The following is a 72,089-nucleotide window of genomic DNA, read 5'->3' on the forward strand; positions in this document are numbered from 1 at the left end:
ATACTTCTGTGCTCTTTCGAAGAAGTCATCTAAGTTTGTAACCTCTCTCTTGAGCATGTTACCCCATAACTTGCTTCCTGGACCAACTCCGGCTGTAATAGCCATCTTGAGCTCCTCTTTAGTTGAACTTCCCAACACGGTTCCTTCCACATTGAACCTATGGATATAGCTCTTTAGACTTTCATTCTCGCCTTGTTTTATGTTAGTGAGGCTGGTAATTGGCATAATGTAATCACAGACTGCACGGTGCTGCTGAACAAGTTTGCCAGAGAATTGCTACCACGACTTGATGGTTCCTAGCCTTAATCTCTTGAACCATTTGTACGCAACTTCTTTAAGTGTAACGACAAAGCAATGAAACTTTGCTCTGCTGTTGACCCCCTTAACCTCATCAAGTTATTGAAGGAGTCTAAGTGATACTTTGGATTCGTAGTGCTTTCGTACGGAGCCATGCGAGGCTCTTTGAAGTTGGTGGGGAGTTGTTCATGGTCAAATTCTTTTTCATCTCTGTGCCCCCCCCCCCCCCCCCCCCCCCCAAGGTTCAGTGATAATTTTTTCTTGAGGACTTTGCATTTCGGTGTCTAGTTCCTTCCACTTTTTGCTTAAGGAGTTTTGCGGGTTCTCACACTGAACCCTTGCTTTGGTTGTGTCCCTCAGGGGAGCTGCAGGGGGTGTGGTTTTTACCCCAGACCCTCTCTGGTTAAATTTCTCCCTCAAGTTAGGTGAGGCTTTTGTGGGGGTAATCTCGGGTCTGCTCCTCCCGTAGGTGGGGTTCACGCCAAGTTTCACCACTTGTGTATAATATACCTTGCATTTTGGGCGAGGGGTATAACAAGTGGAGAGCGGTGTTTTGTCACCAACCACGGGTATGGTGGTTTCTCCTCGTGCATGCTTTTTTCTCCTGTGCTGGGGAAGGGGTATGCTTGACCTTCCTTGCAGCAGTTCGTTCAACACCTCCTGCATGCTCTCTATTGCGGCTTCTAGCCTTCTATTTTTTATGCGCAACTCGCGTATCTCATTCTCGTAAAAGTGAGTTCTGGAGCTGGGACTCATAGAGTGCACCTGAAAACTGTTGTCAGGCCTGTGCAAAGAGGGGCATTGATCCTGCTAGCCAGAGCGTGGTGCAATCAGTGGTTAAGGAGGAGGGTGCATACTCAGGCCACCCACACGGGTCGTAGATGGTTCACAATGACCTCCCCTAGGTTGGATTTTCGGGAGTGTTGCCTCCTTCTCCTCTCCAAAGGTTTAATGTTTTGTTGGCATGTCTCCATTCTCTGGTGGCGAAGGGTCTCGTTTGGAGGCTTTTAGTTGGCCTCCGTCAAGGTGGATCTCAACATCCTGAGATTCCCGTAGGCGCTTTGAGCGCCTTGGAATTTTTTGTCAAAATTGATGGAAGAACAACGGCTTGATAGTCGTCCTTCCCACAGATGGCGCCAAACTGTTGACGGTGAGAACTCGTCAACTATGTTAGGTCAGAAAACTCAAAGTTTAGTAAGAGAATAACTAAATAAGAATTTAGAATAGACTTGAGGAAAGATAAATGCAGATCAACAAAGGAGTAAAAACTCATATATTGCTTAATAACCTGAGTATACAATGAATTTTCCAACACCCTTCAATGATGAAGTGAGGTCCTATTTATAGGTTAGCTCTAATGGCTCTTGGTACATTGTGGTCCCGAAGAGACAAGGAGCTGCATAGCCAGGCTGTAGGTGGTAGTGGTGTTGGAGGAGTAGTGGTCAGATGTAGTATGTGTCAGGAGTCTGCAAAAGTACTCCTGCCATGGTACCATGTCGTACCTCCACTACTTGTCAGATATGAACCTCATAGGCATGGTTGGACAGTCCTTACTATGTACAATTCTTGTACTACCACTTCTTGTCAGGTATGAAACTCGCTGTGCTTGGGGAGTCCTTATACGTTATTATTGATGACATGCTTCGTTGTCCCCACCTCTTTTTGACTTAATACTAAATCATTGTGAGGTCTTCTCTAACCTTCCTCTAATGCGTGTTCAAGAGGTCTTTGACTCTGCATCTTGTTAGACCCACAGGGAAGGAGGTGCCTTGTTTGTGGCGCTTATCTTAGGGAGGGGGATAAGGCCTTTTCAACGAGGCATGCGGCATATGCTATAAGACATGATGCCCCTGTGTGAGGCGAGGGTCTCACTTCACTAGACCATTGCCCCGCAATCCCCATGAGCGAGACACCCTTGGCGTGAGGCTTCTTCTGGCGCGAGCCCCTCTAGGCGCAAGGTGTGCTTGGTGCAAAGCTCCTCCTGACGCGAGGCCCCTCCAAGCGCGAGGCACCCTTGGTGTGCAAAACTCCCTTGGTGTGAGGCTTCTTTTGGCATGATACCCTCTAGGCGCGAGGTGCCCTTGGTGCGAATCTCCTCCTGACGCAAGGCCCCTCCAAGCGCGAGGCCTGCTCCACGTGCGAGATGCCCTTGGCGCGAGGCTCCTTCTGGCGCGATCCCCTCTCGGTGCAAGGTGCCCTCGGTACGAAGCTCCTCCTGACACAAGGCCCCTCCAAGCGCAAGGCACCCATGGTGCAAAGCTTCTCCAGACGTGAGGCCCCTCCAAGCACGAGGTTCGCCCCATGAGCGAGATGCCCTTGCACGAGGCTCCTTCTGGCGTGAGCCCCTCAAGGCGCAAGGTGCCCTTGGTGTGAAGCTCTTTCTGACGTGAGGCCCCTCCAAGCACGAGGCGCCCTTGGTGCGAGGCTCCTTCTGGCGCAAGCCCCTTTACGCGTGAGGCGTTCTGATGTTCAGTGAAGCGGTGGCTTCGCGAGGCATATGGGTGCGTGGCACCTGGGCACGAGGGGTTCTAGTCTTCAGTGTGGTGGAGGCCTCGTGAGCCACATGAGAGCATGACTCCTAAGAGCTTGGCACTCGGGCCTCCAACCAGGCAAGGGTCTCGCGAGGCACATGGATGCCCGACACATGGGCACAAGGCGAGGGCCTCGTAAGGCCCAGGGACGCTAGACACACAAGGGTTTCGTGAGCCTTCGAATCTTTAGCAAGGCAAAGACCTACAGGGCACTTGGGAGTGTTGGCTAGAACGTGGTTTCGTGAGACCTATAGACCTGAGCCTGATAGCATGACTAAATGACCCTTAGCCATGTATTTCAACCAGGGATCAGAGATTTTTTCCTTGGTGGATTTTTGCATCCACAATTAAAATTTTAGAATTAAGATATCAGATATTTAAGATATTTTCTTTTAAATTCTTGATATTTTATTAAATCTTTATTTGAAAATATAAATATCTGTTTATTCTATAGTTTTTAATATTTAAATTATTTGAAATTTGTTAGTTAGATATGTTCATGGATATTTGAATTTGATTAACTATTTTGAGATATTTTATGATTGTTATAACTATTAATATATATTTTTTAAATGGTTAAAATATTTGCTTATATTTATAACAACACAAGATATTTTTGAAAAACAGTTAAGATATTGATTTTAAAATTTAAAATTGGTTAAATTTTTAAAAATATCATTTTTTTTCAACCAATTTATAAAATATTTTTTTAATAAATGGGATTTAAATTAACTTTGGTTAATTGTTGATAAATCCTATTTAAATTAAATTAATATTTTTTTTCAAATTGACATAAAACCAAGTTGATTGTTGATAAATGAAATTTAAATTAACTATTTTTAATTGTTAATAGTTAATTTAACAACAATTAACAATAGTTAATTTAAATTTCATTTAAATATCTTATTTTTTTTAAAAAAAATTAATTAATTTGAATTTTTTGATAAATTCTATATAATTAATTGTGGTATTTTTGCATAAATTCATATAATTGCTCAAATAGTAACATGATTAGGCTCATCCAATTATAACGTGTATATTTGCACTATATGTGGTATTTTTTCAATTGGACTTAGATGCATATAGTGGCCCATATGTTTGTTAGATATATGGATTTTGCCAAATAGAATTTTCATAAAATGATAGGTTTTATTTGGGCCCATTAGAAAATGTAAACTTTAAATTCTTCTCTTGTGGGTGATTCCACTTGTGAATGATCATTTGCTTTGCATGACTATAGTGGGTCTAATCAATTAATAAAACGAAGGTTTAAATTCCTGTCTTTTGGACCTTGTATGGAAGATTGGGGGCCTTTGTAGTGGGAACGACATACTGGACCCAGCCCTCCTCCATACAAGCCCAATTGTTAAGGCCTATTTACCTAAGTTGGACTTAATTGTATAGGTTCATTATATTAGTTAAACCTAAATATTGATTAGCAACAAATTAATTCTAAATTAAATGAATTTGTTTCAATGTGACACTTTAGACTTAATAGGAAATTATAGGACTTTGGTTTTAAAAATTTATTCTTTTCAAATTTTTGAAAAACCATAGTCATTAATTTTCTAAAAATAAATAATAAAAATACTATTTTTAATTTTATAATGAGCTTTTTTTTTTAAGAATTTTTATTCGATCTCCACCGTTGGTTCAACATAATCAATACCTTAATGGGGCCTCGAGGCGCTTTGATTTGTCCCCCTACGGAAGGTGTTCATTAGCTATTTTGACAATGTTAGATTTCAAAAGATAGATAATTATATGTCAAATTCTACTAGACTCACCCCTACGGTGACTACTAGGAGTAAATCTATGATTATCGAAACCGAGGCTCTAGCTCATAAAATAAGAGATTTTGATCGAATAGTAGGTTGTTAATAGTGGTGTCCATTATTAAATGAGTTTACAACTCTATTTAACTAGTGGTATTTTTGACTCTCGCCAACTGGGAGAAGGATATCATAGATTAGTTAAAAACCTAAGAAATAGAGATATGAATATTTTGGTATTTTTTTTCTCATATCTTACATATTTTTGGCATATGTTGTGCTATTTCTTGAAATTTGTGTGAATAGAAGTTTTATTGAGAAAATGTGATTAATTTTTATTTTATTGATAATTTGTAGTTTTAAGTTAAGTAGTGTCTGTGTCAACTCCCATCTTTTCTCAATTTTCAATGGAGAAATTCACTGAAGAAAACTTCCTTAATTGGAAGAAGAATATCAACATAGAGTTGATTAGCGACTACTCCGAGTTCGTCATGATCCCCAGAACGAGCACCGTGTCCGCACATTCGTGATGGCACCGGGAATTCTTGGATAGCACTGTCTCCTGTTCGTGATGGCACCGTAAATTACCGGATGGTATCGTGTCTGCACGTTCGAGATCAACTCAACTATGGTCTGATGCAACTCATGAATGAGCATCAGATTATTGAACTTGTCATGGGTGGACCTAGTAAAGGAGGTGAAAATAAAACTGATGATGTTGCTGCTGATCTAGCTAAGGCTGAAGCTAACCCAGCTTCATCTTCGAAAGTTGGAAACAAGAGGAAAGGTGGACAAAACAATAACCCCAAGCCTGCAAAAACTGCAAAGACGAGTGCACAACCTAGTGCACAGACACCTAAGGGGAAGAACAAGAAAAACAAGAAAGGTAAAGATAAGTGCTTTCACTGCAAAGAGAATGGGGATTGGAAACAGGATTGTCTCAAGTTTCTAGCAACGAAAAAAAAAGGTAATGATTATGGTTCATTTATCTTAGAAACATTTGTTTTAGAGAATGATAAATCAATTTGGATTATTGATTCTGGATTCACCAACCATGTTTGCAACTATTTACAACTTCTTGAATCATGGGAGGAAGTGAACGAAGGCGGCTTAATGCTTAGAGTTGGGAACGTAGCATTCATTAAGGTCCAACCTAGCTCGTATGAAGTTCAGAAAGAAATACTTAATTTTAAAAGATGTATTTTTTATTCTGGATTTTAGTAGAAATTTGATTTCAGTTTCCATGTTGCAATTATAACAATTTGTTATGACTGTCACAAGTTCTAATATATATATTTCCTTCAATGGATCACAATTGTGTATTGCATGTTTGGAAAATGGGCTTTATATTCTACGGCCTAACGAACCCCTCACTCTTAACAATGATTTATTCAAAGTAGCTAAACCTAGGACCAATAAACGTCAAAAGACAGATAACGATAATATGACGTATTTATGGCACTTGAGACTAGGTCACATTGGCTATGATAGGATTCAAAGACTTACAAAGGATGGACCTTTCAGGAAACTCACCTTAGGTGAATTACCTGTCTGTGAATTTTGTCTAGAAGGCAAATTGACCAAGCGTCCATTCTCTGCAAAGGGTGATAGAGCCAAAGAACCACTTGGACTTGTTCATTCAGATGTTTGTGAACCTTTGAATGTACAAGCAAGGGGTGGTTTTGAGTATTTTGTCACTTTCATTGACGATTACTCTAGATACTCATGTCTTTACCTAATGCATAGGAAATAAGAAACATTTTCAAAGTTTCAGAAATTCCTAGCAATGGCTCAGCACCAATTAGGTAAAACGTAAAAGATATTGCAATCCGATAGGGGTGGAGAATATTTGGATATTCAGTTCCAAGATCATTTAATTGAACTTGGGATTTTATCACAACTTACTCCCCTAGGTACTCCGCAACAAAATGGTGTAGCGGAACGTCGGAACATAACTTTATTGGAAATGGTTAGATGCATGCTTAGTTACTCAACTCTACCAAATTCATTCTCGGGACATGCAATTGAAACCGCGAATGACATTCTCAAAGTCGTGTCATCTAAATCAATCCCCAAAACACCTTTAGAATGCTAGAATGGTTGTGAACCTAGTTTACGCCATTATAGAATTTGGGGGTGTCCCGCCCACTTCCTGAGGAAAAAGGAAGGAAAGGTAGAATCAAGAACTGAAGTTTGCATGTTTGTTGGCTATCCTATGTTAGAGAACATATGTTATTTCTCAATGGAAAAGTGGAAAACCCAAAGTACAACTCTATGCAAAAATACAATAGACAAGGTAATTGATTAAATAAATATTACAACTCAATTTCTCAAAATACAAGTAAATAGAAATAAGAGAAGGAAGAGAATTATAAGAACTAAAACTCTAAAACAAAAGACACCAATAAATATGTAAATAGAAATAAGAGAAGAGGATTACAAACTCAATACACTAATAATACAAGAAGAACAATAGAATGAAAAGAACAATGGAAAACAAACTCTCACACAACCAAAGTGTAAAGTAGTGGGGATCACCAACTTGAACAAGGTTCAAAACCTTTGTCCAAAAGCTTATTTCCCCTATTCTCTAAGCACTAAAGGATCTCTCTAAAAAATAGCTCTATGGAATTATCAAGCCTCAATGATGTATTTTCCAGACAAGTGCTTTATGGATGGAAAATTGTGTGTCTTACAAGTGAGCATTAGGCTCCTATTTATAGAGTTTGAGATACCCATTTGAATTTCAAATTCCACCAAACCCCATGGTTTTTACCAATGTTCTAATTGGATGTTTATGGAATTAAAATGGAGATTTGGGAGTTATTTGGGATGTTAGAACTGTTCAATTTGGAAAAAACTGAAAAATCATATAGGCTATCAGCCTCACTGGCCGCGGCCAGGACTTTTCAGTGACCGCGGCCGCAGGCCATTTTCATCACAAAAAAGTCATTTTTCCAAAACGTCCCAAATCCTTTCCCACATGATTTTGTAACCTCGAAACACCTATTGGGAGTTAAAAACATGTCTCCAACAGCCATATTTCATCATGGCTTTGTGAAATCCAATCTCAAATGTGTAACATATAATATACACATTATTGGGTAATATTTGGGAGTTACAAATTTTTAATTGATTTTCTAACTCCAAAATATGTCACATTTGGGCACACACATGTGTCTAATTTTATGACTCTCAATAATATGTTACAAGGTGTGACAAATCAAATTTTGTCACATTATTTAATCTAACATTATATTATATGAAATAATATAACATTCCCCCACTAGATTAAATAATCACTTTTTGTAACACTTATTTATTCAATCAAACATTATATTAAAATATAATATTCCCGAGCATATAGCTAATCATATTTATAGTGACGTAATCACAGTGGAATATAAATATGATTATATGTTCAAAATAAGTTAGTCCTAAGAATAGTCAGTGCACATGATTTACACTGACTTGCCAATCTACGATATGATCTACTTGCACATTGTAGTGTTATGTTCTTTCCAGAACATTAGCAAAGTAGATAAGATCAGATGTATTTGTTACATCAGACTGAACTGATATTGACAATTGATAAGATAAGTAAACATACCGTTATTATCTATTATAGTCATATCATATAGTTGGCCATAGGTCAATTCAATCTCAATTCTGAGTGGTTAGTATTCTAACTGATTGTATTATTTGAGTTCTTTGAATTGTTCATTACCAGCTTACCCTACGGAATAGCCCATGCTTACATCTTGGGAACTCGGTAGTATAATTGAGTGGGAGTGTTAATCATAGATATGAACATCTATAGCTTCTGATGAAGAAGTGAAATGATGGTTTCCTTTTAGTTTGGTTCAATGTATTAAATGATAGAGATCTCATTTTAGTAATTAAATTAGTTTACTAAAATATCATTTACAAGGAACTAAGTGTTTTAAGGATAAAATACAATGAGGGGTAAAACGATATTTTAGTCCCATCTCATTGTAGACCGTCTATAGAGGATTGAGTGACAATTATGGTTGTAACAATGGATAATTGACAGCGTATCTATATTTTTTATAGAGCGTTCTATGAATTCAAGAGTGCAATTATGAGTCTTTAGTGGAGTCACGAGGAATTAATAAGTTAGTAAATTTATTTGTTAGATTTATGATAACTTATTGGAGCATGATTTCATAGGCCCATGGTCCCCACTTTACCTTGGATAAAATCATCTAGATAGTCTCAATTAATTGATTTAATTATCAATTAGAATTATCAAAGTTGACCAGGTCAATTTTGGATAGTTTCACAGAGTTATGTAATTTTGTGAAGAAAAGATAAATTAGGGAAGATTTATTAATTAAGATAAATTTGTATCTAAATTAAAAAATAAGTTTAAATCAAGGTTCAAATTATAAATAATTAATTTGATAAAAGATTTAAATTATTATTTAATTCATTAAATCCATAGAAAATAATACAGGTCTTGATTTTAAAGTCCAATGGGCTTATAATCAAATGAGAAATTTCACGGGCCTCAAGCCCATGATAATTTCGACCTAGGGCTTCAAATTGGCTATTATTTTATTTATTTTTTTAATTAAATTAAATGGCCTAGTTGAGTCTATAAAATGAGTGCTTAGAGAGAAGTCAAAACATAAGTTTGATAAGTCACAAGTCAGATTTTCTTATAGTTTTTTTATTCTCTCTAAACACAAGTCCTTTTCTAAGCCTCTTTGTTATTTTCTCTTCTTCTCTCTGTATCTATCTCATGTGTATAGAATTGCCCACTACAGTCTAGGTGATTCAAAGGATACTTTGGAAGACTATGAAGAAAATTGAAGATCGGTTTAGTTTCTTGATAATACTCTGAGACAAAAAGATACAAGGGTTAGAGAAACTGAAGGAAGGACTCACTAATTCTGATGTGTAAAATGTAAGTACTCTTATCATTGTTTCTCTTTGAATTCAATTTTAGAAACATGTTCTAGGTTATCTCATATTAATTTTTGTAATATTAGATCTACATGAAAATAAATAAAGATCATGTATAAGTTTTCCCAACACTTATAGTAAAGTAAGCTTAAAAATTCATCTTTCATTTACCTTTACCTAAGCTATCGTTACAAGCCTATAAAAGTCCTATTGATTCTTATGCATATCATTATTTATATTAGTGGAGAATAGCAAGTAAGTGAGCTTATGGAATTATTTGGTTTGAACAGATCGATTAGGAAAGAAATTTAGTGAGCATAATTGATTTCAAATTCATTTATTTAATTATCATGAGTTCATAATCCAAAATGTTAGTAGACTAAGGTGTGTTGATGAAGTGTTTTGATCAAAATTCTAGATTGAACAAACTGTTGAGTAGTTTTCTGAGAATTATATGATTAGCATTAATGATTTTGAGGCATAATTGTAGTTGTTAGTATAGAGTTCATGTTGTTAGGATTTAGGATTGTTTTGAGTCCTTTGTTCAAGGGCGAACAAAGAGTAAGTTTGGGAAAGTTTGATAACTTCATTTTAGGGTCATTTTAGAAAGTGTTTTTGTGGTATTCTTGAGTGTTTATGTGTGTTTTGTGCAAGATGATGCTTTTGTTTGTCTTTGTTGTAGGTTAGTGTGATGAATCACGAGAAAAATGCAAAAAGAAGTTAAATGGTGGAAAAAACGAGGCTTTTGGCGATTATTGGACTAAAAATGATACCAAGGATGCTTAAAGGATAGATTTTGATGAAGAGATGAGCTGAACGATCAAATCTGAGAAATTTTTTAATTAAATTCGTGACTTGAGGTGAAGTTAGAGGCGCATATGTTTGTTGGAAAAAGTTAGTGTCGCGACTTGGGCTTACAAGTCGCGACTCAAGAGGGAAACAGAGGCTCAATTTAAGGGGAAGTTATACACAGGCCGTGACTTGAAAATCTAAAGTCGTGGCGACTGACACCAGTGTACGAGAAAAAAAGGCTCCAAAATAGACCGGGCCGCAACTCAGAAAAGGCCAAGTCGCCCGCACAAGGAAAAACTCAGAAGCTTTTAATTTTTTTTTCTATAAATTCGTGTTTAGGGTTTAATTAAGTCATTAGGTCAGTTTTTAATTACGTTTTTTCGAGACTAATTGTGGTTCTTAGGTTAAAAATTATGTAGTTTCATATTTTTATTTCTTCTACAAGTTTATGAATCTTATGCTTATGAATAATTATTTTGTTGATTTAGTCATGTTTGATATGAACTAAACAATTTTTATCTAGGGTTTAATGTAGTCATGTGTGTGCATTCATTGGGTTAGCATCGAAATCTGTAGGGAAGCTTATTCCTCTATGTGTGACATTGGTTAAGAAGGGAGGTATAAGAAATGCATCGACCTCTCCAAGCGTTAATAAAGAAGTTCGATTTGAAGAGAACATTTCTCCCCCATGTCATGGTTTTAAAGGAACTCAGAGTGAGGTTTGGATATTTTTCCCCGAGACAAATCCAGACGTTATAGTTCATGATGATATCCCTGTTAGAGATCCACCATATTTTCATGACACAGCGGAGCACGATCCCTATGGCTACAATCCTTATCTCAACGACGATCCTGATGCTAATGCAACAAATCTTGATGGGCCAGATATTAGGGTAGATTTGCCAACACAGAGTTCAGATGTTATGGTAGTTGAGGAGCGCATAATAGAAGATCGGCAAACACCTGGGACCAACAGTAGTCGTCCAGGTCCAAGTAGAACCAATGATAGTTTTAGATGGAGTTCTCCATTGGACTTAGGTGAAGATCGTAGAACATGGAGTGCTCCCATGTTCACCAAAGAGGATATATAGGCCTCACATCAACATCATTCCTCAATCGGAAAAGCTTCAGGAGAATTGCACCTTGGCAATTTCTTTCAGAACAAGATTGAATTGAAAACCAAAGCATCCATATTTGTGATGAAGAATAATTTTGAGTTTATTATGAAGAAATATAGGACTGATGTGTGGTACATTACCTGCAAGGATTCTGATTGTGGTTGGAGATTGAGGGGTAAGAAAAAAATGTGATATGAAATGTTTGAGATTACTGTATACAACGAAGTACACACTTGCTCACAAGAAATTCGAGATAAGGACCACCATCAAGCATTACCGCGGGTTGTTGGCCACCAAATCAAGAAGAAATTTGCTACCGATGGTACTCGGTACATGGAAAACAACATAAGGGAGGACATGAAGCACCATTTTGGGGTCAAAATGAGCTATGAGAAGGCATGGAGATGCAGAGAAAAGGCTCTTATGTATGTCAGAGGGACAACTGAGGAATCATACTCCAAGTTACTTAGATACCTGTGTTAGTTGGAGCATAAGGACCTAGGTACAATTACTGATTTTGTAGCAGAAGATGGTGTTAGGAAAATATGTATTTGTCTCAATGGAAATGGTATGAAAATTACAACTCTATGAAAAAATATTACAATAGACAAGGATTGATTAAATAAAGTGTTACAACTCTATAACTGAAAATACAAATGAACAAAAGAAGAAGAAGAAGAAGAAGAAGAAGAGAATAGTGAAATACAACCCTAAGCAAAAGATTACAAATAAAGTAAAGTGTTTGAAACAAAAGAAAAGAAAAGATTACAACTCTTAAACAAGAAATACAAGTAAATAGAGAAGAGGAATATAAAGATGAAAAGCAATAGAATGAAAGAAAGGAACAAGAAACAAAAGATAAACAACTCTCACTCACACTACTAAAATGAAGAGTGTTGGGGATCACCAACTTGAACAAGGTTTGAAACCTTTGTCCAAAAGCTTATTTCCCCCTAACTCAAGCACTAAGGGATCTCTCACAGATTATAGGAAATGCTTTCTGGAATTATCAAGCCTCAAGGTGTTTCTAGCCAAGTACTCTAATGGATAGAAAAATTGTGTCTTTCAAGTGAGAAATAGGCTCCTATTTATAGAATTTAGAGAAACCCTTTGAATTTCAAATTCCACCAACCCCCATGGCTGTTACCAATGATAAATTGGATGTTTATGGAATTAAAAGTAAGATTTGGGAGTTATTCTGGCTTTTGGAGCCGTTCAACACAATTTGGAAAAAACTGAAAAATGGTCAATTTTTGGCCTGTGGCCGCGGCCAAGGACATTAGTGGCCGCGCCACTGCTCTCTATCCCACAGGCCGCGGCCACTGACCATTTTTAGCACAAAATTTTGTGTTTTTTTTCCAAATGGTTCCAAACCCTCCCAAATGATTTTGTAACCCCCAAAACACATTATTGGGGTTGAAATCATATCTCTAACAACCATTTCACATATGACTTTATGAAATTTATCTCAATATTGTGTAACACCAAATTTACACAATAAAGGGTAATCTTTGCAAGTTACAAATTTGTAGCTGAATTTGTAACACCAAATATGTTACATATTTGGATATTTCTCATATATCTAAATATTGTAACTCTCTATTATATGTTACAATATGCGACACTCTTTGTCACATTTATTTAATCTAAAACATTATATTATAATATATTATAATATAATATAATATAATATAATATAATATAATATTACATTATATTATAAAATAATATAATAGATGGTCATTTCTTGTATTGCTTATTTTCCCTCAGTGTTTCTAGGCGTGGATTCCAGTACTGTCTTCCTGTCATTTGTGTGGATGACACATTCTTGAAGAATAAGTATGGTGGCCACATGCTCTGTGCTATTGCGTTGGATGCAAACAACTAGTTGTTTCCAATTGTGTTTGCATTGGTGGACAATGAGAACCATAACTCTTAAACTTATTTCATGAGAAAATTGAAGGAAGCCATAAGGGACGTTGACAACCTATCTTTTGTATCGGACAGGCATAAAAGCATTAATCATGCTTTGGAACTTGTGTTCCCAGATGCCTATCATGGTGCATGTTGCCACCACATTTGTATGAATGTGGTGGAAAAATTCAAAACTGACCACTGTTAAGACATCATGGGGCATATAGTGTACGCGTGTCGAAGAATAGAATTTCACAAGTTCTTTTACAAGATTAAGGTAATTGATCCGCCCATTGCTCAATATCTTGAGGGAATTGGTTTTGAAAGGTGGAATAGCGCTTATTTTCCTGGAAATCGATACAATATCATGACGAGTAACTATGCAAAAAGCATTAACAATAAAACCAAGGAGGCAAATAGCTTTCCAGTTGCCACTTTCCATGAATTCATAAGATTCACTCTTCAATCTTGGTTTTCCGATAGATGTGAAAGAGTTGCAAAAGTGAAAATTGTGTTATCACCTGAGATGAAAAAGGATGCGAAGCAAATAGGTGAGAAAGCAATTTTCCTGGATGTCCAAGTCCTTGGTCATCATGAATTTCTTGTGGCCGATGGAAATGGTGATGGTGAGGTGAACTTGACCACAAAATCATGCTCTTGTTGCATGTTCCAACCCATTGGGATACTCTGTGTACATGCTTTTGCTGCAACCAGAAAAAGAAGCTTAAGCATTTACTCATTGTGTTCCCCTTACTATAGAATCGAGGCATTGAGGGACACTTATAAGGAAACTATATAACCTGTTGGGAACGAGGATGAATGGGTAATCCTTGACTACATTAGAGATATGATTGTCAGCATCCCCGTTGAGAAAACCCCTGTAGGAAGGCCCAGGAAGCAGAAAGTGGGTAGGCGAAAGACAAACTGCTATGCTTCACACGGGGAAAAGATCGTCAAGCCACGTAAGTGTAGCACATATGGTGGTAGTGGGCACAACAGGAAGTCATGTAAGGCTAGGCTTTAAAAATTTGTATTTTGTAATAATTCAATTGATTTTGCTGCATTTATTATATTCAGGTACCTCTCCTAATACTTTGTTGGTTTTGATCTAAATAAATAGTCTTCACAAAATTTTTCCTGTCTGCCTCGATAGGATTCGATAGGCCTCAATTGGCCTCAGCACAATAGCCAGTCTGCCTTAATAGGCCTTAATCTGGACCCATCGAGGCAAATTAAGTCCTATCGAGGCCTATTGAGGCAGATATCATTATATATTATTATGAACCTATCGAGCCCAATCAAGTCCTCTCGAGGCATATCTCGTTATGTATCATTCAGGACCTATCGAGACCTATTGAGGCATATTTGGTCCAGTATTATTCTGGACCTATCGAGGCTTATCAAGGCCTATCGCGGCAGATTTTTTTAAGTATTATTTTTCCTATGAAGGCCAGTCAAGTTCTATCAAGGTAGATTTGGTCAAGTATTATTTTTTACCTATCGAGGCAATTCATTTGACCCATCGAGTTTTGTCGAGGCAGGCAGATTCTGTGAATTTAGTAGTTTTTTATTTAATAAGTTTATCAAAAAAATAATGTTTGATAAAAAACCATATACAAAACTAACTATATACTATACTATAATATACAAGAGGTGTATCAAGAAAATGTAAAGAGCATCATGGTGAAAAATTATGATAGAATAGGTCCACACACCACTTGGTCCTGAAACGCTGCATGTTCTCATCGATAACGGTATCGAGTGGTGGCCTAGAAACCAAATGCTCAATATGTTTGATGGCAAACATACCACAATCCCCACTGAATGTAATCGATTTTGTATCAATACAAGATAAAAATAACTTTAATATTCATATTTCAAAAAACACTAATTAAATAGGGGAATACCTTGTCTTAGTCTGAGGACACTCCTCAGAAGAAATATGACAATACAAAAAAGGCTTTTCCTTTTACTCAGGATATTTCTGGAGGTCGTCATGGTCATCAAACATGCCAAAACACCACAACAACGAAGGAAACAATAAGCACCAAGGCTTGATCACTTCCTCCAATAGAGTCGGACTAAGCACACTATGGTTGGAATCATAAATGTTGATGCACCACAATGGAATGGAGACTTCAATGGCGATCCAATGCGCAGCTTGCTCGACGTGCAAGGCAAAATATACTTCACTCACATTGTGCCAGGATACGAGGAATTAATTATCATTACCCTTCAGCATTTTCAACACATTGTCGTCCCATGTATACTTAGTGTCGATCTCTTTGAAATGATTCCAATGACCTAGGCACACTTGGGGGAAGGTGGTGTTCATGATCGCAGCATCCTGCTGAAATGTGACATGATATAAGTGGTGTTGGCGGCGTAGCATGTGCAGAGCTGCATCAATATGATGTAAAAACATGAAAATTTGTTAGTACCATCAACATATTTTATGATTGAATTGAAAACATATATGTAATTTACATACCAAATCCCAAAGCCAAGTTTGAACCGTGTGCAACTGCAAGAACCATGCCACACCATGCGTCCCAGTATGGACGTTCCGATCCCTCTTGTTGTCGATCTTCCTGATCATCCACTTATGGAAGTTATTCTCCTGCTGCAGGTCACACTTTCTCAAAGATTCAGTAACTAGCCCCTGTTTATCTACTCTCATCCTCTTCGCTAGGTCGGTGAAGTCATCAAAATGCCTGGGCCTGCGTTTCTTCCTGACAAATTCAAGGCCAGCTGCCTCCTTAGGCTGTATTACTCGTACATTGGGACTGTCGGCGTCACTGGCAACAAGTGATGTCTGGGCCTTTGGAGTGGAGGGTGGATCACTGAGCTCATAGTCCTTAGGCAAGATATCAGAATCTGTATCTGATTTTAAGTGGGTGGATCGATCTGAGACAATTGAAATCATTTGTGCCAACTGAGCAATGATCGTAGTCTGATTCTGAAGTAAGTTTTCCTAGCCCTCCTCAACCATCTTAAGCCACTGCATCAACTGCTCATAATCAGGCTGGGCAACCTGACTAGAGGAAGGTGCACATGCTTGTGAAGTGCCCTCCTCAACCCTCGGGACATCCTCGTAAAATATAGAAGCTTCCTTTACAACCTCTGCCTCTTTCTCAGGCACTATTTCCTCTGTTGTAGTCCCAGCCTCCACTACAGTTGATTCCAAATTAGGGAATAACTTGGAATCAACGTCTGGGAGGCTATTGTAGTAGACTACCTCATTGGGACGTGGCTTTAGCATGGAAAATACCACTAACTGCATGGTCGAATAACATGTTTTAGAAAAAATTTAATAAAATAAACTATTAATCAATTAATTTGTGACATTTAACAAGATAAAGTGGAATTTACTCGATTCTTGGCGAACATAGGAACCAACTCAACTGTCGAAAGAGTGATATCGATCTTCGTAGCCCAGCTAAGCATCCTTGGAATCTGGTTCCCACTATTCTCACCGTACTTACTCCTGATAACTGGCATGGCAAAGCCGTGACTTGAAAATGTGCACGGGCAAAGCCATCAAAACTATACTTCAACTCCTTCTACTTTTTTCTTGAACCCACTTTCTTCTTCTCCTCATAATGTTTCAATTGTTTTTGCATGTCCTTTTGAACTCCTCTAATAACCTTCTTGAAGGACAACTTCCCCCACAGATACTTGAAAAAGTAGTCAAGAACCTCAACCATCTTCAGGGAATCACCCCATATCTGTGTTGTCTTCTCTGGGGCATTCAGTACCCCCTTTATCAAATAGGACAAACCCAACTTAAAAGCATCTTCAGGGTTTGTCGAGGCCTTCAAAGCATCTTCCAACTGGCCGAAACTAACCTTTTAATCACCATTAAAGTATTATTGGATGATCTGACCACTTGAAAGATGCTCTCTCCACTCATCTGGGGACAGGGTGTTCCCAAAATTTAGCTTGATGGCTAGGGCAAACTCTGCAATCCCAAATTTGCAAAGAGTTTTGCCCAAGTAGAACTGGCCCTCTTCAGCCTTCTTGCTTTCCACCTTCCGCAACATAAGCTGATGCAGTAGAACCCCAGAAAATCTAAAGGGCTTAGCCTTGAAGAACTGTCCCAACGGGCATGCCTCTGCCCGTTCAATTAGCATGTGCCTCTTAAATTGCTCTATAAGGGTTTCCAAGTAAGCACTACCCCTATAGGTGACACAACCAGGAAAGTGCTTCTCCAATGGTATAATGAAATGAGGCATCTGAAAAAAAAAACAAAAAAAAAGTTAAAAATACAATTTTAAACATTCTGGTAACTATTGAGGACCATCGAGGCATGTCGAGGCCCATTGAGGTTTAAAGAAATCAAACAACATATAAAATATCGAGGTCTGTCGAGGCCTGTCCAGGTAGTACACAATATTGATGCTGACCATTACTGTCGAGGTGTATCGAGGCATAGGTAAAATCAGAAAATACCCAATTCTATCAAGGCATATTGAGGCCCATGCAAAATCAGAAAATGCATAGTTCTATCGAGGCCAATGCAAAATCATAATAATTCCTAATTCTATCAAGGCCTATCAAGGCCTCAACAATATTGATGCTAGGCACCACTGTTGAGGCCTATCGAGGCAATGCAAAATCATAATATATCTAAATTTATCGAGGCCTATCGAGGCACATGTTAAATCAGAAAATATGCCTTATTCTATCGAGGCCTATTGATTTCTATTGAGGTGAATAAAAATCTCAAAAAAAAAAATCCAGATTTCTTCATACCCTATCACCGATCTATCCAATGAACAAAAAATTAACAAATAAACCAGGCCCAGACAATTTATTGCAGAATAAACAAGTAAATCCCTCACCTTTGCCTATTTCGGGGTTGTTTAGTCGATCTCGTGGGTTTTCTTGCCTACCCACCTACTCCGGCAATGGTTTCTTGCCACTTTCTGTGCTGTCATGGTCGTGGAATACAAAGCCACGGTGAATGCGTGAAAGGAAAGTGAGAGTTTTTGGGGATTTTGGTTTCGGGACCGAGAATAAAGAGAGTCCGAGAGAGTAGAGATAGAAAGTGGGAAACAAATGAGAGGGGTATTTTTGGAAGTAATGGAAATACTAGGATCAAATGCATATGTATATAGTGGGTAGGGTATTTTTGCTATGGTACCCCAGTTAATGCATCAATAGTCAAATTTCCCTTTCCTAATTTAAGTAGGGAAATTTGAGTGGTTTTTATGCATCACACAGTCTCATAAATCCAAAATATTCTACTCAATACTAACATTAAAAATGATGTTATTCTTTGTCTTGTTTCCAAAAATACCCCTCCTATTTTTTTTAGCTCATGTGGACTCACAAATTCAAAATATTCTAGTTAATACTAACTAGGGGAGCACAAAAAACCGCTAATCTGCCCCACCTGCCCAACCCATCATAATCCGCTTGCTTTGAACCTGCCCATTAAAATATCCGCCAAAATTGGGTTGGGTTGAACCCAACCCGCCACAAGATGGGTTGGGTACAGGTTGCAATATTATAAAGAGGGTCCAACCTGCACCCGCTACTTTATTATTATTTTTTTTGTATATACATTTTTAGTAATAATCTAATTCTAAAAATATAACCCATAAAGGGCTCATTAAAAATTATAAAGTTTGTGACCTATTTAATATGTTTCATGAAGATATTGGATTTTGGGATATAAATCGTTGTATTCTTTATATTTATACATATATATATATATTTATTGTAGTCCAAATATTTAACTTTTTTAAATGAAAACTTTCGTTGCTATGAGATTAATGGTGGTAACTTAGGAATTATATATAAAAACTTGTTTAGGAAAAATAGATGAAAAAAGAAATTGTGTTACTTGTATTGATCATTTAATATTAGAGAAATTTTTCATGACAAAACTCAAACTGTTGAAATTATTAATGTGTGGATTGATGAGTTCAATACCATTTATAATTTGTATAATTTAGATAATTATTAGAATTCTTTTTGTAAAGTTTTATATTCAAGTTTGAGATACTATAATATTTTATCAAATCATTATTCATGATGACATTGATGAGTAAATATGGTATAAGTTTGAACTTTATAGTCTACAATTTTTTTTGTATTTTTAAATATCATATGTTGATAATTTTGACCTTTAAATCAACTCAACCTGCCCATAAAACTGCATAAATTTGCTCATAAAAAAATGCCCAAACCGCACACTTGTTGGGTAGTGATGGGTTACATTTTTCTCAACCCGCCAAATAAAAAAAACCACACAAACCGCCCAAAACCCACCTAACCCGCCCGTCGTGCACCCTTAATACTAACATTAAAAAATGATGTAATTCTTTGTCTTGTTTCCAAAAATATCCATCCCATTTGTTTAGCATCCCTCTTCCTATATCTTCTCTCTCTCTCTTGGTTCACTCTCTTCCTCTTCGGAGAGCCACAACAATCACCACCACACTATCATCATCACTCAATTTCTTAAAAAAAAAAATCTAGAACTTTGGGATACTCATCCATTTTTTTCTTAGTCCCCCCTCCATTTCTCCTCTCTCTCTTTCCTCTCCATTTTTCCACTCTTAAATTGTCCATGGAGACTAAAAAAGAAAATACCTCATAATAGGTTTTGATGATTTATAACTTAAACCCACTAAAAGTTCAATTAAGATAATAATATATACATTTCGAATAGATCAGGGCATGATTTTTGAGTTTTTTTTTTTTGCAATTATTTTCAAATCTGAAACTCTAAAATTTTCATAAAATCAACTTTACTTGATGCCAGCTCGATGGGGCCTTCCAAATCAATATTTTCATGAAAAAATTGACTTTGCTCGATGGTTATTCAAATGTTGCTCGATATTGCTCGATAGTTGCTTGATGGTGCTTGGTGCGATTCTTGCAACATGTGTAATTTTTCACTCGGGTGTCTATTTGGGGTATTTTTTTTTTAATTTTGATTTTTTTTAGATCTACACGTTTGATATGTGTATATACACATTTTTGAAGTGTAAAGCTTGAAAACAAAAATTCAAAAATTCAAAAATTCAAAACATACCTCACGTTTAAGATATGTTTTGGTATGTTTTCAAGTTTTAAACTTCTCAAATGTGTGTATACATAGCTCAAAGGGGTAGATCTAAAAAAAATTCCCAAATAAAAAAAAATCACCCAAAACGGACATTCGAGTGAAAAATTACGCCTCTTGCAAGAATTGCACCAAGCGATTATCGAGCAACCATCATGCAACTATCAAGTTTCATCAAGCGAAGTCGATTTTTTCATGAAAATATTAATTTTTAAAGCCTCATCGAGCACCATTGAGGAGCATCGAGTTGGGCATGAAAAACATGATTTTTTTATGGCAAAACCAATGAAGGTTGATGGTGCTCTATGCTTTGCTCGATACAGCTTGATGGTTAGTCAGTGCGATTCTTGCAAGACGCGTAATTTTTTAATAGGGTGTTCATTTGGATTTCTTTTATTTTAAATTTTGATAATTTTTTGAGATCTACACGTTTGAGATCTACACACATTTGAGAAGTTTAAAACTTTAAAACATACAAAAATATCTCTTAAATGTCAGGTATGTTTTTAATTTTTGTATTTTTTTTCAAGATTTACACTTTTCAAATGTGTATATACACATCTCAAAAGTGTAGATCTAAAAAAATACCCAAACTCAAAAAACAAACCACCCCAAATAGACACCCCAAGTGTAAAATTACGTCCTTGCAAGAATTGCATCGAGCGCCATCAAGCAACTATCGAGCAAAATCTTTTTTTTTTTTATGAAAATCTTAATTTTGGAGGCTCCATTGAACTGGTATCTAGTACTATCGAGCAATGTTAGTTTTTCAAAAAATTTCAGAGTTTCAGATCTTAAAAAAAATCACGAAAAAACCCAAAAATCATGTCCAAATCTATTCAAATTGCAATAATAGTGTCTTAAGTGATAATTACTTTTCATTATATTTAGTTCTCTTATACTTATCTTACCTTTGGATTTTTTCTTCAAGAGAAAGAGAGAGGGAGTAGAGAGAAGATGAAGAGATAGACTAAAAAAAATGCCAAGGGCATTTTGGGAAAATAATGAAAGAGTAGCATCATTTTTTTATGTCAACAACGGGTGTCATATTTTTTAATTATCCCCACTAAGCATAGAAACTCAAATTTTGGTGTTGCACATGCTTTTTCAACACCATTTGTGTGAGATACGGGTCACGCGATCATCATCAATGATGAAAATATCTATGTCGATAGAAATATCAGGACTTGGAATTAAGAAAATTATCATGGGAAATATCGATATCGAAATAAATTTTAAAAAAAATTACTGTTAGAATCCGCAGCTTCTAACTCCAAGACACAAAATTATTATACAAATGAAGTTTATGGTATTTTTGCAATTAAGTCATGCGTCCATGAAAAATGGCAAAATTAAAAACCAAAAACTGTTAAAGGCCCAGTCCAGCCCAACAAAAATTACACAAGTAAAACAAACACTGAGTTTTTCAACTCAGAACTCATAAATCAATAAATCCCTTTATATCAAGAACACGGGCACACATATGAACAACAAAATTAGGGCTAGAGTTCAAGAGAAACAAACAAAGAGTGAGAGTCAGAACACCAAAGATTGATCTCGGAGTTCACCCCAGAACGATGGGCTACGTCTCCGTCAAGCTACCTCAGAGTGCTTGAGTATTCACTAATCACAACAGGTATTACACAGTGTTTGCATCAGATTTTGAATCACATTCTTTGATTGATAATCTGTTCTTTCTATCTCTCTGATTTTTCTTTCTTTTCTCACTCTTTCTAACTCTCTTTCTGTTCTTTCTTTTGCTTGTACAAACAACTGAGCTCCTCGGAGCAGCCCAAAGGAATAAGAAAAATGAAGCTTCGTCTCTGGTAGTTTTTTTTTCCCTGACTTGAACTTCTTAATATATATATATGTATATACTGAAGAGGTAGTCTAGGTTGCTGAGTTGTAATTAGTTAGGCTTTTCTTGATTGTGTTAATTTCTGTTGTAACTGAAAGTTGTTGATGTTCGAGTCTTTGTATTGAGTCTGTACTGATATTTGGCCTATGGGAAAACTTGTAAATTTTCCTGTTGTAACTTGAACTAAGCTTATAAGGAGATTTACTTAACAAATTCCACCTAAATCTCCTTATGAGTGATGATGGTTTAAAGCACTCTGAGGGTCATAGCTTGATGACCCTTAAGGTCAGTTTCCTTTGTTGATTCCTAGCAAGTTCATACAATGCTTGAACTTAGCTAGGGATACTACTTTAGTTCCCATATCAGCAGGATTGTGCTCAGTGGGAACCTTTTCCACTGAGACCTCTCCCTGAGTCACTTTATCTCTGATAAAGTGGTATTTAATCTCAACATGTTTGGTTCTGTCGTGAAAGACATGATTCTTATAGAGATGTTTACTGCTTTGGTTGTCAGAATAGATTATAGGGATACTTTTTAGTAAATTTAGTTCCTTTAGCACACCTTTAATCCAAACAGCCTCCTTGATAGCTTTTGTTGCAGAGATATATTCTGCCTTTGTAGTCGACAATGCAACCACTGGTTGTAATTGGACTTTCCAACTTATACAGTTTCCCCTAACTAAGCAGAGGTGGATCTTCTAGTGTCCCTATCACCAGCATAGTCAGAGTCACAAAATCCTTCTACTAGAGTTGGGTTTTGTGACTGTTTAAACACTAAACCAATATCTGTAGTTCCTATTAGGTACCTGAATATCCATTTCATAGCCAGCCAGTGTAATTTTCTAGGGTTAGCCATATACTTACTTAGCACACTTATAGCATAGGCAATCTCAGGTCTAGTACTTACCATTAGGTACATAATAGACCCAACAACATTAGAGTAGGGTACTCTGCTCATCTCTTCTGTCTCTTTATCTGTCTTAGGGCATTCCTCTCTAGAGATCTTGTATTGGCTTGTAATAGGCTGACTAGTCTTCTTAGCATTAGTCATCTGAAATTTGTCAATAATTTTCTATATGTAGTCTTCCTGGCACAGCTTTAAGACCCCTTTGCCTCTGTCCCTTACAATAGTGATCCCTATGATTTTAGCAGCAGTACCTAGATCCTTCATCTCAAACTCAGACTTAAGCATTTCCTTAACCAGGTTTACCTTAGACTTTTCTTTGCTGATTATCAACATGTCATCTACATATAACAGTAAGTAGATGACATCCTTGATATCACTTCCATGGAAATACAGACAAGTATCATAATAGCTCTTAGAAAAACCTTGCTTAGTCATGAAGGCATCGAACCTCTTATTCCATTGTCTGGGAGATTGTTTTAGTCCATATATGGATTTAACTAGCTTGCATACCATATGTCCTTTTCCCTTTTCTATATAGCCCTTAGGCTGTTCCATGTAAATATCTTCCTCTATTTCACCATGTAGAAAAGAAGTAGTGACATCCATCTGATCAATTTCCATGTTGAATTGATTTGTTAGAGCAAGCATTAGTCTTATCGTTTTGTACTTGACTATAGGGGAAAAAATCTCTGTGTAGTCAACTCCTTCCTTCTGAGTGAACCCTTTAGCCACTAATCTGGCCTTGTACATCACTGGTTCATCCTTGCTTCTCCCTTCTTTCTATTTGAACAGCCACTTGCATTGCACTATACTCTTCCCTTTAGGGCTAGGAACATATATCCAGGTCTTGCTCTTCTTTAAGGAGTCCATTTCCTCATCCATTGCCTTACTCCATTTCTTTGCATCCTTGCATTTAATAGCTTCTTCATAAGTTTCTGGTTCTATCTTCTGTCCTTCTAGAATACTTAATAATGCATAAGCTGTATCCTTATTCCAGATATTGAAGCTGTACTTAGGATTAGGTTTGGGAACCCTTCTAACCCTGTCCCTGACCAATTGATATTCTGCCATGTTCTCAGTTTGAACTTCCTCTTGGTTTTCCTGCTGTTCCATCTGAACAGTGTCACCTCCTTGTTCCACCTGACCCGTATCCTGATCTGGTTCATCTAATTCAGCATGTCCTGAATCATGAGCATCTCCTGGAACAGCTGGCCTTAATAAAAAATGATGGTGTTTCCTGCTGAATTAGTATTAGTGCTATTTCTTGAAACATTAGGGTTAGTAGTAATGCATGGAAAAATATTTTCATTAAAAATTACATCCCTACTGTTTATAGTTTTTAACCAGGTTTCTCCCTTACCCATAGTCTGTAGCCCTTAGTACCTTCAGGATAACCCAAGAAAACACATTTTAGAGCTCTAGGCTCTAACTTACCAGTGCTTTGGTGTGCATATGCTGCACATCCAAAGTCTTTCAAATGTGATAAGTCTGGTGGTTTACCAGACCACCTTTCTTTTGGCGTTTTGAATTCCACAGCACTTGATGGACATCTGTTGATCAAGTAAGCTGCTGTGAGCACAGCCTCTCCCCAGAAACCAGTAGCTAATCCAGCTTGAAACAACATGCATCTTGCTTTGTTTAGGATAGTTCTGTTCATTCTTTCTGCCACACCATTCTGTTGTGGTGTTAGTCTGACTGTTCTGTGCCTTTGAATACCTGTTTTTCTGCAATAAGTGTCAAACATATCATTGCAAAACTCTAGGCCATTATCTGTCCTTAGAGTCTTGACCTTTTTATTAGTAAGATTTTCCATTAAAATTTTCCAATCCTAAAACTTGGCAAATGCATCATTTTTATGCTTTAAAAGAAATATCCAAACCTTCCTAGAGTAATCATCAACTATAGACAAGAAATAACTACAACCCCATTTGTAGTAACCTTTTCAAGACCCCATAAATCAGAATGCACATATTCTAATATATCTTTAGATTTATGTGTCCCAATTTTAAACTTAAGTCTATGATGCTTACCCAAAATGCAATGCTCACAAAAATCAACTTTACTTACTTTATCTTTGCATAAAAGATTCTGATCACTCATTAATTTCAAACCTCTTTCACTGATGTGTCCCAGCCTCCTATGCCATAGAGTAGCTTTAGAATCCTCAGGTGAATTTTCTACTGTGTTGTGGCAATTAGAAACTGGTTCCCCTTTTAGATAGTAAAGACCTCCCTCCTTGTAGCCTTTTATTATGGTCATGGAACCCTTGCTTAGTTTCATAGTACCTGTTTCAATTTTACTCACAACACCAAGGTCATCTAGAACACTTATAGAGATTAGATTTCTGGTTAAATTAGGTACAAGTCTTACCCCTGTCAAAGACCTTATCACACCATCAAACATTATGAAATTGACAGTACCAGAACCTTCAATGTGACATGTTTGATTGTTGCCTAGAATGACCTTTCCACCTTTAGATTCCCTGAAATCAGTAAGTAAAGATTTATCATTAGTCATGTGAAAAGTACAACCTGAATCAAGAATCCATTCATTTTTAAAATTAGAGGCAACAATATAAACTTCTCCACTTTCATAGCCATCACTCAAGTTTGTTGTTGTTTGTTTTTCTTTCTGTTTTGAGAAGTAGTTCTCTCCATGGTTCGCATCAGTGTTTTGATCATCAGGCTTATTCTTATTATTTCTTTTCCATAAGTAGCAATCCCTTTTGAAATGTCCTGGTTTTCCACAGTGAAAGCAGCCATTAGAATCCTTAGGACCCCTAGATTGAGACATGCCTCTTCCTTGTTTTCCACCTCTATTAGGATCTCGGTTGTGACTTCTCCCTCTATTGTTCCATGGCTTCTTTTGATGAGACCTTCCTCTGCTTAGGTTTAGTTCCCCACTAGAACTGCCTAGCTAATCATTCTTTAATTTTAAGTCCATCGATTTTAGGGCAGAGATAACTTCATCCAGGTTTATAGAAGTCCTTCCATATTTAATGGTTGTTTTTACTTCCTTGTAGGATTCTGGTAGAGAATTTAAGATGATGATTGCCTGATTTTCATCACTTAAAGACTCATTCTCACAAGAATTAGCCAGTTCTATATGCATTCTCAGAAACTCATCTAAATTCTGCTCAAGATTCTTGGATCTGTTCATCTTGAAACCAAAGATTCTTTCTTTGAGAAAAATCTTATTGGTTAAAGACTTCTGCTGGAACTGTTCTTCTAGCTTTCTCCATATTCCTATTGGAGTCTCTTCTTTGTCCACTAATCTGATGATTGCATCACTCAGATTGAAAATGATTATTCCAGTGGCAGTTTCCAAGTATTCTTCCTGCTGGATCTTGGTTGTATTTTCTGGCCATTCAATAGGTTCTTCCAGAACCCTTAGACCCTTTTGTTGTGCCAACAAAGACCTGATCTTTCTCCTCTAAATCCTATAGTCACCTGAGCCATCAAACTTATCAATGTCAGTCTTAAAACTACTCATATTGATTATGTTAGAATTCAAATCAGAGATAGGGTTAGGAATCTCAGGTTGATCATTCAGTGACACATCCACTAAATCTCCAATGTCGTTGTCATCTTCTTATGGATTCAAACCCCCTTCATTTTGAGGATCAACTTCCTCCGATCCTTGATTATCAATTTCTTCTAGTCTTGCTTGTTAATTGTATCAATTTGTGTCTTGAATCTTGCCGAAGAACCTGGCTCTGATACCACTGTTAGAATCTGCAGCTTCTAACTCCAAGACACTAAATTATTATACAAATGAAGTTTATGGTATTTTTGCAATTAAGTCATGCGTCCATGAAAAATGGCAAAATTAAAAACCAAAAACTGTTAAAGGCCCAGTCCAGCCCAACAAAAATTACACAAGTAAAACAAACACTGAGTTTTTCAACTTAGAACTCATAAATCAATAAATCCCTTTATATCAAGAACACGAGCACACATATGAACAAAAAAATTAGAGCTAGAGTTCAAGAGAAACAAACAGAGAGTGAGAGTCAGAACACCAAAGATTGATCTCGGAGTTCACCCCAGAACGATGGGCTACGTCTCCGTCAAGCTACCTTAGAGTGCTTGAGTATTCACTAATCACAACAGGTATTACACAGTGTTTGCATAAGATTTCGAATCACAGTCTTTGATTGATAATCTGTTCTTTCTATCTCTCTGATTTTTCTTTCTTTTCTCACTCTTTCTAGCTCTCTCTCTGTTCTTTCTTTTGCATGTACAAACAACTGAGCTCCTCGGAGCAGCCCAAAGGAATAAGAAAAATGAAGCTTCGTCTCTGGTAGTTTTTTTTTTCTCTGACTTGAACTTCTTAATATATATATATGTATATACTGAAGAGGTAGTCTAGGTTGCTGAGTTGTAATTAGTTAGGCTTTTCTTGATTCTGTTAATTTCTGTTGTAACTGAAAGCTGTTGATGTTCGAGTCTTTGTATTAAGTCTATACTGATATTTGGCCTATGGGCAAACTTGTAAATTTTCCTATTGTAACTTCAACTGAGCTTATAAGGAGATTTACTTAACAATTACAAATATATAATAATATATAAGAACTTCAAATTTTTTGAAATATTATTAAAATATTTAACAAAATTAAGACATATATAATAATTTATGCATTTTTATATAATATAAACATTAGCTGTACATAAAAATAACATTAAATTTGTTTTTGTACAAATTTTACTTGGAAAATAACAAAAATAGGTGTTAGTGTTATGATAAATTGATGTGTTTACACATTTTTATAAAAGTTGTTACTTGTTTTTTTATTTTGTATTATTTTAAATATTAACTAAACTTTTTTATCTATATTCTAGGAGATTTCCAATATATATCTATTTTTTTTATGGATATTTTGAGAGAAGTAATTTTCTGTCTAAAATAATATCGACATAGATGATATTTCGATATTTTGGCAATATTTCTACCAATAAAATCAATTTTTTCATCTTTGGTCATCATATATAGTGAAGCGTGTCAATCTAGAGACGACCTGTGCGGATCTTGGAGCAAGTAACTTAGGTCCCACCAAGTGGCTAGTTATGAACCTACTAATTCCCAAGTCAGGAACCAACACCATTCTCGGCTTGCCAGAAATAGGTCCTGATCACAGGACTGATTAGCTCTTTAGTTATAAATCACCTACTCACGATAGCCTTGACCAGAATAATTAAACACCAAAAGATATCTTAAGAAGTCGTCTAGTATGCAAGAATCTGGACACTAGAATGAGAATCTGAATACTTTCTTATATTTGGTACTAGGTTTGAGTTTTTCTAACCTAAGAATTTGTACTCCAGGGGTTTTAACTTGTCCTGATTCTAAGTTCAAGTGAAACTCATCTGACAAGTGGTTTTCAGATACCAAAAAATGTGAAACACTTCAAAATTATTATTATTATTATTTTTAAAAAAAAATCTTAAATTAATAATTTTTTAATTAATGACTTATTTTATTTTTGAAGCTTATAATATAAAAACAAATATACATATATCAAACTATAAAATGATAAATAATATTTATTTATTTAAAGAAATTAATTTGTAAAGCCTTTATATCATTAGTTTAGTTAAAAATAACAAATGAAATATTATTAAAAATAAAATAAGAGCATTTTTGTAATTTTAACAATTATACTTGATTCTAGTATTCAATATATGTATTTATTTTAATTCTGTTAAAAAATATTTCATGAGTAAAATTGTTTATACAAGAACAAAGCACATAAAGCTTAATGTGAATTTTGTTAAAAAAAAGTGCTCAAGAAAGAACTGGAAGTCAGATATGTTCCATTAGCATAATAAGTAGCCGACTGCCTTACTAAGGGACTATCATTTGATAAATTTAGTTTGCTGGTCTCCAAACTCGGTGTGCAACAGTCACCCTTTTGTTTGAGGGGTGGTGTTAAGACCTGAGATTATTGAATATACCAAATTATTAATCTATGCAAAGTGTAGAATATTCCTGATGTGGTCCATAGCAATCTGAGTACAAATAGGTGTATAAATATTGTTATTGGTGGTTACAGATTATTCTTTTTGTTGTTACAATTCTCATACGTGTACAAAGCTGAGAGGCAAATGTAATTTTGTAATGATATCACATATAGTATAAATACAACTCAAGGGCCTACTCCATTTTCTGAGCTGAGTTATACAATTTCCTCCCGCAATATCCAAATTCTATCCAAATTCGTTGGGTTTTCCGTTGAAGTAAGTTATTTGTTTTTTTTTCTTTCTATATTTTATTTAATTCCTTTGCTGGAGGAGTTAATCTGGTGTCGTTTGAGTATGGATGCTAGTTTGGTTTGGATTAGGGTATATATTTGTAGACATTTTTTTTGTTATAATCTAAGGGGTAGTTCCTGAGTCGTACATACCCATTCCTCCACTTGAAGATGAAAATAATCATTCATTTGTTTTTCCTAGTTTGTGTGGTTTGTTGTGATTTTGAGTTGGAGATAGAGTGAGTTTGTGGAATAGACGAAGGGTTTTATAATTTATATATGAACTTTTGGTCAAATATTTTTTTTTATTTGGAGTAGTATCCAGTAAAGTGCAACTCCTTCAGATTTGGGTTTTTTTTTTTTTTTTTTAAATATATAGTAAAGTTAGACTTTATGGTTGTTCATTTAGGGAGAGTTTTTTATTTTCTTTCATTGAAAAAGTAATTTTGATATTGAATTTTTGAATTGCAGTAATGGAATAATATTTTTCCTTATTTTAGTTGTTGTTGTAGGTTTGCGTTAATCCTCCACGATGTGGCTATGGGTGTAAGTTGGGTTCTAATTTTTAATTGTTTTTTAACTTAGTTTATTATTTTGGTCGGTAATAAGTATTAAAAGTTTGTTGTTTAATGTTTGACATATGCTTATTGCTTCATATTTTAGTATTAGGTAAAACTTTTGTAGTTTGTATTAAACTTATTTCTTCTGTTCAAGATTTTTATATAAAATTTGTCAGGAGCGGGACTGCTATGCCTTCCTTTGAATTCTTCTTATCGCTTGAAGAGTATTGGTCACAACCTCCTTAGATTTAATGTTAATCAAATAAACCACCGTCTTAATATGAAGGATGAGCAAGAACGTCGTTTTCAAGAACTTGTCTTAGAAAAATTGTATGGGGAGGATGTTCCAAAGAAGGTATATATGGACGAGGAACCCGCACTCAACCCAAAGTATCAAAATACTATGAAAAAAGCTAGATTACTTTAGTCAGCTAACTGATGTTCATTCTTTTTTATGGACAACGATTGTGATTTCGTCACCATGGATATATTAAACTAATTTTAATTTTGTGATTATTTGATTTTGCATTAATAATTTTATATTTTTTAGCCTAATGTTTCAATGGTGTTTTTAGGTTTGTGTTTAGGAAGTGTATGTTACAAACATCAAGAATAGTAAAAGGAAATATGATTCAAACTCAAAAAGCGATAATGTTGCAGTTGAAAGAAATATGTTTTTCGTTGTAGATTGTCTTGATTCTCAATCAATATACACAAAATATACAAGCTAAATTTTTGGCTATAGTTACGTGTAGAGGCTGATATTATAGAAGCTATAATAAAGTTGACCAAATTATAAACATATATGTAGAATATATATATATACTTAAAATTGAATATTATGTACAGATTCTAATAGTAGTGCTATTTCCAACTAAGTTTTTATTTATTTTTGAACTCTATAATTGCTCATCATTTCACTGTTTGTTGATATATAAGTTATTGTGAAGATTGTGACTTCTTTCCTCAACCAATCAAAAGATTAGTAAAATGACAGCTCACAGTAGTCTCCAGTTTTTAGTTGCATCTACGTTTTCTCCAGTCGCATATGCGTGGATACCAGTAATTCGTAACAGAATAACGGATTGTTGTTATTTACTGTTAATTTTCTGTTTGGCTCTTTAGTTCTTGTATCTCGACCCTATATATAGTTTTAGGCCTGATCAACCTAAGATAATTCAATTTTCTAAGAGTTTTAGCTAAGAGCAAGAATTGTATTGTAATACTCAAGTGAGAGAGTATTTTCAAGAGAAGTTGGATGAGTGTTGTTGTAATCTTGAGAGCTTGGAGGGTGTAATATAGGTTTAGATATAGTGGATTTGACTTAGGCATTATTGCCTAGCCTTGGATGTAGGATCAACCAAACTTGTTGTATCTGAACCAAGTATTCTTGGTGTTCTTTCTTTTGTGTTTTACTTTTGATTACCTTTGGGTTTGTTTAATTGTCTATTACTTGTTCTTCTTTGTTGCTATTCTTTGTGCACTGTATTGGCTGTGTTGTGCAGGTCCTAATCCCCAACAACTGGTATCAGAGCTAGGTTTAGAGTGGCTGCATTCTTCACCATCTTCGACTGTGATTTTTCCAAGAAGATCAAGAAATTCGAAGTACTTCCGCTATTGAGAACTTGTTCGCTGGCCGGGAGAAATTCTCTTCAATATGTCGACTTCCAAGTTTGAGGTGGAGAAATTTGATGGCAAGAATGATTTCAGTCTATGGCATGCAAAGATGATGGCTCATATGGGTAATCTTGGATGTGAAGAAGCCCTACAAGAAGAAAGTAAGATGGCTAAGTTGGAAAACAAGGCAGAGGTGCTGAAAAAGGCAAAGAACACAATCATTCTGAGTTTTAATGATCAAGTTTTGAGGAAAGTAATCAAAGAAGAAACAGCCCATGATATGTGGAAGAAGTTAGAGCAGTTGTACATGACCAATGCATTACCAAATCAAATCTATCTCAAACAAAGTTTATATGGATTCAAGATGGAGGAATCCAAGTCTATTGATGATAATATAGACGACTTCACTAAGCTAGTTTCAGATTTGGAGTTAATTGATGTAAAGATTGAAGAAGAGGATCGGGCAATCTTTATATTGAACTCACTCCCGAAGGCCTATGATAATCTGAGGGACATTTTGAAGTATGGTAAAGATACATTGTCACTGCAAGAAGTGATTGGTGCTACATACTCAAAGGAATTAGATCTAAAAGCTAATGTTAAGATGTCAAGATCTCAAGTCGAAGGTCTAAATGTGAGAGGAAGACCCGAAAGAAAAGATGGCAACAACCATAGAAATGGAAAGAGGAGAGGGAGATCAAGATCCAAGTCAAAACCAAGGAGAAATTGTTGGATTTGTAACCAAGAAGGTCACTTTAGATGAAACTGTCCACATAGAAGAAATGAAGGACAAAAGCAAGACAACAAAGATGAAGCTCATGTCACAGATGGATCTATGGATGCTGATGTTCTGACTATGTCAACCAGTGATCCTAAGGATGAATGGGTTATGGATTCTGGGTGTACATTTCACATGTCACCAAGAAAAGATTGGTTCTTTGATCTAAAAGAAGAAAGTACAGGGCAAGTGTTGATGGGAAATAAAAACACATGCAGAATTCAAGGATTGGTTCTATCAAGATCAAATTGAGAGATGGCACCATAAAGGTACTTTCTAATGTTAGATTTATATCTGAACTAAAAAGAAATTTGTTGTCTCTTGGTGTTTTAGATTCCAAAGGATATAGCTACAAAGCTGAAGGTGGAGTCTTGAGAGTATCCAAAGGTACACTGATGTTTATGAGAGGTGAGCTAAGACAAGGACTTTACATACTACAAGGAGAGACCATAACTGGGTCTGCTGGAGTTTTAACGAGGTTTGCTGGAGATTCAACTACAGAACCTAATGCCACAGAATTATGGCACAAACGACTCGGGAACATGAGTCACAAGGGAATGGTAGAACTTGGTAAGCAAGGTTTCTTGAACTCTAAATATATTTCAGACTTACAGTTTTGTGAAACTTGTGTTGTAGGAAAGGCTCACAGGTTGAAATTTGCAAGTTCAACTCATAAAACCAAAGGAATATTGGAATACATTTATTCAGACTTATGGGAGCTCAATATTTCCTTTTTATTATTGATGCCTTTTCTAGGAAAGTATGGATCTATTTTCTTAGAACTAAGGATGAGGCTTTTGGAAGGTTTAGAGAATGGAAAATTATGGTAGAAAATCAAACCATGAAGAAAGTTAAGACACTAAGAACTGACAATGGTTTGGAATTCTGTAATGCTGAGTTCGATTCTTATTGCACTGAAAATGGCATTGTTAGGCACCATACGGTTAGGAACACCCCTCAGCAAAATGGTCTTGTTGAGAGAATGAACAGAACAATCATGAATAAGGTTAGATGCATGCTAGCTGATTCAAGTTTGCTAAAAATTTTTTGGGCAGAGGCAGTTGCTACTGCTTGCTACCTCATTAATAGGCCACCTTCATCTGCATTAAATTGTAAGGTTCCTGAACATGTTTGGTCCAGTCATAAACCAAGTTACAATCACCTGAAACATTTTGGTTGTATAGGTTATGTTCATATTAGTTAAGGGAAGTTGAATCCTAGGTCTATGAAGGGTATGTTTCTTGGTTATCCAAGTGGAGTCAAGGGTTATAAACTTTAGTTAATAGATGAGAAAAAATGCATTATCAGTTGTGATGTTATATTCAATGAGCACTGCTTTTATAAAACTAACATGAAATTTAGTGATCAAGCCATCTCTAAACAAGTTGAGCAGAAAGATACTATGCAGATTGTGTTAGGAAAATATATATTTGCCTCAATGGAAATGGTAAGAAATTACAACTCTAAACTAAATATTACAAATAAATATTATTGATTAAAAAGTGTTACAACTCTATGACAAAAATTACATGTAAATATAGAGAAAGAGGTAGAAGATGATAGAAATAGAAGATACAACTCTAAGACAAAAGATACATATAAAAGAGTAAATATAGAATAATAGAATAAATGAAAAACAATAGAATAGAAGAACAAGAATAAGAACAATAAACTAAGAACTCTCACTCACATAACCAAAGTGAAGAGTGTTGGGGATCACCAACTTGAACAAGGTTTGAAACCTTTGTCCAAAAACTTATTTCCCCCTAACTCAAGCACTAAGGGATCTCTCACAGATATTGGAAATGCTTTATGGAATTATCAAGCCTCAAGGTATTTCTAGCCAAGTGCTCTAATGGATAGAAAAGTTGTCGTATAAGTGAGCTATAGGCTCTTATTTATAGAGTTTAGAGACACCCTTTGAATTTCAAATTCCACCAACCCCCATGGCTGTTACCAATGTTTAATTGGATTAATATGGAATTAAAAATGAGATTTGGGAGTTATTTGAGTTTTTTGAGCCATTCAACAAAGATTGAAAAAACTGAAAAAATTGTCAGTTTTTAGCCTGTGGCCGCGGCCAGAGACATTAGTGGCCGCAGCCACCAACATTCAGTGGCCGCGGCCACTGACCATTTTCAGCACTTAAAATTGTGTTTTTTTTCCAAACGGTTCCAAACCCTCCCAAATGATTTTGTAACCCCCAAAACACATTATTGGGGTTAAAATCATATCTCTAACAACTATTTCTCAAATGGCTTTATGAAATTCATCTCAATATTGTGAAACACCAAATTTACACAATAAAGGGTAATATTTGGAAGTTACAAATTTGTAACACCAAATATGTTAAATTATTTGGATATATCTCATATATCTAAATATTGTAACTCTCTATTATATGTTACAATATGTGACACTCTTTTTCACATTTATTTAATATAAAACATTATATTATAATATAATATAATATTACATTATATTATAAAATAATATAACATTCCCCCACTAGATTAAATAGTTATCTACTGTAATACTTATTTAATCAATCATTATATTTTGAAATATAACATATTCCCCACTTGATTAAATAAGAACTCTCTCTTATAGGAGTCATTGCATTAGTGCATAAAGCAAAGTGTTTTTCAACTTGAACTTTACTATAGTGTAATTATCACAAAATTTGTCGAAAATTTGTTTGCACTAGGCATTGAACCATCTTTTCATGATGAAAAATCGGTGATAACACACACACCTTTGCGATGTTCACTTGAGACCTCTATGTCTCGCTTTGCACCGTTAATGGCCATGTGCACTTTCCATTCATGGACGTTCTTGAGAATACTCTCAATTCTCATGAGAGGCGACACCACCCCTAGGTCTATATAGGTAGAATTCTTACAGTATTTTGTTACCAAAAATACTTTTTTTTACAAGACTAAATTCTATTTAAAAACCTTTCAGTTTTAACCCTCTACTTGGTAACACACAAGTACTCAATATCTCAGATGAGACTTGTTTTGAGTACAACTAATATTCACTTCATTGACTTGTTGTTACATATTGAACCTAACACTAGTTACACTAGTTGAATAACTAGTGTTAAGATAGGTTACCATCAATCGTGAATCCTTTTAGGGAGTTTAAGTCCCATCCCTCGAGATGATGCAGCCACTAAATCCCTTGTTGGTGGCTTAGTAAAAGGATCTGCCAGGTGTTCACTTGTTCTCACATAAGATATTGAGATGACTCCTCTTTGAATCAATTCTCTTACATATCCATGTCTTAGACTAATATGTCTAGACTTCCCATTATACACTCCGCTGTGTGCTCTAGCCAATGTTGCTTGGCTATCACAATGTATCGATATAGTAGATACATTCTCTTTGATTAGGGGAATCTCTATCAACAGATCCCTTAACCATTCGGCCTCTTTTCCAGTAGCAGCTAGAGCTATGAACTCTGCTTCCATAGTGGAATGAGATATACAGGTTTGTTTCTTGGAACCCCAAGAAATTGCACCTCCAGCAAGTGTAAATACCCAACTAGTTGTGGACAAGTTGTCCCCAAGATTGGATATCCAACTTGCATCTGTATATCCTTCTAATATCGAAGGAAATTTGGAGTAGTGAAGGCTTAGTCATTTGGTTTTCTTGAGATAACCTAGGACTCTTCCAATTGCCTTCCAGTGATCCACACTTAGATTACTTGTAAACCTACTAAGTTTACTTACCGCAAATGCCATATCAGGTCTAGTACACTGGGCAACGTACATTAGACTCCCTATAGCATTAGCATACTCCAATTGAGCCACCTCTCTTCCTTCATTCTTCTCTAATTTTAAACTATGATCGAATGGAGTATTGGCATCTTTAACCTTGAGATGGTTAAATTTGTTTAATACTTTCTCAACATAGTTGGCTTGCCATAACGCAAAACCCCCACTATGTTTCTTTACTTTGATACCGAGTATGGTATCAACTTCTCCAAGATCTTTCATCTTGAAGGTTGATGATAGAAACCTCTTCGTTTCTTCTATCCCTTTCATGCTATTACTTATAATAAACATGTCATCCACATATAAGCAAGCAATGATCACATATCCCTTACAAGTTTTGGAATATAAACACTTGTCTCCATTGTTATGTCTAAACCCATTAGACATGATGCCTTGATCAAATTTCTCATGCCATTTCTTAGGAGCTTATTTCAATCCATAAGGATTTTACAAGTCTACAAACTTTATGTTCATATTTTGGTAGGACAAACCCTTCGGGTTGTTCCATATAGACCTCCTCATTGAGGTCACCATTAAGGAATGTCATTTTGACATCCAATTGATGAACATACAAGTTGTGTATAGAAGCTAAAGCGAACAAAATTCTTATAGAAGTTGTTCTTGCAACAGGAGCATAGGTATCGAAATAATCGATACCCTCTTTTTGCCTAAACCCTTTAGCTACTAATCTAGCTTTAAAGGTTTGGATAGTGCTGTCAGTGTGGTATTTTCTCCTAAATACCCACTTACACCCAATTGTCTTAGACCCCAGTGGGAGGTCTACCAATTCCCAAGTGTTATTGGAAAGAATGGAATCCATCTCATCATTGATGGCTTCTTTCCAAAATGCACTATCTCTCGATGTCATAGCTTCTCTATAAGTCTTAGGATCATCCTCAACAAGAAGTACAATAGGAATTTTCCTAATGATTTCCTCTCTATTTCCTTCTACCATGTAGAATGAAATTCGTTGAGAATCTATCTCATCCACTACTAGACTTTTATGATTTTTAAGCCTTTGACTTCTTCTAGGTTCAAAGGGTTGCTTTACATCCTTTTAAGAATTCTCCTCTTGAGAATCAACTTTGGATGTAGAAGCTTGAGAATTGTTCTCATATAACAAATTCTCCTTTAGAGATGTTGAAGCTTGAGAATTGTTGTCACACAACATATTCTCAAAAAATTCAATTTCTCTAGATTCAATCACAACATTAGACTGTAAGTCTAATAGCCTATAAGCTTTACTATTGTTGGCATAACCAACAAAAGCACACTTTATGGCTCTTGAACCTAACTTTGTTCTATTAGGTTCGTTTTTCTTGCAATATGCAAGACACCCCCACACTTTGAAGTACCCTATGTTGGGTTTTCTTCCTTTCCATAACTCATATGGAGATATCTCATATTTCTTCATCGGTATTCGATTAAGAATGTGACAAGCGGTTAAAAGCCCTTCACCCCATAAGTTGAAGTTCAACTTAGAAAACACCAACATAAATTTATCATCTCTAGATAAGTCCTATTTTTCCTTTCGGCAACACCATTGTGTTGTGGTGTATAAGGTGCAGTGCACTCATGAATTATACCATTTTCTTCACAAAATGTATTGAATTCATTAGAGAAGTACTCTCCTCCACTATCACTTCTTAGCACCTTAATCTTTTTATTTAGTTGATTTTCAACTTCTAATTTATACAATTTAAAACCATCAAAAGTTTCATCTTTATGCTTTAAAAGAAACACATAGGTATATCTACTAAAATCATCTATAAAAGTAAGAAAATACATTTTGCCACCTCTAGTTAAAACATCATTTAATTCACAAAGATCACTATGGATTAAATCTAGTAAATTAGATGATCTTTCTACACTAGGAAATGGTTTCTTAATCATTTTCGCCTTAACACATGTTTCACATTTACCATAGTTTTTAATATTGCATGCAATCATACCACATTTTACTACTCTTTTCATGGTTGAAAAACCTATATGCGATAGTCTAAGATGTCACAAAAATAAAGAATCATACATAACAATATATGCAGAATTATCATTTTTATTGATAACATTGAAAGTTACATCATTGGTGCACAATTTAACCATTCTCTCACAAGAGTATCCTTTTCCCAAGAATATGTTTGATTTGGTATGTATAAGTTTACCGGACTAAAAAACGACTTTAATGCCGGGCTTGCCAAGAAAATCATCACTTACCAAGTTTCTACTCATTTCGGGAACATAAAGTACATTCACTAATGTAACTTTCTTGCCGGAGGTGAAGTAGACTTCAATAGTACCTTTGCCAAGTAATTTGGATTTGCCCTCATTGCCCATTTGTATCTCATGGTTGCCCTTTGACTTCAAAGGTCTTGAACAATGATTTGTGATAGGTGACATGGATGGTGGCACATGTATCATACCACCATCCTTTCACCTTGCCTTGGACTGCATTCACCTCACTAAGGGTAGCAACTATGTTTTCCTCTTGAGTTGCGTTCACCTTAGGTCCTTGTTGGTCTTTTCTATGCCTACACTCTCTAGCATAATGACCATTTTTCCCACACACAAAGAAAGGACCTTTCTCGCCCTTAAACTTGTTTGGGTTGGTTTTTGGACCCAAAGGTTTCTCATTACCCTTTTTCCCTTTGTTTTTGGGATGTTTTCGTTGTGACACCGCATTTTCTTTGGAAGTCTCTCCATTAGACCCATCCACAAGTTTATCTCTACATATTGATTCCACTTCGATTCGAATATGATTTTGGATCTCCTCCAAAGAATAATCCTCATTTTTATGAAGGATTCTTTTCCTATAGCTCTTCCAAGTTAGTGGTAATTTAGCCACTATAGCACCAACTTGAAAGGCCTCGGGAAGCTCAATCTTTAAAACTTTCAGTTTGTTAACAATTATTTGCAATTCATGAATTTGAGGAAGAATAGGTTTATCACCAAAAAAATTGAAATCGAAGTATTGAGATATCAAAAACTTTTTGGTACCTTCCTCTTCCGCCTTAAAACTTTTTCTCAAGTGCATCCCATATCTCCTTGGCCAATTTGGTCTCGGTGTAGAGGTCATAGAGCCTATCGGATAGGGCATTGAGGATATGACCCCTACAGAGGAGATTGTCCTCCTCCCTCTTCCTTCTTTTCTCCACCTTCTCGGGAGTGTCCTTGTCGGATGGCGTTGGGAGAGGTTCTAGAGTGGATTCTAGAATGTAGGTGATTTTGAGAGTGGTCAAAAGGAATCTCACCTTGTCTTGCCACCTAGTGAAATTAGATCCATCAAACCTATCCAACCTCACTAGGTCTTGATTCATGATTTTGATGGTCTCACCTTCCATTGAAACAAAAAAAGTGTTAAGCTTTTGAATGTTAGGAAAAAATATATTTGCCTCAATGCAAATGGTAAGAAATTACAACTCTAAACTAAATATTACAAATAAATATTATTGATTAAAAAGTATTACAACTCTATGACAAAAATTACATGTAAATATAGAGAAAGAGGTAGAAGATGATAGAAAAAGAAGATACAGCTCTAAGACAAAAGATACATATAAAAGAGTAAATATAGAATAATAGAATAAATGAAAAGCAATAGAATAAAAGAACAAGACAATAAACTAAGAACTCTCACTCACACAACCAAAGTGAAGAGTGTTGGGGATCACCAACTTGAACAAGGTTTGAAACCTTTGTCCAAAAGCTTATTTCTCCCTAACTCAAGCACTAAGGGATCTCTTACAGATATTGGAAATGCTTTCTAGAATTATCAAGCCTCAAGGTGTTTCTAGCCAAGTGCTCTAATGGATAGAAAAGTTGTCTTACAAGTGAGCTATAGACTCCTATTTATAGAGTTTAGAGACACCCTTTGAATTTCAAGTTCCACCAACCCCCATGGCTGTTACCAATGTTTAATTGGATTAATATGGAATTAAAAATGAGATTTGGGAGTTATATGGGTTTTTTGAGCCGTTCAACAAAGATTGAAAAAACTGAAAAAATTGTCAGTTTTTAGCCTGTGGCCGCAACCACCGCGGCCACTAGCCTGTATCCCACAGGTCGCAGCCACTGACCATTTTCAGCACTTAAAATTATGCTGTTTTTCCAAACGGTTCCAAACCCTCCCAAATAATTTTGTAACCCCCAAAACACATTGTTGGGGTTAAAATCATATCTCTAACAGCTATTTCTCAAATGGCTTTATGAAATTCATCTCAATATTGTGTAACACCAAATTTACACAATAAAGGGTAATATTTGGAAGTTACAAATTTGTAACACCAAATATGTTACATTATTTGGATATATCTCATATATCTAAATATTGTAACTCTCTATTATATGTTACAATATGTGACACTCTTTGTCACATTTATTTAATCTAAAACATTATATTATAATATAATATAATATTACATTATATTACAAAATAATATAACAGATTGAATTGAGAGAAACATCACAGAATGAGAATCAATGTGTAGTTCAGGAGAGTGAACTTGGAGATGCATCTGGAAGTGATGTAGATGGCACTGAAACTGATGGCATAGATACTCAAGCTTCAGATTATCTCTTGGCTAAAGATAGAGCAAGGAGACAGATCAGACCTCCTGAAAGATTTGCACATGCTGATATTACTGCTTTTTCCCTTAGTGTACCTGATTTACTAGAGCTACATGAGCCTATTTGCTACAAGGAAGCCAAGAATAGTGCTGAGTGGAGTAAATGGAATAATGCTATGAAAGAAGAGATGGAGTCTTTATCCAAGAATGAGACATGGATTCTAGTGGATAAACCTAACAACAAAAGAGTAATAGGGTGCAAATGGGTTTGCAAGAGAAAACCAGGGATTAATGGAGTTAAGCTACCTCAATTCAAGGCAAGGTTGGTGGCAAAAGGCTTTTCTCAAGTTGAAGGGATAAACTATCATGAAGTGTTTTCTCCTATTGTCAAACACACTTCTATAAGAATTATATTGGCTATCACTACAATTCAGAATTTAGAATTGGATCAAGTTGATGTGAAGACAACATTTCTTCATGGTAATCTTGATGAAGAAATACACATGCAACAACCTGAAGGATTCATACAGCCAGAGATGAAAGAGGAGGTGTGCTTGCGGAAGAAATCTCTATATGGTTTGAACAGCCACCAAGACAATACTTCAGATTTGATGATTTTATGCTAAGACAGAAATTTCAAAGATCAAAGTTTGATAGTTGTGTTTACTTCAAAGTTCTTGAAGATGGAAGCTACATCTACTTGTTAATTTATGTGGATGACATGCTTATAGCATGTAAACACATATCTGAAATGGAAAGGCTCAAGGAGATGCTAAGTCAAGAATTTGATATGAAGCAATTGGGAGCAGGTCAAGATTTTAGGAATAGAGATATCTAGAGACAGAAATGAGGGCATGTTGAGATTGTCTCAAGAAGGATATGTCAAGAAGGTAGTGGGAATGTTTGATCAAAAGGAAGCCAGATCTGTCAACACTCCCATTGGAGCCCACTTCAAGCTTAAGTCTCTTACAGAAGAAGAAGCGTCTTTTGAAGAAGAAAATATGAAGGGAGTTCCTTATGCTAATGTTGTTGGTAGCATTATGTATGCTATGGTATCGAGAAGACCAGATTTAGCATATGGAATTGGTTTGGTTAGTAGGTTTATGAGCAAACCAAGCTTGGAACATTGGCAAGCTGTGAAATGGTTACTAAGGTACATGAAGGGCACTACAAACCTACAGATTTTGTACACAAAGTAACACCAGAATGAATGTGAAGTTATGGGGTATTGCGACTCAGATTTTGCTGGAGATTATGATAAAAGAAGATCTTTATCTGGGTTTGTTTTCACTGTTGGAGGGAATGTTGTAAGTTTGAAGTCTAATTTACAACATGTTGTGGCTCTCTCCTCGACTGAAGCAGAATACATAGCTCTCACAGAAGCAGTTAAAGAAGCTCTTTGGTTAAAAGGGATGATGCGTGAGTTGGGATTTAGACAAGATCATGTGATTGTACATTGTGATTCACAAAGTGCAATGCATTTGTCTAAGAATAATGTGTTTCATGAAAGAACGAAACACATAGATGTTAAACTCCATTTTCTCAGGGATATTGTCTCAAAACAACTTGTCAGGATTGTGAAGATATCCACTGAGATCAACCTAGCTGATATGATGACTAAGGTCATACCCGTGAGCAAGTTCACTTCAGCCTTGAACTTGCTTGGCATCATGATGGGAATCCCTTAGAGCTAAAGCTAAGGCAACATTGTCTAATCCACTGAATCCTATTTTGGAATAAGAAGTCAAGGTGGAGAATTGTGAAGATTGTGACTTATTTCCCCAACCAATCAAAAGATTAGTAAAATGACAACTCACAGTAGTCTGCAGTTTTCAGTTGTATCTACGTTTTCTCCAGTCGCATCTGCGTGGACACCAGTAATTCGTAACAGAATAACAAATTGTTGTTAGTTACTGTTAATTTTTTGTTTGGCTCTTTAGTTCTTGTATCTCGACCCTATATATAGTTTTAGGCTTGATCAACCCAAGACAATTCAATTTTCTGAGGGTTTTAGCTGAGAGCAAGAACTGTATTGTAATACTCAAGTGAGAGAGTGTTTTCAAGAGAATTTGGATGAGTGTTGTTGTAATCTTGAGAGCTTGGATTGTGTAATCTAGTTTCAGATATAGTGGATTTGACTTAGGCATTGCTGCCTAGCCTTGGATGTAGGATCAACCAAACTCGTTGTATCTGAACCAAGTATTCTTGGTGTTCTTTCTTTTGTGTTTTACTTTTGATTACTTTTGGGTTTGTTTAATTATCTATTACTTGTTCTTCTTTGTTGCTATTTTTTGTGCACTGTATTAGTTGTGTTGCGCAGGTCCTAATCCCCAACAGTTATTAATGCTGGAGTGTGAGAAGTTAGACTCTGATAGATGTGATAAGTTTTTGTGTGGGTAATTTATATTGACTTTGTCTCCTTCCATCAAGAAGTTGTGGTGAACTACCTTTTCAAACAACTGGGAGAGATTGATGATTTGTATGTCGAAACATTTATGATTTGAAATGGTTATTTATTTTATAATTTTAGTTTTGTTTATGTTAATGTGTGTCTACCTTTCATGAATGCAGAGAAACTATATTTCTAAGTGGCAAGCATGCTTTGAATAGACGCATTTAAAGACATTGGGGAATGACAGTTGCTTGAGTAGTGCGGTAAGTGTTTTTGAAATGAGAAAATATTTATTCTTATTTCTTTTTTTCAATTTTTTTTTTGGTTTAGCTTTGGGAATAAATAAAATATTCATTTTTAATTTGTAGGTGGTGGACATGTGTTCACGCTTTCTTAATGAGACTCAGAGAAGTGAACATAAAGCCTATCTTGAGAAGTGGTATTTGCCCACTCGAATGATGGTTTGTGATTCCATTCATTAGTTGCCGCAGATATTTTTGAAGGTTAATAAAATCGTTAATTTGGGAAATGAATTGGCTTAATCTTATTGAATTAATGCATTTCATCGAGTGAGTTACTTGGTCTTGCGAAAGAACTCCATTTACATAGGTATAGAGGGGAGAATCTATACATTGGACCACTTTTTATGTGTAGAGAGGTAAATGCTGTATAATTTTATTGGATTATGTAGGATTTTTACTGATAGTGATTTGACCCTACACCAACTCAAAAAGATCAATTTAAAATACCCAAGGTCAAAATGACCTTTCCCAAGACTAAATACACTGCTCAATAAAGTGGCACGTTACACACAAATCAATAATACCCTATTATTTAATATTGCCTTTTTTATATTCAGATACTATATTATATCTTTTTCTTTTTCTTCTTTCCTTAACACAAAAACGTTTTCTGAGCTTTAGGGTTAGGGAAAAATCAGAGAACAATATATTCAGAGAAAAGAAAAACAAATCAGAGATGCAAGATGAGAGTGGAGGGAAAATGAAAAACAAACACAGTGATTTATCGAGGTTCGCCCCAAATCTGGACTACTTCCTCGTTGAGCTCACCTCAAGGATGCAGCTCTGTTCTTTCACTAATCAATCAAAGGTTATGTAAAGCAATGGAGGATCCAAGTCACAGATTGACTGGTAAGCCTCAATACTCTTCTCTTCATTACTTTTTTTTTATCACTTTATCAACTTTTTCTCACTGAAACTAACTATCTCTCTTTTCTTTCTTTACATGAACACCTCATGAGGTTCTCTCTTTCTCTCTTAAGATCTGGAAACACTCTACTAGAACAGGAGCTTCTCTCTCTAAGATCTAGCCTTATATTTTGGATGATATGATTTTCTGAACCCCTTTCCTCTTATTTATATATTTATGTAGAGATGCATATATGTGAGAAGTTTGTTGAGACTGTTGTATTGTTCTATTAATAAATTTGTTGAGTCTGTTGTGTTGAGCTGAGTTTCTGGTAAAATAAACTTGCCTTGCTGTAATTATCTTGATTTGAGTAACTATGTTCTTGATTTGTTGTAACCGAAACTTTGTATGAAAACTTATAAGGGGATTTAAAATAACAAATTCCACCTAAATTCCCTTATAAGTTTTTCTAGGCATAGTGAAACACTTCCCTGAGGGTCGTTACTCTATTAGTAATGGTTAGCCTCCATTACTAATTCCCAGCAAGCTCATACAGTGTCTGAACTTAGCTAGGTTTATTATCTTAGTACCCATATCAGCAGGATTCTCTTCTGTAGGTACCTTTTCGATATTGACCAGTCATTGAGTCACCTGATCCCTAACAAAATGATACTTAATTCCCACATGTTTAGTTCTATCATGAAATACAGGATTCTTACACAGATGTATACAACTCTGGCTATCTGAGTAGATAGTAGGGGTTTCCTTCAGCAGTTTTAGCTCTTCCATTAGACCCTTGATCCAAATAGCTTTCTTTACAGCTTTAGTAACAGCCACATATTCTAACTCAGTTGTAGATAAAGCCACTATAGGTTGTAGTTGAACTCTCCAGCTGACACAGTTGCTTCCCACTAGGAAATAGTAAGCTGATGTAGACTTTTTGTGATCTCTGTCCCCAGCAAAATCAGCATCACTGTAACCCTCTATTAGATTACTGCTAGAATACTTAGTAAACTTTAGGCCAATGTCAGTAGTGCCCAATAGGTACTTGAATACCCATTTCATTGCCCTCCAATGCTCTAACCCAGGATTTTCCATATACTTACTGAGAACACTTATAGAATAAGCTAGATCAGGTCTTGTACATACCATGAGATACATAATAGAGCCAACTGCATTTGAGTAGGGGTACCTTACTCATTTCTTCTATTTCTGCTTGTGTTTTAGGGCATTGCTCCATGCTTAGACAGTGTTGGTTAGTCATAGGCTGTTTGGTTGTCTTTGCTCCTTTCATTGCAAACTTCTCTATGATTTTATGTATGTAATCTTTTTGAGTTAGGGTTAGGACTCCTTTTTCTCTATTCCTCTTGATACATATCCCTAGGATCTTAGTTGCTTCTCCTAGATCCTTCATTTCGAATTCTGACTTGAGCCATCCCTTCATGAGTTCTACTTTGTATCTCTCTTTATTGATAATGAGCATGTCATCTACATAGAGCAGTAAGTAAATAACTTCAATTCTATTCCCTTTGTAGTATAGGCAGGTATCATAATAGCTCCTGTTGAATCCTTTCTTACTCATAAATTCATCAAACATTTTATTCCATTGCCTAGGTGATTGCTTGAGACCATATAGGGATTTAATTAGTTTGCATACTTGGTTTTCCTTTCCTTTAACTTCAAAACCTTTGGGCTGTTCCATATATATGTCCTCTTCTAGCTCACCATGTAAGAAAGCTGTAGTGACATCCATCTGATCCACTTCCAGATTGTATTGAGTAGCTAATCCCAGCATAATCCTTATAGTCTTGTACTTAACTACTGGAGAAAAAATTTCTGTAAAGTCTATCCCTTCCTTATGGGTAAATCCTTTAGCCACCAGTCTTGCCTTGTACTTTATAGGATTGCTTTCATCTCTGCCTTATTTTAACTTGTACAACCATTTACATGCCACTATACTTTTACCTTTAGGTTTAGACACCAATTTCCAGGTCTGGTTCTTTATTAGTGAAGCCATTTCCTCATTCATAGCCTTGATCCAATGTTTAGAGTCCTTGTCTTTTATAGCTTCTTCATAGGTAGTTGCTTCTGTTCTGTCTATCCCTGAAGCACTCATAAAAGCATAAGCTAGAACTTCCTCCCAGGCATTGAAACTGAATTTCTGGTTTGGCTTAGATGTCCTCTTAGCTCTTTCTTCGGTTAGTTGATAATCTGCAAGAGATTCTGCTTCTGTATTCTCTTCATTTTTTGGTTCCACTTGATTTTTGTCCTCGGGTACCATTTCTTCTTGTACTCGTTCATTTTATGTAGTTTTTTCCTGCATATTTTCCACCTGAACAGGTTCCACCTGATCAATGTTGGGTTCTTGTGTTCTAACTTGTGCATGATTTGTCTTTGATTGGTAATTTATAGTGGTACCTGCATGGTTAGTATTTAAATACATATCTGCACTAGAAACAGAGTTAGTAACACATGGAAAAATGTCTTCTTTGAAAATAACATCTCTACTAATAATAGTTTTAAAACCAGAATTTTCTTTAACCCATAGTCAATACCCTTTAGTGCCCTCAAGACACCCTAGGAAGGCACACTTTAAAGCCCTAGGCTGTAACTTTCCCACACTTTGGTGTGCATAGGCCGCACAACCAAATACTCACTACTACAAAAAGGGTTTTTTAGGACTAGCATTGCGAGTCCTAAAAATTTTTTTAGGACTCGCGGGGCGCGAGTCCTCTATTTGAGAGCCTTAAAAACTAAGGTTTTTTAGGACTCGCAAAACGAGTCATAAAAAACTGTTTTAGGACTCGCAACGCGAGTCCTAAATAATCTGGTTGAGTGCCTTTAATTAAGTTTTTAGGACTCGAAATGCGAGTCCTAAAAAATCTGGTTGAGTGCCTTTAATTAACTTTTTAAGACTCGCTTTGTGAGTCCTAAAAGAATGTTTTTAGGACTCGCATTGCGAGTCCTAAAAAATCTGATTGAGTGCCTTTAAGTAACTTTTTAGGATTCGCAACGCGAGTCCTAAAAAATCGGGTTGAGTGCCTTTAAGTACTTTTTTAGGACTCGCAGGTAATTTTTTAGGACTCGCTTTGCATGACCTTAAAAGTAATTTTAAAAAAAAAATAATACAGCTACAATTTTAATTTTGATTTAAAAAAATATATATATCCATTTGAGTGTCGAATATCTATCAAAAGAAATTTGAAAAGAAAATACTAAAAAAATGGCAAAAATTTTTTACGAAATATAAATTTAAAATTTCTAAACATGTATTGTAATTAGCTAGCTATAACATCATTCATTTTGCTCTAACCAATTGTAAAAATGACATTGCCCATTCTTCTCTAACTTCATCAATTTCTTAAGTAGTATATGGTTTGTCGGAGGTGAACTGAAAAAAAAAACAAAAATTTAATTATAATTATGTTAGTGGTAATAAATTCAAAGCATATATAAAAATTGTACTAGATTAATACTATGTAGTTGTATATTGTTTATTACCTGTTTCGACAAGAAATGTTTGATATGAGGGGCATTGATAAGTACATTCTTCATCATCCTCATAACGTAATATCCGCAGTCGATATTGTTTGGTTGTTTACGACACTATATAAAGATTGGTAATACATGTACAATCTTAGTATTAAATATCTTACTAGCCTAGCCATCTGTCCCAATCAACACCAATATGTCAAACATGTACAATTCTTAGTATTAAATATCTATAGAAAATCGGGCAGCATATCCCCTAATTTACTAGCCTAGTCATCTGTCCCAATCAACACCAATATATCAAACAAATCAAACAGCACACAAGTTTTCATCCATATATCATCGCAGCACACAAAATTCTCAGAACCTACTTCACTAAGACATGCAAGTTCTCAATCTTCCGTTATCACCACAGCACACAGAATTCCCAGAACCTACTTCACTACGGATGAATATCTAAGATATTCAAACTCCACTAAAGTAGTACAGTTATCATTCAAAATTGTAAAATATTGAATTTTTTAAAAACTAAATCAAATGCAACATACCTCTTGCAATTAGCTACCAATCCAATGTTTTAAAACCATTCAAAATATTAACCTATTCATTTTAATCAACATTATAAAACAAGAAAAAGGTCAAATGTTGACATGCTCTTTTAAAAAAGTTAAAATCAACACAACAAATATATGCATACATACTTGTATATTCTTTTACAAGTCACACTTGTATCAACAGCTATTACTTTGGAACCAACTGGATTATCAGTGTTTCTTGCAATGTTGAGCCCTGAAGTAAAGAAATCATCCGCATTGACTTCCTTTGGATCCTTGCAAAACTTCCCATTCACAAACACTGCTCAAAATGAGTAATGTTCATTAGTAACAGATAGAGGCTAGTAATTAAAAATAGTTACAAATGAAAATTATATAAAAGTGCTGTGCTAGCAGGTAATGTAAAAAAAATAATGTATACATACAAGCTTTGTGGGGTTCATCTACTGCCACACAGAAGTCTTGAAGAGGACTAGGATCATAGGCAGAGGCAATGGAAGATGCCAAAGTAAATATGGCAAGTGTGAGAAGGAAATGAGCACTCTTCATTTTTTTTTTGGTAAACTGGTTAATCTCTCTTTAATCTAATCGTTTCTGTAGTCACAAGTGAGAGCTATTGTAATTTAAACTGGCATGAAACCAAGTCTATTTATAGTGTGATTCTCTCTAACCTGAACCTAACTAGTCCATGTTTTCTAATCGAACCAGCGAGTAAGACTTGGAAAAATGTAGTCTTTGGTTGTTATCTATTTAATAATGAAACAAAGAATCATTCTTCAACCACTGCGAAGAAGTTTATTTCATTTAATTTGAACATCAATTTTTTTTTGCTTCATTCAATGACCAATTGCAAGGAAGTGGTCATCTTTCTCTCTAGTAGTATTACTTAGCTTTAAGTGCATTTTTAGCCACTTGTTTGATTTTAATTAGAGCTGAGAATCTATTTGATTTTATTTGTAATAAATAAGATATCACCTGCCTTTAGAATTTAGATGTGAAAACAAAACTTCTGTTAAGTAGAAACAATTCCATGTCTTGCTTTGGGAGCACTCTATAGATTTTTCACATATCCTAACTAACACATAAAATTCAAAACAACCCTTTTTTTGTCAACACACAAACAGTGCTTTTCTACCATCTCATTAGTTTTTCTGGCCATTTTACTACATTTATTCTCTAAAAGAAATGTGCTAAATTAGTTAAGTTGTTCTTAAAATGTCATTTAGGACCAACAAAAGATGAGCTATAATAGTTCTTTCCTTCATACGAAAACTTGGACTGGTTGAGGATACCCTTTGAGGCTAATTAAGTTGTAGCAAAAAAATTAAAGTAGTGGCATTTAGCATATTCAACTACAGGTTCTCTCATTCCAACCATGATTTGCTTACATATGCAAATTTACTACTTCTAGATCTAGACATGATTAGATATATATATATATAGTAATAAAATATTTAATTTTTTAATAGTTGCAGGCCATGAAATATCTCTATCTTCATTACAAATCTTGCTTTTTATCTATTTATTATATTTATCTGCATTGAATAAACAACCATCATTTTCCTGTGGATAAAAGTCTCAACTGGTTCATATTCAACTGGGAAGTACAAAGAGAAGAATTTATGACCGTTGGTATCTGAATTTGTGAGTTGATTCATGTGTATTTTTCTGTTCATGGGGCTTAGTTTAAAACTACACAAACACTATTTAAATTATTATTGAGTTTCAGGATGTTAATTAAACAATGTTAGTCCTTTGAAAGTTATGTATATAATCTTATTGACATCAATCTTGATCATGGTATATGTTTCAATTAATAACAAATTGATCTATTACTTTCCCTGTTTACGTTTCTGGTCTCAATACTATAATTTTTTCATTTCTACACAACAAGTTCACATCAAGTGTAACCACTAAGCACAGTATTTACATCAAGGAGTGTCATTTCAATAAGATTGATTAAAACCAATCCTCATTGGCATGCATTAGTGTCTCTCATGCCAGCAGTACGTAGTTATACCCTCTTATATTATCACTTTAATCCAGAGAAAAAATAATGACCATTCACTGTTGTCTATGGAATCCAATGATAGAACATAAACAAAAGTCAGATTCCCTGTAAAGTATCAATTTTCATGCTTGTGACCCTCTTTTTTTATCACCCAAATCAACCACAATATTGAAAATAGTGCACTAATAAGCTTTAAAACAATATTTCTTCTTTAGCCCCAACACACACACACATACATGTTCAAAATGATACACTTTATATTGTAACTTATATGCCTTAAATCTCCATCGATCTGTGCGTTTCTTATTCCTTTCACTATAATTTTTTTTTCTTTTTATTCACAAAACTGGATCCCACAGTTTGAGAATGTAACCTCAATGGCATGTTTTCAGGCTCGTTCAGTGCACAACTCTGTTATGGAACTAGTGTACTATACAGTATATATATATACATAACAGGATATATATATATATAAGCAAAGATGTGTGGTGTATATATATATATAAAAGCAAAGAAATATATACCTGGAAATCACCGAAGCACGCCGAGAGACAGAACCGTGAGCAGCCAGCACCCCACGCCAAGAAGCACGCCGTCGGCGAGACTGCTGAAGCCGAGAACCCACCTACCGTCGACGCCGTTCACCACCGTCACTGCCGTTCCCCTACAGCCGCCGTTCACCTCTCTACCAGCCCTAAATGTTGTGATTTTGAATAAATCCCCAAATGTATTGCTGATAGTGCTCTATTGTGTTAACCCGAAAATTTCAAAAAATTTGATAGCTTTTTTAAGTGTTTTATATAATAATTTTAAGGACTTGCTTTGGGAGTCCTTAATACTCTTTTAGGACTCGCAGCGAGTCCTAAAAGAGTAGTAAGGACTCCCAAAGCAAGTCCTTAAAATTATTAAGTAGCACACTTATTGTTTAGCTTATATTATTTTAGAACTTGCATATTCTTTTAGGACACTCATTGCGAGTTAAGGACTCTCAAAGCAAGTCCTCAAAATTATTAAATAAAACACTTATTTTTTTAGCCCAGATTTTTTTAGGACTCGCATATTATTTTAGGACACTCATTGCGAGTCCTAAATTGTGTTTTTTTAGGACTCTCAATAAGTGTCCTAAAAACTCTAAAAATATTTTAAGGACTTGCATTTAGGTGCGTGTCCTAAAAAAGTGTCCCGTAAAGGGTATTTTGTAGTAGTGACTTGGTGGTTTTTATTGATCAAATCAAAGATTATACGCAGCGGAGCAACAATCAAATTGTTAGATTAATCCCATAAGATTTCTAGATCTACTTCTTCACATACATATATATATTGAATCAAGGACATGAACAGAAAAATTACCTCAGGTCCTTCCTTGCTGCTATCTTTTCGTATGGCTAAATCCTCGAGATCTCACACCAAGATCTTCCAAAATGTTCTCAGGCACACAAAGAACGAGTGTGGGCTCACTATACAAATAATAGGCAATAACTATTTATCAGATGTTCTCAACACATGAGATCTGATAAAGTTTGGACCTAGGTTTTATGAAGAACAATGACTTTAGTTTTTGTCACTGTTCTCTTTCTCTGAGAGAGATTCCTAGATATTTTTCTATCCCTGAAAAGTTTCGTTCTGTGAAAAACTGATATCCAATATTTAATAATATCTAATATATTAAAATATTTGTTATTTTAAACAAATTCAAAATAATTGATCAGTTATCAGATTTTTGTTTAAATAATAATATTTTAATCATATTAAAATATCTCATAATTTATTTAATATTTAAATAACTAAAATTGTGGAATCAAGAGACTGAGTAAACTCTCTTATGCGTGTAGCACAGTGCATGTGCACTGTGCCAAACGTGTACCACATGCCTATGATGGCATGTGATTTTTCCCAATTTTTATTATTATTTAAATACCAAAAATCCCAAAAATAAATTAATTCAAAATTAATTATATTTTTGTTAAATCAAATAATTAATTAATTCTTAATTAATTAATTACACATAATTAAACAATAATTATCTTTGATACATAGAAAAATATTTTACTTATCACATAAGACCTTTTTTTGCCCATTTTTTGTATTTGCCTTTGACAGTAATTGTTTGAGCCATTTCAGGGACCATGAACCAATAACATTAAGCTCCAATAAATTGAAACTAAATAATTAAACTCTTTAATTATAATAGTTAATTTATTAATTCTGATATTACTCCACTATATATTCAGAATTGTACTCTTTATGTTATAGATATACTTTTACAGAAATCTTTTTCTTAAGTCGTCCATTGATATAACCATCTTACAATAGTTCAACCCTCTAATTAATTAGTTCATAAATTAGAATGGAAGAATTACCATTTAACCTTTCTAATTTACTTCTTATTCCTTAAGTACCATTAATTCACTAGTGAATAATTAATCTATAATCTAATTATAGATTTGAGCTCAAAATCATTCAGTTCCAGAATTAACCCTTAAGGGAACTAATATACGATCCGTTAGGAAAGATTAGATTCCGTATTGTTGATACATGTTCCCAGCCATCCATGATATTAAATATCCAAAACAAAAGTCATTAGCATCATTCTTTGAAGAGACCTTAACGAATGAATCAAAAGATTTAATAAACATGAACGGGAGTTCATGAACACTAAGGATTTAGGTTGATCTATAAATGATCATCAGTTATGATATGAATTACAAGTCTTTATTGTTAAATGGTTTTTGGATAAAGACTCTAATTCATATCGGTTCATGTCATATATAATCATATTATATAAAGAACCTTTACGGAGATGTCTTTCCACATCAATAATCCAAATCTAGATTATTTGTATCATTATGATACTCAGTAAACCGTACTTACAACTCCAATTAAAGAATTCCATAACTTTAATTTGTTGTTGTTGACTATTTTTATTCATTCATGTGATCTTAATTCTCTCGTACTAATACAAGATCACATCCTCAATAATGAATATGGAATTTTTTTGATATTTTCAAAATTATTCAAACAATAATTTAACAATCTAAATATAACAATAATAATAAACTATTGTATTTATTTATTCATTAAAAAAACAAATGTCTTTACATGCTTTTAGGACACACTCCTAACAATACTCTAAGGTTAGACATATTTGGTGGCTTTCCTGACCACAGTTCCTCTGGGGTTTTACATTCTATTGCACTTGATGGACACCTGTTTACTAAATATGCAACAGTTATGACAGCTTCCCCCCCAAAAACTTTTGGCTAACCCTGATTGTTGTAATAAACATCTTACTTTGTTCATTAAGGTTCTGTTCATCCTCTCAGCAACACCATTTTGCTGAGGGGTTAACCTAACAGTTCTATGCCTTTGGATACCCACTTCTCTACAATATGAATCAAATTGGTCATTGCAGTATTCTAGGCCATTATTTGTTCTTAGGGTTTTAACTTTGTGATTTGTGAGGTTTTCTATGAGTGTTTTCCACTGAATAAACTTTTGAAAAGCTTCACTCTTATGTTTGAGTAGAAAAACCCACACTTTCCTAGAATAGTCATCTATTATAGACATAAAGTAAGAACAACCCCCATGTGTAGAAATCTTTTTTGGACCCCTTAAATCTGAATGCACATATTCTAAAATTTCTTTTGTTTTGTGTGTGCCAATGCTAAATTTTAGCCTATGATGCTTACCAAGAATACATGATTCACAGAAGTCAACACTACTCACTTTATCCTTACCAAACAAGTTTTGCTTACTCGGAATTTGTAGCCCTTTTTTACTGATATGCCCAAGTCGCCTATGTCATAGTATAGCTTTTTGATCTTCATTTGCTTGAGCTATTGTGTTATTGCACTGAGTTATTGGTTCCCCTTGTAAGTAGTACAAACCTTCATGTTTGTGTCCCTTTATGATGGCCATGGCTCCTTTACTTAGCCTCATGGTACCTGCCTCAATTTTGCTTACAATCCCCATGTCATCTAGAACACTTATTGAAATTAGGTTTCTAGCAAGGTTAGGAACGTACCTTATACCTGTTAGTGATCTAGTGACCCCATCAAACATCTTGAAACTTACTGTTCCTGATCCTTCAATTTGACATGTTTGATTGTTGCCTAGAATGACTTTTCCACCTGATGAGTCCCTGTAATCAGTTAAAAATTGTTTAGAATTAGTCATATGGAAAGTACAACCTGAGTCTAGGATCCAATCATCTCTGAATGTTGTAGCGACTACATAGACTTCACCACTGTCATATCCCTCACTTAAATTTGCAAATTGGTATTCTGTCTTGTGTTTAGATGAATGGTAATCTGACTTGTTTGATTCAGAATCTTGTCCTTCTAACCTGAACTTGTTCTTTCTTTGCCAAATGTAGCAGTCCATTTTCATATGTCCCAGCTTTCCATAATGGAAACACCCTTTAGGATCAGATGGCCCTCTTGAACTAGATCTACCTCTGTTATTGCTTGGCCCTTTAGAGTGTCCTCTGTGTTGACTTCTGCCTCGATTATGAATATGATATGACTTCTTGTGCTGAGGCTTTCCTTGACTAAAGTTTAATTCCCCATGTGATGAACCCATATTTTCATTCTTCATCTCTAGGTATTTAGATTTAAGGGCTGAGATGACTTCTTCAAGGGTAATTTCTGTCCTCCCATATTTGATTGCTGCTTTCACTTCCCTGTAAGAATCTGGCAGTGAGTTAAGTATGATAATAGCTTGATTTTCATCACTTAGGGATTCATTCTCTCTTGAGTTAGCTAGCTCAATGTGCATTCTTAGGAATTCATCTAGGTTTTGATCCAATGTCTTTGAATGACTCATCTTGTAGCCAAATATCATTTCCTTCAGAAAAATCTTATTAGTTAAGGAATTCTGTTGAAATTGCTCTTCAAGTTTCTTCCATATTTTTGCTGGGGTTTCTTCTTTGTCCACCAATCTGATAATAGCATCTGACAGATTGAAAATTATAATCCCAGTAGTAGTTTCTAGAAATTCTTCTTGTTGAATCTTTGATGTGTTTTCTGGCCATTCAATAGGATCTTCAAGAACCCTCAATAGTTTCTGTTGTGCAAGCAGTGACCTTATATTTCTCCTCCAGATCCTATAGTCACCTGAACCATCAAACTTGTCAATATCAATTTTAATATTACTCATGTTAGAAAATTCTAAGTTCAAAATAGGTAAATCTGGAAGGTGTTCAGCTGGATTATCCAAAGGGATATCCACAAAGCTTATTGTGTCGAACCCTGCCTTTGGAGGATCACCTTCCTCCAGTCTTGATAGCTTTCTTGATCACACCTTGAGTTGAATCTTCCAGCCAAGAACCTGGCTCTGATACCACTGTAGGATTTTACTGATAGTGATTTGACCCTACACCAACTCAAAAAGATCAATTTAAAATACCAAGGTCAAAATGACTTTTCCCAAGACTAAATACACTGCTCAATAAAGTGGCACGTTACACACAAATCAATAATATCCTATTATTTAATATTGCCTTTGTTGTATTCAGATACTATATTAGATCTTTTTCTTTTTCTTCTTTCCTTAACACAAAAACATTTTCTGAGCTTTAGGGATAGGGAAAAACCATAGAACAATATATTTAGAGAAAAGAAAAACAAATTAGAGATGCGAGATGAGAGTGGAGAGAAAATGAAAAACAAACACAGTGATTTATCAGGGTTCGCCCCAAATCTGGACTACTTCCTCATTGAGCTCGCCTCAGGGATGCAGCTCTGTTCTTTCACTAATCAATCAAAGGTTCTGTACAACAATGGAGGATCCAAGTCACAGATTGACTGGTAAGCCTCAATACCCTGCTCTTCCTTACTTTTGTTTATCAGTTTATCAACTTTTTCTCACTGAAACTAACTATCTCTCTTTTCTTTCTTTACATGAACACCTCACGAGGTTCTCTCTTTCTCTCTCAAGATCTGGAAACACTCTACTGGAACAGGAGCTTCTCTCTCTAAGATCTAGCCTTATCTTTTGGATGATATGATTTTCTGAACCCCTTTCCTCTTATTTATATATTTTTGTAGAGATGCATATCTGTAAGAAGTTTGTTGAGATTGTTGTATTATTCTGTTAATAAATTTGTTGAGTCTGTTGTGTTGAGCTGAGTTTCTGGTAAAATAAACTTGCCTTGCTGTAATTATCTTGATTTGAGTAACCATGTTCTTGATTTGTTGTAACCGAAACTTTGTATGAAAACTTATAAGGGGATTTAAAATAACAGATTAAAATATGAAGTATTTGATTTTTGTTTTAGATAAGTACTATCGAAGTTGTGTAGTAATTATTATTTTGTATTGTGTTAGATACTTAGCCCCACTCACGTGAAGGATCATTTCGTTTTGTTTTGAATTTTCATCCGAATTGGTAGAGTTGAAATTTGGGACTCTAAATTGGAATTGGATGGTAGCTCAAAAGCAAATTATCTGATGCAAGATGTGGTATTTTTCCTAATTCTTTTTAAAAAGTATTTGTTATGTTTATATTGTTTTCTAACCACTGTAAATCTTTATTAATTTAAACTTTATTACTTTTAAATAGAATTAAATCAGATTTGTTTGAATTGATTTTAGTTGAGAAATCTGGATGTTGCTTGTGAAGACGATATCAAAATCAACAAGAAAAAGGGGTGGAGTTTCACAAAATTTGAAGTGGTGATGATGTGATGGACAATGCCCCACCAAAAAAAAAATTTGATGGTTGTATATTTGTGATACGTAGAATGCAAGAGGTTCGTATTAATTTTCTGGTAACAATTCGAGGCATTTTTGTTTTGGTTTTAATAGATTTTAACTTTTGAATTTATTATAACTGATTGGTTTTTTTATTTTTTCTTATTTTGGGGTTGTGTTGTTAGTAACCCTTAGGAGCAACAGGTCCGACTGCTAAGTTCGATTATGACGACTGATTTCAACGACATGGAAGGATTAGTTTTGTAGAAGGCCCTGAAGTTTTAAAATGAGGAGTATAATCTTCCAAGTGAGGATGACTCCAGCAACTGTGAGATATTACTTAAGCCTCTTTGAGATAACTCCAACTATTAAGGGCCGTTCTAAATTGAAGACCAGAAGCGCTGTAAAAAATCATAAAACTTAGTGAGTTTGGGAACTCTTTTTTCTCATCCCATATATTATTTAATTATTGAACCTATTATGAATTTGTTTACTTGATCCATCAATGATGAATTGCAGAGAGGATAGGTTCTTCCTTTTAGTCACTGACGTGTTTCTTTGACGCTGGTGACGATTTTAGCCAACTGAAAATTAGGAGCACATAATTAGTAAATATTGGTTAGTTTCATTGTTTTCTATTGTTAAACTTCCTTATTATGAGAAATTGTATTCGTGAAATTTATATACTTTCAAATTTGAAAAATGTCAATTATTGTATTTAAATAGAACACCTAACTATTGTGGATTCGAAGACTTTATATTTTATAAGTCAACAATGAACAATGAATAATGAGAATAATTTAATATTACAAACCCTATATGCTAATAAAAATATTTATTCAAATTATGAGTGCAAATCTTGATAATCAAATAATCATATTTAAAGTATGAATGAAAATTTTGATAATCAAATATCTAGTGATTAAATAATTATAATATGAATCTAAAAATATTTAATCATTAATACTAACAATAACCAATACAATTAAAGAAGTAAATCACAATAGAATGACATAATTACAAAGTTAGGTTTTAAAGAGATACAATCTTTGAATTGACCAATTAAATCTTTAAATTTGGGGAACATCTAAAAGCTTATACACGATAATAGAATTTGAAACAAGTCAAGCAATGCTTGATGAGTTTCTTGGAAAAAATGAATGTTCTTTGAGAGCTATAAAGATAGAGAGGTTAGAGAGAGAAATGAATAGTGTGATTAGTGTTTTGCAACTCTAATAACTCTTATTTATAGTGTAGGCACCATCCATCAAGTCTAGCCAATAGGATTAGAACTTTGAACACATTATTTTGGAGCTAAAACACATAACTGTACGGATACGTTAGGCGATTCATCACCTGTAGGACTGTACGGACATGTTTCATCACCTGTAGGGTTTTGTCTCATACATTGCTTTAGGCAATGCCTCGCCTATAAGGTAGCAATGGTGTACCTATAAGGTGGCAAAGCAACACCATGTAAGTAGGTCTAACTTCTTAAAAGTGACATGCACTTCCAAATGCTGCTAAATTTTTTGGGCATGCTTAGATACCTCATTGTATCAGTTTAACCCAATAAACGTCAATTATACATGCCTACGACAAAATCTCATATTTTCACTTCAATTTTAGTGAAACCTCTTAAGAGTTTTACACCAAATTATAGAAACAACTTAACTATTATATTTAACTAATCTCAACACTAGCCATAGAACATTTTTAAAATTTAGTGTATTTGTGCTGGGAAGATATGTTATTATTTATTCTGTTAATTTTAAAGGGATTCTTTTTAAAATGCATATTAGGATTAATATCAATTTCAAATATAAATATAGCTGATGTAACTTCCAAATCAACTCTTAACGATTCTACTACATTGAGGCCATTGATGTGTACACGAAGCTCATATTACTTGGTTAACAAAAACATGTAGAAATATATATAAGAAAACAGAAACAACATTTAAATAAGAACCACAATAATAAGGAACATATTTTTTTCATAGGTAACAAATTGAAGGGTAGATAAGAGTTACTATTCAGTGTTTCTGTCATCCTTCGGTACTGTTGCTTCTCCTACGTGAAGCTTTGACAATGATCCTAGAAGATAACCCATTTTGAAAATGGTACTGACATGGTCAGACTCATAAAATTTGTCTGTCCCAAGTGAAGTGGACTCTGATTCATCAATGATACTGATTGTACTTTCCTCATACAGTATACCAACTCATTCTTCGTCTTTTGGTATTACATTCCCATCTCATACACTCATAGACCCAAAATAACCCTCATAGTCTGTAAGTGCCTCTTCTATTTTTGTATCCCTTGTGGAAATTTCCACTGAATCTATTTACTTGTTTATTGCAATCAGCCCAACACTCGAAAATACCTAGGATTCTTCCCACGAAGACCCCACAGAAATTTTTTCTACCTATTTTTCTTTTGAAGATAATTACAACACAGTATGGCAAAACTGATTATACGTCAACTAATTGCATTAAAGTAAGGTCACATTACAACACGTGTCTTATTATTCTCCATTGAAAACTTAGTTTCTTTAAAGATTAAAGACAATTAAAAAAATGAATAGTTTATGTATTTATCTCTTAACCCAACCCTTCTTAATTTCTTCTCCACTACAACACTCCAATGATCTAAAGGAAAGAACATTGATTTGATTGATTTGCCTAGTTTATACCCTATTTAATTGTGTAAAAACCTTGATTAGATAACTTAATTTAGACAAAATATTTTAACAATTCATTTAAAAAATGGGATAAAATATCTTGATCAATTTGTGAAGGGAAATTTGAGTTTTTACGCCTAATGGGGTGGTGTAATTCAAAATAATGCTAGACATTTTTATTACTTCAAAATGATGCCAAAAGTTTTTCCAGTACCCAAAATGCCCTTGTCGCAATTCCCCCCAATTCCTTTTGATTCTCCTTTCTCTCTCTCACACTCTCTTGGTTCATCTCCCCCCCACCCGCTAACCAAAACCCAGGGAGCATCGAAATCCCGTCGAAGCCGCCGTGCTGTCACCGTCGAAGCCCCTGTCCCTCATCTCTCAATCTCGCTCAAAGATTATCCCTCTCGCCTCTTGCCTCTCGCCGTCCACGAGCTCATCCCATTCGTCTCGTTTCTCCACCCCCCCCCCCCCCCCCCACAAGCTCATCCAAAACCCAGGGCCTCTGGGTTCGAGTTTCTCCCTCTCCACGAGCTCATCTCGTCCCTCTTGTTTGACATTAGAAAGGTAGGTAAGCTCTTATTTTTTTATTACATTCAATTTGTGTTTGTAGTGTTATATTTTAGGATTGTTTGTGTGTTTGTGTCTGGTTTTGGGTTTGAATCTGGTTTATTAATGTATGGATTAGTGTGGGTATGTTGAGAGTGAAGTCTGGGATTTTTGTGGGTCTGGTAAGGTTGCTCGATAGTGGTTCGACGGGGTTTCAATGGTGGTTCGATGCATGCACGATAGGGGTTCGATAGGTTAAGCCGTTAAGGGTTCCAAGTTTAGGCTCGATAAGGTTCGATGCATGCTCGATTGGGTTCGATAGGTTAGGTCATTTGGGGTTCCAGGTTTATGCTTCTGTGGGTTTCATGCATGTTCGATGGGGATTCGATGAATGCTTGATTGAGTTCCATAGGGTAGGCCCATAAGGGTTTCCAGGTTTAAGATTGAGGGATTCGATGCATGCTTGATGGTTGGGTATTTGTTGGGTTCAATGGTGGTCGATGTTGGTTCGATAGGGTAGGCCTTAGGGGTTTGATGTTGGTTCGATAGGGTGGCCCATTATGGGTTCCATGTTTAAACCTAAGAAATTAGATGCATGCTCGATGGGGGTTTGATGCATGCTTGATGGATTGGGTTCTATGTTTGGTTCGATGGTGGTTCGATGCATGCTCGATGGATTGGGTTTTATGTTGGGTTCAATGGTGGTTCGATGCACGCACTAGGGTTGTTCGATGGGTACTCGATAGTGGTTCGATGGTTCATGTATGTTTATTGATGAGTTTTTCACGCAACTTTGTTTAACTGTATTGTTTTTATTTTTATGTTTTGCAGATGCCGAAGTTTCTTTTTCCCTTGACAGATCACTTTCCTGGTCGAGTCACATATAGGGGTAATTGTTACTTTAAAACAATCACGGACAAGTTTGAGGAGCTCGAGTTGATAGAAAGGGTGAAGGAATCCCCTTTCAAACAATTTTTCGTGGCTGAGAAGTTAGACTTCTCTGCATCTCTCATACATCAATTAATGTTGCGCAAGAGCCAATGCAACAAAGAGGATGAGTTGCATTTTCATTTGGGATCTAGACCCTGTAGATTTGGTAGAGGCGAGTTTGCTTTGGTTACGGGGTTGAACTTCAGTTCCGGGCCATCTGAGACTGATTTGAAGAAACACTTGACTAGTGACCGCTTAATCAAGGAGTCCTTTAATGATGAAGAAACGGTGAAGATAATGCATTTGGAGGCTGCTTTAAAAAATGCACTGTAGTTGAGGATGCCTACAAGTTGGGCCTATGTTTCTTTCTTGAGGGGGTTTTACTTGCACGAGAGGGCAAGTTAAATGTCTGGATAGATTCGCTGAAGATGGTGGAGGACACTGAGTACTTCTTTACTTACCCATGGGGGAAGGTGTCTTTTAACAAGCTTATGGATGCATGTAAAAAAGACATGCATCATCAGAAGAGGAACTATGAGAAGAAGAAGGAAGTTAAAGGGAAACAGAAAGAAGCAAAATACAATTTGTATGGTTATGTCCCTGCATTGCAGTATTGGGCATACGAAGCCATCCAGCAGTTTGCACGTGAGTATGGTATTAACCATGGAAACCAGTTTTTGAGGAAGCTCAGTTGGTCGAGCAATAAGGAGCGTCCTATTTTGAAGGCCAACCTTGCACCGATGTTCAAGAAGACGAGTGTAAGTTCTTCTATATTATGTCAAAATACACTATTCTTTGGTGGTTTCAAACTAACTTAATGCTTTGAATTTGATGCAGTTGATTGTGTTGTCCATGTTGAAGCCCCAGCCTTCGGAGATAGATTATTATAGCACTCTGACTGAGGGTGATGCTCCCTTATATCCCGGGTTGGGCCAAGAAGAAGAGGTAGAAACTCCCACTGATTTTGAGAAGGTGGCGGAGATAGCTACTGAGGTTACGAAGGCAGCCAATATTTTTGTTGATGGCCCTGATGATGAGGATACCCCAGTCCCCATCGGCCCCAGCCCCATCGGTACACCCCAGTCTTGATCAACCTGATTTACGGGAGGTGTTGGAGAGGTTGGAGCGAGTCGAGAGTCATCAGGATACCATCCTAAAGAACCAGGCAGTCATCATGGATGCTGGCAATAAGATCTTGACATTTGTACAAGATCTTCCAGATGATTCTGATCCCGAATCACTTGACCTCCCAAATGATTTTGTCGTACATGACATAGGCACTCCTCCCCCGATAGTACTCACAACAAATCCTGAGACCCCAGGTGTTGCTATTATAGAACCTGGGGATGCTGCTAGTGTGAGTTTGAATTGGCCAAGAGGAAAAGACGCAAACCTAATAAATTTGAAGACTATACCGACCCAACTAGGAAGAAAGCTCGTGTGGATGCGATTGATGACGTGCCATTAGTCCTCGACCCTCTGAGGAAGCCACTTGCTACACAGTACCGGACGGTTGGCAAGTGGTTGCTTGAAGATATTCCGAACAAGACGAAGAGGGATGTCCAAACTGGTGTGTGTGGTCGAAGTTGGTTTCTGACGATGAAGACACCACAGTTTTGGATCGATGAAGGGGTAAGTAATTTTATTAATATCTGTTATCTGGTATAAACATTGGGTTCGATAGGGTTCGATGTGGGTTCGATGGGGTTCGATGTTGGTTCGATAGGGGTTCGATGGGTAGAGGCAGATGGTTTGGTTCTAGTAACTTTAAGTGGGGTTCGATAGGGGTTCGATGTGAATTTGATGGGTAGAGGCAGATGGTTTGGTTCTAGTAGCTTTAAATTGGATTCGATGGGGATCAATATGGGTTCGATGGGGTTTCGATGGGTAGAGACAGATGGTTTGGTTCTAGTAGCTTTAAATTGAGGTTGATGGGGTTCGATGTTGGTTCGATGGGTAGAGGTAGATGGTTTGGTTCTAGTAGCATTAAATTGGGTTCGATGGGTAGAGGCAGATGGTTTGGTTCTAGTAGCTTTAAATTGAGGTCGATGGGGTTCAATGTTTGTTTGATGGGTAGATGCAGATGGTTTGGTTCTAGTAGCTTTAAATTGGATTCGACGGGGTTCAATAGGGGTTCAATGGGGCTTCGATGGGTAGAGGCAGATGGTTTGGTTCTAGTAGCTTTAAATTGAGGTCGATGGGGTTCGATGGGTAGAGGCAGATGGTTTGGTTCTAGTAGCATTAAATTGGGTTCGATAGGGGTTCGATGGGTAGAGGCAGATGGTTTGGTTCTAGTAACATTAAATTGGGTTCGATAGGGGTTCGATGGGTAAATGCAGATGGTTTGGTTTTAGTAGCTTTAAATATAGGTCGATGGGGTTCGATGTTGGTTCGATGGGTAGAGGCAGATGGTTTAACACTTTTTTTCCTATCATTTTTGCAGCATATTGATGCGGCCAAGCATATGCTATGTAGTCGTCGACAGTTCTATCTCGGGGTGTATTGGAAAGATGTTGTTGTGATGAATATTATGTTCTCACAAGTGGTACCGGCCCGTTATGATGCATATCAGAATGCCAAGGAAGCGGATTAGAAAAAGGTTTTTGTGGGATTCAGATGTGATGTCAATGATTACGGGAATTGACAATCAATTCCTGGCATCGTGAAAGGGAGTAGACACTGTATATTGGTGCCAAAACTACCTTCAAGCGCATTGGTTTGTAGTTGTGTTGACGCCGTTTTTCGTCAGCAGTGAAAGAAGAGCACGTAAACAATAACTGATAATGACCAATTGAAGACGACAACACAAACACACGATTTTTACGTGGTTCAGCAGTTAAATCTGCCTAGTCCACGAATCTCTGTTATTAAACTCAAGATTATCTCTGAAAATTCTTCAGCATGAATTCTTCAGAGTTTTCTCTCAAGGTTCAGAATTTCGGTCCATTACAATGGTGCATGACCCCTCTATTTATAGAGAAGGCTGCAGAATACTATCCCACATATTTTGGGCAGTTACTCTTTTTGTGAATAAAATTAATGGCTTTAAATGCCTATAATCAGATATAAAAGGAAACGTCCCCTGAAGACCAGGGGATGTATAACTGACCAAATAATATCCCACGATTCTAGGGGATTTACAGTAATAAATGAGGATTACATCTCGTATGGACAACACTTATAGATATTCAAGGTGGTTATCATATAACAAAATCAAGGATCTTCTTCGAGGTTATGGTTGCCAATGGTTCAACCTCCGTCCATTTTGTGAAGTAATCCACGGCGACTACAGCATATTTCACTCCGCCTTTGCCAGTTGGGAGTGAGCCTATGAGGTCGATGCCCCATACCGTGAAAGGCCATGGGGATGTCAACATGGTCAGCTCGGATGGTGGGGCTCGGGGTATCGTGGCGAATCTCTGGCATTTGTCGCATTTCTTCACATACTCGAAAGAATCCGTTTTAATGGTTGGCCAGAAATATCCTTGGCGTATGATCTTCTTGGACAGGCTATGCCCCCTGGTGTGATCTCCGCAGAACCCTTCATGAATTTCTTCAATGATTTTGTTAGCTTCAGGAGGGGTTACGCACCTGAGTAACGGCATGGAATATCCCCTTCGGTACAACCTTCCATCCAAAATTGTGTAACGGGGAAGTTGATACATCAACTTTCGAGCTTGATTCTGATCTTTTGGAAGAACTCTGTTTTCGAGATAATCAACTATCGGGGTCATCTAGGTCGGCTCTGTTTCGATCATACACACATCTTCCTCTTCTGGCTCGTTAATGCTAGGTGCTGATAGGTGTTCTATGGGTACAACATTTAGTTCTTCGTTTTCGGCAGACGTGGCGAGTCGAGCTAAGGCATCTGCATTCGAGTTCTGCTCGCGGGGAACCTGTCCGATTGTATAGAATTCGAAACACTCTAACACGGATTTTGCCTTCTCCAAATAAGCTGCCATTCTTGTGCTGCGAGCCTGGTATTCACCCAAGATTTGATTAACCACTAGCTGGGAGTCACTGTAGCAATGTATAGATTTAGCTTTGAGTTCCTTAGCTATACGAAGTCCCGCGAGTAAAGCCTCGTATTCGGCCTCATTATTCGACGTTCTGAAGCCAAATCTTAGGGCAGAATGAAATCTGCTTCCTGCGGGGGTAACTAAAATGACCCCTGCCCCTGCTCCATTTTCATTTGACGAGTCGTCGCCGTAAAGTTTCCACAGCTCGTGGGCCGTGGTTATTACCTCGTCGTCGGCTATACCAGTACATTCCACTATAAAGTCCGCCAATGCCTGTGCCTTAATGGTCGTTCTTGGGTGGTAGGTGATCTCGAACTGTTCGAGCTCAACAGCCCATTTAAGAAGTCAACCTGAAGCTTCTGGTTTAGACAAAACTTTCCTAAGTGGTTGATCAGTTAGCACATGGATGGGATGTGCCTGAAAGTAGGGGCGGAGCTTACGGGATGAATGAATTAGACTGAGCGCGAGTTTCTCCATCAATGGATATCTTGACTCTGCCCCCAGTAATCTTTTACTGATGTAATAAACGGGTCTTTGCACCCTCTCTTCTTCTCGGACGAGCACTGCACTTATCGCGTGTTCGGTAGTTGAAAGGTATAGGTACAGTATTTCCCCCGTTTCAGGTTTTGACAGGATGGGTGGTTCCGCAAGGTGCTTTTTGAGCTCCTGAAAGGCCAGCTCGCATTCCTCTGTCCATTAAAACTTCTTGCCTCCTCTCAGTAAGTTGAAAAATGGAAGACCCCGATCAGTAAACTTTGAGATGAATCTGCTTAGGGCCCCCATCCTGCCAGTTAGACTTTGGACATCCTTGTGCCTTCGAGGTGAGGGCATGTCAATCAGGGCCTTGATCTTGTCGGGGTTAGCCTCGATTCCACGAGAGTTCACAATAAAGCCCAGAAATTTTCCTGAAGATACCCCAAAAGTGCACTTCTGAGGATTTAGCTTCATGTTATACTTCCTGAGCACTCCGAAGCACTCTTCGAGGTCATCAACATGGTTCTTGTTGAGTTGAGACTTTACAAGCATGTCATCAACATAAACCTCCATGTTGTTCCCTATTTGTTTTGAAAACATCATGTTTACGAGCCGCTGGTATGTGGCTCCAGCATTCTTGAGCCCGAATGGCATGACATTATAGCAGTATAGCCCTTTATCCGTGATGAAGCTCATATGTTCTTGGTCGGGGGCATGCATGGGAATCTGGTTATATCTAGAATAAGCATCCATGAATGACATCAGGCCATGCCCCGCCGTGGCATCTACGAGTTGGTCAATCCTTGGTAACGGAAAACAGTCTTTTGGGCAAGCTTTGTTGAGATCTGAATAGTCAATACAGGTTCTCCACGTCCCATTGGGCTTTGGGACCAACACCGGATTGGCTACCCAGTCAGGGTAAAAGGCATCCCTAATGAATCGGTTTGCCTTTAACCTGTCAACCTCCTCCTTTAACGCCTTCTTTCTGTCTTCGTCTAGCTGTCTTCGCTTTTGTTGCTTCGGAGGAAAGCTTTTGTCTATGTTTAGTGCGTGGCTTGCTACGTTCGGGCTTATCCCCACCATGTCTGAGTGCGACCACGCGAAGACATCCTGATTTTTCTTCAAAAAACAAATTAATTGCTATTTTGCCTCGTCTTGGAGGAGTTTTCCGACCTTCACCTTCTTCGAGGGATCAGCTTCCTCGAGCTGAATTTCTTTGAGCTCCTCTAAAGGTTCGAGGTCAACTTTCTCCTCAATCCTCGGATCGATCTCTTCGTCAATCTCTAAGACCGTTCCGTCTTTATTTTGTACAATGACGAGTGCTTGAGCGTTCGTTTGTTTCTTTCCCCTCAAGGAAATGCTATAGCATTCCCTCCCTGCCAATTGGTCTCCTTTTAATGTCCCGACTCCGCTAGGGGTCGGGAACTTAAGGGCCAGATGCCTTACTGATGAGACTGCCCCCAGCCCGACCAGGGCGGGTCTCCCAAGCAGCACATTGTAGGCAGATGGTAAGTCTACTACCACGAACTCCGTTATCTTGGTCACCGAGACTGGATAGTCTCCCAAGGTCATGGGGAGCTCAATGGATCCCATACAGGCAGTCCCTTCTCCTGAAAAGCCGTACAAAGTAGTTGCACATGCTTTCAGGTCGCGAAGGGAGAGTCCCATCTTCTCGAGGGTTGCTTTATAAAGGATGTTGACTGAGCTCCCATTATCTATGAGAACTCGGTGGACCCTTTTATTGGCCAACTGAAGAGTAATAACTAGCGGATCATGATGAGGGAACTGAACATGGGAGGCGTCTTCCTCGGTGAAGGTTATTGGTTGTGTTTCAATCCTCTGGATTTTTGGTGCCCTAGGTTTGGGTTCGTAAGGAGACCCGTCCCCTGTCTTCAACTCGTTAACATACCTCTTTTGGGCATTCCTGCCCCCTCCTGCGAGGTGAGGCCCTCCCGAGATGGTTATTACATCCTCTCCATCTATTGGCGGGGGCCTGTCTTCTTCCCGAGATCGGGAGTTATTGTTTTGTGTGGTCGGAGGCGCGGCTACTCTCTGGCTCGCGGCCGCCTGGCCAGTATTCTGGTTTTTGACATAATTTCGGAAGTAACCTCTCGAGATCAACCCTTCGATCTCGTCCTTCAGTTGTCGACATTCATCGGTTGTATGTCCGGTGTCTCTGTGGAACCGACAATATTTACTGGAATCCCTCTTGGATTTTTGATTTCTCATCGGGTCTGGGCGCCTAAAGGGGACCTGGTTCTCATTAGCTAGGTATATGTTCTCCCGAGACTCATTGAGCTCAGTGTATACTCTATACACGGAGAAATACCTCTCCCCTTTCTTTTTCTTTCCTCCCTTAGCTTCGGGGTTACTTCCTTCGTTCTTTTTCCTCTTGGAGGGGTTCTCCGTGGCAGGCTTTGGAGCTGCTGGGTCCGCCGAGGTTGAGGCAGAGTTGATGTTTATCGTTGTAGTTTCAGACTGGGAGGTCGCTTTGAGCGTCAACCTTGCTTCCTCTACATTGACAAACCTCTGCGCTCGTCTGTTAAACTCGGTTATTGACCTTACCGGTTTCCCTTGCATGTCGTCCCAAAGGGCACTTCCCGGTAATATGCCAGCTCGGATAGCCATGAGGTGTCCACTGCCATCCACATCCCGGGCTCGGGCTACTTCCAGATTAAATCTTGTTAAGTAACTTTTTAGTGCTTCGCCCGATTGTTGTCGGACGTTAGTTAAGGTGGATGCTTCTGGTCTGACCCCCACCATTGCTCTGAACTGCTTCTTAAAGTCTTTAGACAACTGCTCCCATGAGGTTATTGAGTGTCTCTTATACTTTTCGAACCAACTTTTGGCAGGTCCTGCCAATGATGTTGGAAACAACATGCACCTGAGCTCGTAACCCACGTTACTGGCTCTCATGATAGTGTTGAACGTGGTCAGGTGACTACACGGATTGGTCTTTCCTTCAAACGTAGGGACGTGAGGAATCCAAAACCCTTGAGGAAATTGAGTGTCGGAAATATGGGGAGCAAACGGCTCGAGCTCCTCATCAGAGTCCTCATATCGACCATTTCCTCGTTCATTCTTTAAAAGCCTAAAGACTCTTTCGAGCTGATCGATTCTTTCCTGGACTGGGTCAGCAGGAGGTGCTGTCTGGAATTGATTGTCATCGATCGTGATTCCAGGCTCGCGTCTCCGCAAGGGATCTCTACGCCTATTCAAGCGATCCCTTAGGTCCGGATTTGTTTGCTCTCCATTACCCCGACTCTGGTTCAGGTGATTTCGCAGGTCGGGACGATTCTTGCGGCTTCCAGTGTTATTATGACCTCGGTCATGTTTACTAACGGACCTGGTCTCTCCAGACTCATCACTGGTGAAGCTCATTGCTCGGTTATTCCGTGATGGATTCTTTCTATGTCGCCTCGTCTCCGCCGTGCGAGACCGAGACGTCTAACTTTTCTCAGATGGAGCGCCTCTCTGCTTCTGGAAAGTCTCCCTGTTTCCTTGTCTTTCCCCCGCACGCCCTTCATTCTGATCTCGAACAGGTTGAGCGTTCCTGTGAGGGGATGAAGGATATCTTATGGGTGACGGAGGAAACCGTATAGGCGACGGTGGCTGCCACCCTTGTCGTGTCCTAGATGGTCTGGAAATCGCCCGAGATGGGTTGGTCGCATTTGGTGCGCTCCCAGGTACCTGAGTCCGAGCCTCTGCAGGGGTTCGGTTATTCTCAGCTCCTGTAGGCACTTCCACAGGCGGGTTAGCCGGGGCCCGAGCTCGAGTACTCCTCTGGGGCCTAGGTGGAGCGGATGGCTCTGCTGGTGCCGGAGGTTGAGTGGGCCTCCTTGTGGAAGCATCCTTTCGTGGACGCCCGCGGGGCCTCCGGGGAGGAACATGCACGTCCCTTGGAGGAAGGACTTGGTTTTCGCGTGGAGGCGGGGGCTGAGCCACCTGCGCCTGTGCGGCTATCCTTGTCAACTCCTCATTTCGTTTGTTGGCCTCTGCCAACAGCTGCTTCAGTTGTCGGTTTTCAAGTTCCACAATAGGAACGTACTGCTCCGGATTATAGTACATATCCTCATCCCTTGGTGGAGGGGGTGGTCCCCGGGAATCAGAGGACCCACTTCTCTCCTCAACATCCGGGTTTTCCATTGGTTGTTTTCCAGGACGTCTTGGGTAATTTTCTTCAGGTGTGTTCTGATTGTTTGTGGCCATGATTTTCTCAGGGATGAATGCTTATGGCTCTCAATGAAAGCACCAAACAGTTGACGCCGTTTTTCGTCAGCAGTGAAAGAAGAGCACGTAAACAATAACTGATAATGGTCAATTGAAGACGACAACACAAACACACGATTTTTACGTGGTTCAGCAGTTAAATCTACCTAGTCCACGAGTCTCTATTATTAAACTCAAGATTATCTCTGAAAATTCTTCAGCTTGAATTCTTCAGAGTTTTCTCTCAAGGTTCTGAATTTCGGTCCATTACAATGGTGCATGACCCCTCTATTTATAGAGAAGGCTACAGAATACTATCCCACATATTTTGGGTAGTTACTCTTTTTGTGAATAAAATTAATGGCTTTAAATGCCTATAATCAGATATAAAAGGAAACGTCCCCTGAAGACCACGGGATGTATAACTGACCAAATAATATCCCACGATTCTAGGGGATTTACAGTAATAAATGAGGATTACATCTCGTATGGACAACACTTATAGATATTCAAGGTGGTTATCATATATCTCCAAGGCTTTATCTTCCCAGGTTTCCCGTCATCTTTCGAGCTAGAGACATCTCCCGAGGTCACATGGCTTTTGAGATCGTATGTACGTTGAGCTCGGGACCCCTGATCTGAGGTCATCCCTGAGGATGGATGCGTTTCCAGAGCTACCTTTCGAGGTCATGAATACTTCGAGGTCACCATACTCGAGGTCGTCTATGACTTGCAGGCTCGATATTCAATCCTGGAGCATACTTCAAACCTTATGAGTCCACTTGCTGCGAATCCACCTTTCGAGGTCATATTTAACATAGCTCGAAATCTGGGTATAACAAGTTGAAGCCTCCATTTCTACATGGACTCTGAATGTTTATGATTCAGACGTGACAATGATAAGTGATAAACAACTGCAATCCTTTATGAAGTCATGGCCTACTTTGCTCCCATCATTGTTATTGCAATCACAACTTTTCAAGGACGACCCTCGGTTGACGATTCCACCTGGAGCTAAAAGATACAAAGAGTTCAACGTGCACCGCATGCCAGTTGATTCAGTACCCCAAAACCAAAGTCAGGTAATCAAAATTCTAGTTTTTATTCAAGTTTTTAAAATTAAATTCTATGTTGATTTTATTACTAATGCAGTTTATGTTTCATTCACAGTGGAGATTGTGGTGTGTACGCCATCAAGCACATCGAGCACTTATTGGGTAGGCTACCACTTCACACGATCTGCGATGACAACATGGAGTTGTTCAGAAACAAATGGACAGTTGACTTATGGTATCAGAATGTTAGACATTGAACATTCTCTTCTTGTTATATTTCTTTGCTTAAAATTTAAGCTATTAAGAAAAAATTGTGTATCGAGCATGCACATCATTAACGACAATTAGCAGTAAAAATCCAAGCGATCAAAAATCATTAACGACAATAAAAAACAAAAAAAAACCTTCAACTTCAATTTTAAATAAAATACAACAAAAAATGAACTCAAAGTCGAGCTTTGCATGAGGACTTGTTGCGGCCATGACCACCACATCTACTGCACTTACGCATTTTCACATCTTTTTCCCCGTCGGATGGCCAACGGTTTGTCCTTGGTCTTCCTAGCTTTGGCTTCTTTGGACGACAAACTTGTTGTTTCTCTATGGGTACACCAACTACCATATTCTTAATGTCATCTAGAAGTACCCAGTCATCCTCGTTCCCAGTTGGGTAAATGGTTTCTTTGTACGAATTCCTCCATGTCTCGATGGTGTAAAATGGTGAACACAAAGAGTAAAGGTTCACCCCGCGCTCTATAGCTGCTGCAGCTGCATGGGGACAAGGTGTGTCTATGAGCTAGAATACCCCACATGAGCATGATTTCATCATCAAATTCACCTCAGCATCGCTGTTTGTGCCAGTTACATGAAACTCGAATAGGCCAAGGGCATAGACATTCATGAACCTTCCTTTGTCAGCATTGTTCGATACATCTGCCCCCATCAGGGTGGATAATTTGGTGGTAGTCTTCTCTGTCACACTACGTCATTCAGAAAATCAAGACTAAGTGTGAACCGAATGAATTACAAAAAAATTGTAACTGGAAAGGTTCTTGCATCCTTGGTCTTGTTGTTGAAGCTTTCAGTGTAGTTGCTTGTCATTATATTTTATCGTTTTCCAGGAAAGAAAGGACGAGACCAC

The sequence above is a fragment of the Humulus lupulus genome, chromosome 6 (genome assembly GCF_963169125.1).
Source record: "Humulus lupulus chromosome 6, drHumLupu1.1, whole genome shotgun sequence".
Taxonomy (NCBI): domain Eukaryota; kingdom Viridiplantae; phylum Streptophyta; class Magnoliopsida; order Rosales; family Cannabaceae; genus Humulus; species Humulus lupulus.